The sequence below is a fragment of the Physcomitrium patens genome, chromosome 21 (genome assembly GCF_059467195.1).
Source record: "Physcomitrium patens ecotype Gransden chromosome 21, ASM5946719v1, whole genome shotgun sequence".
Classification (NCBI taxonomy): Eukaryota; Viridiplantae; Streptophyta; class Bryopsida; order Funariales; family Funariaceae; genus Physcomitrium; species Physcomitrium patens.
Genome location: NC_143430.1, coordinates 4,865,146 through 4,937,234, shown reverse-complemented (window position 1 = coordinate 4,937,234; position 72,089 = coordinate 4,865,146). Strand labels below are relative to the sequence as shown.

Below are 72,089 nucleotides of genomic sequence, written 5' to 3'. Positions count from 1 at the left end.
TATAAGATAGTAAATATCTTAGAAAAAAGATCAATGTCACCTCCTCTTATAAAAATAGATATTAATCATGAGTTCAAGGTAGAACAAGTCTTAGATTCAAGGTGGTGCCAAAATAGGTTGGAATATCTTATTCATTGATATGGATATAATATTAATGAATACACATGATAGTCAATATAAAATCTTGCAAATTTAAGAAAGAAGATTGAAATTTTTTATCGACAACATCCATCAAAACCAAGATAAAGAATAACAAATCTTTGCTATAAAAGAAACAAGATTTAGAGAAGATATTATTCTATCTTCTATCTTTATTTATAATTTTTATGTATTTGTGGTGCTAAAGCAATGGAGAACCAATAATTAGTAGATTCAACTTGAAAGCTATTATTTGCTGATTTATCAAATAAGTTATTACAATTGTCATAACCTTCAAGACAACATAATTAAAATAAAGATCTTTAAAAATAGCATATTCTTTCTTAAATAGATGGTAAGATATAATGTATTTAGTATTACAACCTTGGAAGAGAATCCCAATATTTGGTGATTTTATAAGAGGTAGTAATGACTCCAAACATAATTTCAAATATTTTATTTAGAAGAGATATGAAGGCCTCAACAACAATCAAATAAAAAAGTGGTCTTTTTGTTCTAATATAAGATACTATTGATGGTTGAAAGGACCTATCAACCATCGTCAAAGAAATCAAAGATAAAAATATATGATAAATATAATTTGCTACATCTTGAATTTTTTCAACATATGATAACCATTCCTCATAGGACTTATTTCTAAAAAAGAAGATAATACTACAAACATACATATTTACTTCAATAATTATCTATATAATTATTTAAGAGTAGATGAAAATAAATTAATTTTATAATATCTTTTAAAAAAGCTTATTAGAAGCTTCATAGATTCAATTTTGATTATATACGTATTTGTAGTTGATTTATAGGTTAGAAACTTGGTCAAAAAATTAGCTACATATCACATGTATTGATATCTTATTGAATAAACTAATTATGTGGCATATATTGAAAACTTATCTTATAAGTTAAGATATGTGTCTCACAATTTAGATATGTATTAGAGGTCTTCTAGAATATTGCTACATAGCTCTTAGTTAGATAATATATATGGAGACAAGAATAAAGTCTTCTTTATTCTTATCAAGGTTTTTCTTATTAATAGTCTAATTTCAAGATCTTATACTCATCTTGTCTTTGGCAATAGCTTTTTAGTCTTAATATTTTATTATTTTTGTAATAAATATTTATTCTTCTTAAGTTATATAAGAATGTTTTAAGATTCTTCTTATTTTGATTCATATCCTTGATATTAGATATTATACAAGAATTCAACTACATAATTTTTGTTGTAGCTAAAGAAACTTATATTTTAATATATTTTCTTTTTTTGTAATTATGTTTTTTATTTTATAGTTGAATTATTTTTTAAAATAATATTAAGTAGTTTGTTTAGATTCTCAATAATATAAGTAAAATCCTTTTTGATGGCATTGTGTCACAAACATATCCATGTAAGCTAGTAATTACATGCATAAATCGGTAGAAGTAAGCAAAAGTAGATAAAAGTAAGTTAATTCTATAATATCTTCTATGAAAGCTTCTTAAAAGCTTTATAGATGCTGCTTTGACTTTATAGGTATCTTTAATTGACTTTTTGGATTAGAAACATAGTCAAGAAGTTGGCCATGTGCCACATATGTTGTTAACTTGAAGACCAAGCTAACTATGTGGCCCACACGTAAAAAAACTTGTCTTGTAAGTCAAGGCATGTGTCCTACAAAGTTAACACATATTAGAGGTCCTATAGAAAATTCACACGTAGCCCCTAATTAGATAGTATATATAGAGACAAGAGTGAAGCCCTCTTCATTCTTGTCAACTCCTTTCTTGTTTCTAGTCTAGTTTCAAGAGTCTCAAGTTTTCTTGTTTTTTGGTAATAAGCCTTTTTAGTTTCTTTTAATATATATACTTCCTTATTTCTATTTTATCACTCTTTCTTTGATACGGATTTCATTTGTTTATACATCATCTTTTAGTTCATGTTCTTAATAGATTGACAAGAGTGCACTTATAATATTAGAGCTTTGTCTAATCTTGATTAAGAGTAGATTATTTCTTTTTCTTAATAAGATATAAGCATATTAGAAGTTGCAGATTATCCTTTTCTAAATTGATATTATTCTTAGTATTTTTTTTGTTCTCAAGTCCTCTCTTCTATTTGTCTTCAACAATATTAGACATCTTTTCTTTTCTAAGTGTTATCATGGCAGAACTTAATGAAATGAAGAGTGCAATGGCACAAATACAAGAACCATTGAGGGAGTTAATGCTTGTAATGCATCAACTCAATTTACCACCAGAAGGATGAATAAAATTGACAGGAAGTGAAGATATAGAAATAATTGGAGCTATTTCAATATCTGTACCAAATCATGTCTCTTCTCCTATGGTGGAACATTCTTCCAGTATTAGAGAACCAAGAATTGTCATACCCAAGAAGTTTGATGGCACGAGATCAAAGTTTAGAGGTTTTATCAATCAAATATAACTTATGATTGAACTTCAACTCCAAAGCTATCTAATTCTAGGATTACAAGTTAGATTCATTAATATACTTCTTTCAAATTCAATATTATCATGATTTTCATCTTTTCTTGAATGACGAGATCCAATATTGGATAATTTGGAGGCTTTTTTGATGGAGTCTTGATCCATTTATGGAGAACATGATATAATTCATATTGCAACCAAAAAGATCCGTATTTTGTGACAAGACAATCAATCAATAACATTGTATGCTTCAAAATTTTGATAACTTGCAACCAATATCAAGTGGGATAATGTTGCACTTCTTAGCCAATTTCTCTACGAAGTACAAAATGAGGTAAAAAAAATTAATGCTCAACCTATGAGATCTTCAAACATTGAGTCAAGCAATTGACTTTGCTATGAAGTGCAACAATCGTCTTTTTGAATTTTGATTAGAAAACCATAGAAGTGAACCTCAATGTTACTGTAATTCAATAGCAACATTAACATCTCTTCAATACATACATTTGGAAGTAGAGGATATGCAAATTGATGCGATACATTTTAAACATCTTACTGAGCAAGAAAAGACTCGTCGTCGTCAAGAAGGATTATGCTTATATTATGGAGAAATTAAGTACACTGCTTAATATTATCGAAAGAAACGACGTAACTATAAAATGAGTAATACTGCTATCAAAGAAGAAAGCATGTCAAAAAACGAGTTTCTCTAGCTATAATAGAGACCTTGTGGCTTGAACCTTATACAACACCTAGTGAAGGTCCTATTTTCTCTTCAAAATGATCTCCTTATTTTACAATAAATGTTATTTTAGGACCTAAACATCACAAAGCCTCTGCCTTGTTAGATTCAGGAGCCTCAATATATTTCTTAGATGAAGAATTTATTAAAAGACGTAGCATAATTTTAGTAAAGAAAACTAAATCTGTTCATGTAGAAGTCATAGATGGACATCCATTGTCTTCAGAAGATGTTACTCATGAAACCCTTTCTATAGAAGTAGCAACTAATAGTCATAGTAGCTTTATAATAGTTAATATCATTTGATCTCCCTCTAATCTAATCATCTTAGGTTTATCATGGCTAGAAAAATATAACCCTAAAATAGATTGGACTTCTTGTAGTCTTGATTTTTCTGAAAGTATAACTAAGAACATAGTTAATCAAGTAGAAAGTCACAAGTCTAGTATAATTAAACTTGTATTTATAAGTACAAGAACTTTCTTCCATGGCACAAAAGAAGAATCACCTCGTGTCATTTATCTCGCACCTATTTCTACTGGTAGAAAGACTTTAAGTGTCATTTCAAGCCAATATCAAGATTTTTAAAATGTATTTGAGAAGAAGAATGCAGATACTCTTCTGAAACATCGTTCCTATGACTGCTCAATTGACCTTCAAGAAGGAGCACAACTGCCACTTAGACCAATCTACAATTTATCACAAAATGAGTTGGCTGAACTCAAAGACTATATTAAAGAAAATCTGGCCAAAAATTTCATATGCCATTCCAAATTTCTAAGAGGAGCTCCAATTTTTTTTGTGAAGAAAACAAATGGATCATTGCAGATGTGTGTTGATTATTGAAGAATCAATAAAATCACCATCAAGAATAGGTATCTGCTATCTTTGATATTTGGATTCTTTGATCAGTTGAATCAAGCTAAGATCTATACAAAAATAGATCTATAAAGAGCATACAATCTGGTATGCATCAAAGAAGGAGATGAATGGAAGATTGTGTTTCAAACAAAGAAAGGACATTTCAAATACAATGTCATGCCTTTTGGACTTATAAATGTACTAACAACATTCTAACATCTAATGAATAATGTCTTTCGAGATTTTTTAGATGATTTTATCATTTGTTACCTAGACAACATCTTAATCTATTATAAGAACACAGAGGAACATGAACTTCATATTCGTCATGTGTTACAAAAACTAAGAAATGCAGGACTCTATGCCAAGATAAAAAAGTGTATATTTCAAACTACTCAAGTCAACTTCTTAGCATACATCATTTCAAATAATGAACTTATGATGGATCCTAAGAAAGTTCAAACTATTATGGATTGGAAGATCCCAAAAATGGTAAAAGATGTCCAATGCTTTTTGAAAATTTCCAATTGCTATTGGATCTTCATCAAAGACTTCTCTCAAGTTGTAGCTCCACTTACACGTTTGACTTGTAGAGACAAATCTCAATGGAATTAAGAAGTAGAAGTAGCATTTGAAGCTTTGAAGATAACCTTTGTTTCTTCACCAATCTTATATTGCATTGATTTTTTGAAGCCATTTTTTATGAAAATAGACACGTCAGACTTTGCTTTGGATGCTATATTATCAAAAATAGAAATAAATAATAAACTTCACCTAATAGCTTTCTATTCCAAAAACTTTTAAGCAATCGAGATCAACTACAAGATCCATGACAAAGAACTTTTGACAATCATGGATTTGTTTCAAGAATGGCACCATTATCTAAAAGGTGCTCCTAACCCAGTCATAATATATACAGATCAGAAGAACCTTGAATATTTTATGTCATCACGTATTTTGAATCGTTATCAAGCTAGTTGGAGTATGTCTATGTCAAGATTCAAATTCAAGATCACTTATCCACCAGAAAAACAAGAAAATTTGTCAGATGCACTCTCTAGACAATCTTATCTTGTATCAAAGGAAAAAGATGCTGCTTTCGATTAACAATGGACAAATGTCTTGAAACCAGAGCATCTTCATCTTTGAGCAATGATATCAACACTAACTGTTGATTCAACTTTCATTAAGCAAGTTTAGTCAAGTATGTCTTCTGATCTTCTTATTCTTGATATTAAGGAAAATCCTTCAAAATCTTATAATACTTCCAAGTTTGAATTCAAGAACAATTTACTATATTTTGAGACATACCTATATGTTCCAAAAGGTGAAGCTTGATTATGTGTTCTTTAAGCTCATCATGATTTTCCAACAAAAGGACATTTTGAGTATAATAAAATTTTGGAACTAATATCCAGGGATTTTTGGTGGCCCCAAATGTGGAAAGCAGTGAAAGATTTATTACAATCTTGTGATGTTTACTCAAGATCAAAACTCCTTGTCATCAACTTTATAAACTTCTTCAGCCATTATCCATTCCAGAACAACCATGGTCTTCTATTTCTATGGATTTCATCATGGATCTTTTAATCTTAGGTTCTTATGACTCTATATTCGTGATAGTAGATTGTTTTACCAAGATAGCATAATTTGTACCATATAAAAAATCCATCATAGGTGAAGAAATAGCTAAGCCCTTTTTTCACAATATCTATTACTATTATGGATTATCCAAGGATATTATATCAAATAGGGGAACTCAGTTAGTATCAAAATTTTGGCAGATTCTTTTCAAGATTCTAAAAGTAGATATAAAACTATCTTCTACATTCCATCCTCAAACTGATGGATAAATGGAGCGTGTTAATCAAGTTTTAGAACAATATTTAAGATGTACCATCAATTACCAATAAGATGATTAGACAACTCTTTTGCCATTGCCAGAGTTTGTGTACAATAACATGGTACATTTTTCTCCAAAATAAATACCTTTTTTTGTCAATTATAGTTATCATCCACAATTTGATACTTTTGACTTTTTAAAATTTGATAATCTTGTGGCAAAATTTTTACTAATTCATTTGTTAGAGCTACATGCAACAATGAAGGCGCAGTTAAAAGAAGCTCAAGAACAATAAAACATCAATGCGGATGTTTATCAAAAGAAACAACCACCATTCCTCATAGGTAACAAGATATAGTTACTTTGTTGTAATATTAAGACTACTCGTCCTTGTGATAACTTGGACTATTAAAGGCTTGGACCATTTTCTATTTTTGTACAAATCAATCCACTTGCATATCGTTTATACCTATCGAAGTCAATGAAAATCCATCTAATATTCTACGTGTCTCTTCTTGAACCATACAAGATAGTGGACATACCAAGAAGAAGACAAGCTCCACTTCCTCTTATAGAAGTGGACAATAATGAAGAGTTCAAAGTAGAAGAAGTCTCAGATTCAAGGTAGCACCGAAATAAATTAGAGTATCATGTCCATTGGCGCAAATATGATATTAGTGAATGCATTTGGAAGCCAATAAAAAATCTTGCAAATGCAACAAAGGCAGTGGAAGCTTTTCATTGATGACATCTATCAAAATCTAGATGAAAACCTTTCTCATAAAAAAAAATAAGATCTAAATAAGATATCATTCTACTTTCAATCCTTGTTTGTAGCTTCTTTGTAGTTGTGACGCTGTCTAGGTAGAGAGAATTTGCCTCAAGAAAATGCTGGGCTTCTTGCTGTCACTAATCATTCAATCAAGCTTCAAAATAAGGAAAGCCCTAAGTTTCTATATAAATTTTCTCTTTTGATCAATTACACCAAATACACAAGCCTCAAGTAACCAACAACATCCAAAATATGATAAAATCCTCTAAAACCTTGCATATCGTTATGTAGAAATTTTCTCAAACTTCAACACCTCATATCTCCTAATCCGACTATCCAAACAAACTCAAATTTTACATATGGTACTGACGTATTCTTATTAACTTCTACAACAAATTTCAATTATAAATTCATTGCAAAGCTTGAGATATCTTGAAAACCTTAACAGTCACTTCAAACCCTTGTCTTTATATACCTACGTGCAATTTTCTTTACATCTCACAAAATATAAGCTTAAATGCCATGAAATTTTTATGTACAGCTTCTTAACAAAAAAATTTATATTTTCCAAAAAATTTTGAGCCAAAAATTTGTCCAAAAACTCAAATTATGGCTCCAACCATTACTATAAATAAAACTACTCACTTATTGCCTTTGATTTGGAAGTGCCGCCTTCAACTCCTTATAACTCATTTACATGAACTCCAAAAGAAATAACTTTTTTATAAAAGATGTAGGCCTTAAAATCGCCATTTCAGCCGTACCTTTCGATCTTCAAAAGCTATTGTATAGCTCGTTGTATCCTCAAAAGATTAACAATATATCTTAAATTAACACCTTAACTTTGAACACCTATATCTCCTTCATAAAAAGTTGAAATTATACAAACTCTTCGCCCAAATTATATCCAAAATCCTAAACTTGCTGACCTTAGCCTCCAAAGCTCGAATAAATTCGAAAAAAAAAAACCCTAATCCCTAATAAGGCCTCGGGCAGCCTCCTTGAAGTCCATTCGGCATGGCCTTCGATCAATAGGAATGACGTTTCTCATTCTTTGCCTTCATCCAACCATACCTTACTTTCATCCCTTTCAATAAGCCTCCTATTAGTTAAGATTTTCTTCTTTAGGCCCCAACCTTCTCTTAAGCTTTATACTAAATATCTAAATCCTACATAATATAAATACTATAATCAAAATAGATAAATCTCTAAATAAATTTTCTTATATCAATTCTCTTTAAATTTATTTACTAACCACTCTAATCTATATTAAGACTTATAAACATATTGTATATTTTAATTAATTTTTACATACTATAAGTAATTACAGTATGATATCCATATCCTCCAAACCTACACATCCTTCGGTATGTGCCATGTATTACTCTTCTTCATCCAGTTGAGATTTTCTTGAATTATTCATAGGTTCTTCTTCTTCATCTTCTTGGTCTAAATATTGAGGTAAGAATTCTTGAATGTCTTCTATTTGAAATAATCTATCTTTTTTTTTCAAAGTCTTCATCCTCTTTCTTGCTATTAGAATCCTTATGATAGCTCCATCTAACTCACGTAAAGTATATGTGGCATTATCATGGACTGTAATCACCACATATGCTCCAAACTATTTTTTTGTAAATTTCTTTATAATACTATATTGATGCTCAAGGTTGCTATCATAAACTAGAATCCAGTCTCTAATCTCTATATGCTAAGGCCTCAACCTATGTCTCTTATCAAATCTTTCTTTATTTTCCAATCTTGCTTTCTTTAATCTCTCAATTATAATTTATAGGTCTTCAGGTAACCTACCTAATTGTTGGATTAGAAGCTCCAATAATCTTTCTCTATTTATATCATCTTTCCAAAATAAAAACATCCATGTAAGATAGATTTCTTTAGCTAGCATCATAGATTTTTGTCCTAACATTAACTCTATGGACATATAACCAGTAACAATACTGTGAGTAGTTCTATCAGCCCATAAAGCAAATGGAAGCAGTTTAGGCCATTGAATTGACTTATCCTTATATGCCTTAACTAATGCATAAATGATAGGAGGATGACCCCTCTCACTCTTTCCATTGACTTCAGGATTATAAAATGTAATCAACTTCAATTGAACTCCATACCTGTTGAAAAATTCTCTTGCTTCAACGGCATCCAATTCTCCTCTATCAGCTCTCCTCCTCCCAATGCTATCATATCTTCTAAAGATGTCTTCCAATATAAATTTACATATTACCTTTATAGTCTTGGTTCTCAAAGCCCTCCCTTCAATATAATTTGATAGTTTTTTTTTTGCCAAAACCAAATATTTCATACTCCAAAGTCCTAATGGCATAGCTACCAAATCAATCACCCATTGAAAATGTATTGAAGGTGGATAAATAGGATGTAATCCTTCTCTGTACCTAACTTTAGATTGTAGTTGACACACTCTACAGGAGCTCACAAAGTCTTCTATATCCTTGTATAAATCCTTCCACCAATACTTTTCCTTGATCTTGGTATATGTAGCCCAAACTCTTTTGTGCCCTTCCCAAAGTGTATCATGATATTCTCTTAAAACCTTAAATTTAGTTTGAAGATCTCCTACTATCCTCAATGGGATTTTATTACCTTGTTTTGGCTTCTTCCATAGGAATCCATCTCTAAACAAATAACCATAGGATTGATGTCTAACATCTTTGAAGGTTTTATCCATCCACCCTTCTTTTTTCTTCATTGTACTTAAGTAAATTCTAATATCCTTCAATGTGCCTTCATACAAACCTTCATAGAATTTTTGAACCTTATCACCAAAATCCATTCTACCAGTAGCAAATGAATTTCCATAACTTTTCTCTTCTTGATCTTCACCTCATTCATATGCCATCATTTCCTCTTCAAAGGTATATCTAGCTTTAGAAAACATATCTGCCACAAAGTTTTCTTTGCCAATAATATGTACTAAAACAAGATTCAATGTTCTTATGTAGGCTATCCATCTTAATATGGCAATGTTTGGAGTAGTACAGTTAATTATCATTTGAAGTAATGGCAAACAATTTGTTTCCAAAACCATACTAGCTCCAATCAAATAATTCCTCTCAACCTTTAAAGTGGTGAGTGCTCCCTAAAGCTCTCTTTTAACTTGTGGATAAGCCCTTTGCCTCTTTGTAAGAATCCAAACTCCAAACCTTATAGCAAATCTTCTCCTTTCTACATCATCTTATCCAATAGTCCATCCAATTGCTATAAGGCTTGTATCCACTGTTACAACCACTAGTCTTTCATATTGATAATCCACTTGTTTAAGCAAAGGTAGTGAACTCAACATCTTTTTTAGGTTTTCCATAGCTATTTTTTGTTCTTCTTTCCAAACAAATCTTTTACTGTGATTGTCATTTTACTTATTCTACAATTCCTTCTAGAATAATCCTGTATATGAGAATTCAAACATAAGAAAAGACTAAGTGCATGAATTTCACTTATTAGGGTCACACAATTAATTATATTTTGAACCACTAAAATATTAAGAAATACTACAATGCTTCTTTCCAGTAACAATACTCCTTCATTAACTGACAACCACAATGTGCAATCCTGTACTCTCAAAAGACCACTCAAAACTAAATAAATTCCATCCAACACCAAGAATAACAGACTTCACTCCAATCAATTTGAATTCACAAAATTCCTCAACTAAAGCTAAAATTGGATCTTTAGAGTATCTCAACCTCACATATGTCTACGTAGTAGCTCTAGTCCAATAAAAAACTAAATAGCTATTACTCCCATTGTCACGGCGATAATCATCAAAGCTAATAATTACATATAGAAATAGGTAGAAGTAAGTAAAAGTAGGTAAAAGTATGTTAATTCTATAATATTTAATATGGAAGCTTCCTAAAAACTTCCTAGACGTTGCTTTGACTTCATAGGTGTCTTTAATTGACTTTTTGGATTAAAAACGTGGTCAACAAGTTGGCCATGTGCCACACATGTTGTTAGCTTAAAGATCAAGCTAACTATGTGGCCCACACATAGAAAAACTTGCCTTGTAAGTAAAGGCATATGCCCTACAAAGTCAACACATATTGGAGGTCCTATAGAATGTCGCCACGTAGCTCTTAGTTGGATAGTATATATAGAGACAAGAATGAAGGCTTCTTCACTCTTGTCAACTCCTTTCTTGCTTCTAGTCTAATTTGAAGGATCTCTAGTTTTCTTGTCTTTTGGCAATAGCCATTCAACTTCCTCTTTTAATATATATACTTATTTATATATATATTTTGTTACCTCTCTTCGAGTAAAGGCTCACTTGTCTGAATTGTTTTTTTCATCGAGTTCTTATCCTTGACAGATTGATAAGAGTACACCTACAATATCAGAGCTTTGTCTAATCTTGATTAAGAGTGGATTACCCCTTTTTCTTGATAAGATATAAGCATATTAGAAGTTGCGGATTACCCTCTTCTAAACTGATATTGTCCTTAGTATTTTTTTTGTCCGCAAGTCCTCTTTTCTAGTTGTCTTGAGCGATATTAGACATCTTCTCTCTTCTAAGTGTTATCATGGCAGAACTTCTTGAAATGAAGAGTGCAATGGCACAAATGCAAGAGCAATTGAGGGAGTTAATGCTTGCAATGCATCAACTCAATTTACCACCACAAGGAGCAACAAGATTGGCAGGAAGTGAAGATATAGAAATGGTTGGAGCTGCTTCAACATCTGCACCAAACCATGTCCTTTCTCCTATGGTGGAACGCCCTTCAAATGTTACAGAACCAAGAATTGCCCTACTCGAGAAGTTTGATGGCACGAGATCTAAGTTTCGAGGATTTATCAAACAAGTGCAACTTGTGATTGAACTTCAAGCCCAAAGCTATCCAACTCTAGGATCGCAAGTTAGATTCATTGGTACGCTTCTTTCAGGTTCGGCACTATCGTAGTTTTCATCTTTTCGTAAACGATGAGATCCGATATTCGATAATCTAGAGGCTTTTTTGGCGGAGTTTCGATCCATGTATGGAGAACATGATATAATTCGTGTTGTAACCAATAAGATCCATATTTTACGACAAGGCAATCGATCAGTAACGTTATACGCTTCATAATTTTGACAACTTGTAACTGATATCAAGTGGGATGATACTGCACTCATTAGCCAATTTCTCTACGGATTACAATATGAGGTAAAAAAATTAATACTCAACTTACCTGATCCTCAAACATTGAGTCAAGCAATTGACTTTGCTGTGAAGTGCGACAATCGCCTTTTTGAATTCCGATCTGAGAACCATACAAGTGGACCTCAACGTTACTATAATTCAATGGCAACACCAACACCTCTTCAACACATACATTCGGAAGTAGAGGATATGCAAATTGATGCAGTACGTTTCAAACCTCTTACTAAGCAAGAAAAGACTCGTCATCGTTAAGAAGGATTATGTTTATATTGTGGAGAACCAAAGCACACTGCTCAATATTTTCCAAAGAAACGATGCAATCACAAAATGAGGAGTATGGCTGTGAAAGAAGATAATATGTCGGAAAACGAGTTTGTCCAGCAACAATAGGAACCATGCGGCTGGAACCTTGCACAACTTCTAGTAAAGGTCCTATTCTCTCCTCAAAGCCCTCTCTTTGTTTTACATTAAATGTTATTTTAGGACCTAAACATTACAAAGTCTCTGCCTTGTTAGATTCAAAAGCCTCAGCGTGTTTTTTAGATGAAGAATTTACTAAAAGACATAGCATATCTTTAGTAAAGAAAACTAAACCTGTTCATGTAGAAGTCATAGATGGTCGCCCATTGTCTTCTGGAGATATTACTCATGAAACCCTTTCTATAGAAGTAATAATCAATGGTCATAATAGTTTTGTAGTATTTAATATCATAAGATCTCCCTCTAATCCAGTCATTTTAGGTTTATCATGATTAGAAAAATACAACCCTCAAATAGATTGGATTTCCCGAACTCTTACTTTCTCTAAAAGTATAACTAACAGTGTAGTTAATCAAGTAGACAGTTATAAGTCCAGTTCAATTAAACCCGTATTTATAGGTGCAAAAGCTTTCTTGCATGCTGCTATGAAAGAATCACCATATATTATTTATGCCACATCCGTTTCTACTGGTGAAAAGACTTCAAGTAGAATTCCAAGCCAATATCAAGAATTTTAAGATGTATTTGAAAAAAAGAATGCGGATACACTCTCGGAACATCGTCCCTATGATTGCTCAATTGACCTTCAAGAAGGAGTACAACAGCCATTCGGACTAATCTTTAGTTTATCACAAAATGAGTTGGTTGAACTCAAGGTGTATATTAAAGAAAATCTAGCCAAGAATTGTCTAAACGACATTTAGATCTATTCTAAGAATCCAGAAGAACATGAACTTCATGTTCGTCGTGTGTTACAAAAATTAAGAGATGCAGGACTCTATGCCAAGATAGAAAAGTGTGTATTCTACACTACTCAAGTCAATTTCTTAGGTTACATCATTTCAAATGATGGACTTATGATGGATCCTAAGAAAGTTCAAACTATTATAGATTGCAAGATTCCAAAAATGGTGAAAGATGTCTAATGTTTTTTGGAATTTTCTAACTACTATTGGATCTTCATCAAAGACTTCTCTCGAGTTGCAGCTCCACTTATATGTTTGACTTGTAAAGACAAACTCCAATGGAATCAAGAAGCGAAAGTTGCTTTTGAATCTTTCAAGACAGCGTTTGTTTCTGCACCAATCTTGTATCGTGTTGATTTTTCCAAAGCATTCTTTATGGAAACAGATGCATCGGACTTTGCTTTAGGTACGGTTTTATCATAAATGGGAACAGATGACAAACTTCATCCAATAGTCTTTCATTCAAGAAAATTCTCAATAGCAGAAATTAATTATGAAATCCACGACAAAGAACTTCTTGCAATTGTAGATTCTTTTCAAGAATGGCATCATTATCTAGAAGGTGCTTCTAGTCCAATCACCGTATATACGGATCACAAGAACCTCGAATATTTTATGTCAGCACGCGTATTAAATCATCGCCAAGCTCGTTGGAGCATGTCTTTATCAAGATTCGAGTTCATCATCACTTATCGGCTAGAAAAACAACAAGGTTTGTCCGATGCCTTGTATAGACGTTCTTATCTTGTACCAAAAGAAGAAGATGCAGCTTTTGAGCAATAAAGAATGGTTCTCTTGAAGGCGGAGCAATTTCATCTTCGAGCAATAAAATCAACATTGACTGTTGATTTAACTTTCCTCAAGCAAGTCTAGTTAAGTATGTCTTCAAACCCTCTTATTCATGATATCAAGAACAATTCTTCTAAATCTCATGATCCATCTAAATTTGAATTTAAAAACAACCTACTCTATTTCGAAGGACGCCTATATGTTCCAAAAGGAGAAGCACGTTTACGTGTTCTTCAAGCTCGTCACGACTTCCTAGCAACAGGATATTTTGGATATAATAAGACTTTGGAGCTGATATTTAGAGATTTTTGGTGGCCTCGAATGTAGAAGGCAGTCAAAAATTTTGTACAATCATGTGATGTTTGCTCAAGATCGAAAACTCCTCGTCATCAACCTTTTGGACTTCTTCAACCATTACCCATTCCAGAACAACCATGGTCATCTGTTTCTATAGACTTCACCACGGATCTTCTAATCTCAGGTTCTTATGACTTTATATTCGTGATAGTAGATTGTTTTACCAAGATGGCACATTTTGTACCATGTACAAAATCTATCACAGGTGAAGAAACAACTAAACTCTTTCTTGACAATATCTATCGCTATCATGGATTTTCCAAGGATATTATATCAGATAGGGGAACTCAATTTGTATCAAGATTTTGGCGGACTCTTTTCAAGATTCTTAAAGTGGATATAAAACTATCTTCGGCATTCCATCCTCAAACTGATGGACAAATGGAGCGTGTTAATCAAGTTTTGGAGCAATATTTAAGATGTATCATTAATTACCAACAAGATGATTGGACAACTCTTTTGCCATTGGCAGAGTTTGCTTACAATAACACGATACATTCTTCTACAAAACAAACACCTTTCTTTACTAATTATGGTTATCATCCACGTCTTGATACTTTTGACTTTTCAAAAGTTGATAATCCTGCTGCAAAAGATTTGGCAATTCATTTATCAGAGCTACATGCAATGATGAAGGCGCAGTTAAAAGAGGCTCAAGAACAACAAAAGGCCAATGCGGATGTCTATCGAAAGGAACAACCATCATCATCTTGGGTGATAAGGTATGGCTACTTCGTCGCAATATCAAGACCACTCATTCTTGTGACAAGTTGGACTATCGAAGGCTGGGACCATTTTCTATTTCTGCACAAATCAATCCAGTTGCATATCGTTTAGATCTACCAGAGTCAATGAAAATCCATCCAGTATTCCATGTGTCTCTTCTTGAACCATACAAGACAATGGACATACCAAGAAGACGACAAGCTCCACCTCATCCTATAGAAGTGGACAATAATGAAGAGTTTGAAGTAGAAGAAATCTTAGATCAAGGCGGCATCAAAATAAATTAGAATATCTTATCCATTGGCACGGATATGGTATTAGTGAACGCACATGGGAGGCATTAAAGAATCTTGCAAATGCAGCAAAGGCAATGGAGGCTTTTCATCGACGACATCTATCAAAATTTAGATGAAAACCTTTTTTATAAAAGAAACAACATCTAGGCAAGATAACATTCTACTTTCAATTCTTATTTGTAGCTTCATTGTTGTAGTGGCGCTCAAGAGATGGAGAACCAACAACCAGCGGATTTCACTCAAGAGCCTTCATTTGTTCACCTACCGGACGAGACATTACGATTGTCACAACCTTCAAGATGACGCAATCGAGATGAAGATCTTCAAGAATGATATATTCTTCCTCGAATAGATGGTGAGATACAACGCATTTGGTATCACGATTTGGGAAGGGACTTCCGATGTTTGGTGATTTTGCTAGAAGTAAAAACAATTCCTGATGGTGTTCCAAATATTCTTTTCGAAGGAAGTTACGAAGGCCTCAACAATGATCAAATAACTGGGTGGTCTTCCCGCCCTGATATGGGACACTACCGATGGTTGAGAGGCCCTATCAATCATCTTCAAAGAGAACAAAGATCAGAATATATGGCGAATACAATTCGTCGCATCATAGATTTTTTCAACATATGATGATCGCTCCTCGTAGAACTCGTCCCAAGAAGGGGGGGTAATGTCACGGACATAATCATGTAAGCTAATAATTACATATAGAAATAGGTAGAAGTAAGTAAAAGTAGGTAAAAGTAAGTTAATTCTATAATATTTAATATGGAAGCTTCCTAGAAACTTCCTAGACGTTGCTTTGACTTCATAGATGTCTTTAATTGACTTTTTGGATTAGAAACGTTGTCGTATTAGGTATTGTCTTGTTCGAGAATACACTGGGTATCTGGCTGTGGAAGGTATAGTTGTTTTTGCAAATAACAAAGAAATCCTAATAGATTTTATCTATGTATGAAGAATATAATTGAAATATCAATTTCCAAGTATTTAAAAACACTCCTCATAGTCATTTTAACCATACAATATTCCAATTGCTTTATTTCTTTTATAATTAAGTTGTTTTTGTTTTTCTTAACAGGCCCTAACCCTAGCGAGTGAGCTTTGACAAGCTGTAACTTTTGATTCAACCGTCTACTTAGTGTAAAATTTTGCACCCAAATACTAGTATAAGCCTTCTATATGCTCAAAAAATTTCAGCCCAACCCAACTTACAGATTGCAAGAAAACGCCCAAAAACCGCACTGATGATACTCGGCCGCAACCTTGAAATTTGATGTAGAAACTCCAGAAGTGATTTCTCCTTTGTCAACCGTTAACTCTAGCTCAAAATTGAATAGCCGCTTGATCTCCAAATCTTCTATTATCCAGCCAAAAATTACGTCGATCCAACTAGTAGATCTTCAGATATCACAGAAACCCTATCCAACCCTAGACTGCCAACTTCCGACAACCCTTTATACTAAAATCCAGATATCTCTTGATTGCATCGTTAGATGAATACAAATTTTTGTATACACTTAGCACACCCAACTATCCAGACAATACCAAATTTTGACCTATAGATGCTACATGACTTGCACAAACCGATTGAAAATACAAACCATCAATATATTATATAAAATCCAAAACACCAAAATAAACACTGACTTTGAGCAGCAATTGCTCTCCCCTCACAAACCCTGATGAAACCAAACTTATGACCTTGAAAAGAGCTTGAAGCTAGCTCTTCGATCCAAAAACCCGATCTGAAAAAACCGCCCGTATTTTGCCCTAGGCGGCCGTTTTAGTAGCTAGAGGTCGGATTTCGACCTTGTCTCATATCCGGCCGACCCTTGGATATCAATCTAATCTATCCTAGTGGTTTTATATCCCGATCCTACCCTCAACTTAACTTTAGTATCAACCATGCTAATAAATTATCCTTTTTATCCTTTTTTTACCATTTTATGGCCTTTTTAAGGCAATAAAAAGGTCACTACAGCCTAGAAGGTAAAATTACTAACTAGTTTTTATCTACTAGCTATTAAGTGAAGAAAATAGGATTAGAGGCTTTTATAAAAGCCTTGTAAAATACATTGAATGCTTGTTGAACCATGATAATAGAATATTAATTAAAATATCATTTTTTTGTCATATTTTCACCATATAGTCGTGTCCCAACACGACAACATGGTCAAAAAGTTGGCCATGTGCCATACATGTTGTTAGCTTAAAGATCAAGCTAACTTTGTGGCCCACACATAGAAAAACTTGCCTTGTAAGTCAAGGCATGTATTCCACAAAGTCAACACATATTGGAGGTCCTATAGGACGTCGCCACATAGCTCTTAGTTAGATAGTATATATAGAGACAAGAGTGAAGGCTTCTTCACTCTTGTCAACTCCTTTCTTGCTTCTAGTCTAGTTTCAAGGGTCTCTAGTTTTCTTGTCTTTTGACAATAGCCATTCCAGTTTTTCTTTCAATATACATACTTATTTATTTATATTTTGTTACCTTTCTTTGAGTGAAGGCTCACTTGTCTGAATTATTTTTTTATCGAGTTCTTGTCCTTGACACATTATCACATCTAGAACAAGTGTTTAGACATACTTCTTGTACATTCTTCTTTATTTCAGTAATTCTCATAGATGAACATTTCATTTGATGCTCTTCTATAGCTTCTTCATATTTATTTAAAGCCTCATTCTTCATACCAACCTTAATTCCAGCTTCTAGCATTGCAAATTGTACAAATACCTACCCTATCTCTTCTTCTTCATCCATAGTTACCTGAGTATCCAATACCTCTACTATAATAGCTTCAACTATCATTTACCTCTTCTTCTTTATCATATTGATGTTCAACTCATGGAAATCCTTTTTAGCTATACCAAGAGTCTTTCTTAGAGTGAATTCAATTTTTGCATCTAAGATCTTTTCTTCTAAAATACTCTTCATATCTGTAGATGTTTCAATGTCAAATTAAAGCTTGTAAGCAGGATTTTTATCTTTAAGTTTGCTTGCATCATCTTTTTTCTTCTCTTTACTCTGTTTCTACCACTCTTTTGATAATGATGCACCACTGGGATGATTGAAAGAAGGCATTTTCTCTGATTTTTGCTCTTTAAAAGCTTCTTTGTTTCTTAGAGACCTCCTCTTATTTTCAGGCTCAATAATATCTTCTTCATGAATAGTTCTACCTCTTTTTTCTTCAACCATGGCATCATATTAATCATCATTATATTTGTCTCCACATAAATATGCTTTAATACTAATAGCATCAACTAAATCATTCCACTGAGTTATTTTCTTAATAGCTTTAGCTCTCCTGATCATGACTTTTGTAGTTGGTAGGGAACTAGCCTTAAGTACTTTTTGTTCAACTGTAATAGAATAAGACTCAAGTCCTTCTCCTTGTATGGCATTATTCCTTCATATTTATTCTTCTACCAATTTTTTCATACCTCCCTTCTCAAAATTTGTCTTTAAAGGTTCATTTGACCCTGTGAGTCTTATCTTGCCCTCTTGAAAATATACAATATCATCTTTGATTGCACCTTTATAGCTGTCACATTGTCATGGACATACATTGGAGGATTCTTCGAATATTCTTCTAGAATATTTTCTAAAGATTCTCTAAAGATTCCTTTAGAAGGTTCTAGAAGATTCTTAGAAAATTCCCTAAAGATTCTCTTAGAAGGTTCTAGAATATTCTTAGAAGGTTCTAGAATATTCTTAGAAGGTTCTAGAATATTCTGATAGATTCTAGGAAGTTGCTCGAGAAGTTTCCTAATTAGTAGAAGTTGTTGGAGAAGCGTCCTAGTTAGCGGAAGTAGCTCGAGAAGCTTCCTATTCAGTAGTATATATAGGAGTCGAGGCTGAAGGGTTCTTCAGTCTCGACAACACATCTCTTGGAGTTCTAGCTCACCTTTCTGGTGTTGTTCTTGTACTCATCTGTTTAATCTAGTTCTGCCACTTCTTCTTGAACTTCTTGTTAGATTTCAAGTCTGTATTTTGTGTCCGTGACAGTTTGTCGAGACTGCATTTTCACTGGTATCAGAGCTAGTTCCTTCTTGTTAGAGAGTGGATTACCCCTCTTCTTGAAGGTGTGCTAGTGTTTTAGAGGTTGCGGATTACCCTCCTCTAAACTGATATCTCTTCTTTCTCAATATTGGAGCCTTATTCTTCTTGGAGAGAGTGGATTACCCCTCATCTTGGAGTCTTAAGGCGTTTTAGAGGTTGCGGAGTACTCTCCTCTGAACCAATATTGTCCTCTTGTCAAAACTCTTTTTTCTTCTTTCTGAAGGTTAGCCGAAGGTTAAGATGTTAAAATGGCTGAAAGTTTGGAATCCAAACTAGACGCCATCATAAATGCTCTTGCCTTGTTGTCACATAGGATAACAGAGATCGAAGGAGTCATGGTAGGACTCCATAACAATGGAGCATCTGGGATAGCGCCATCTAAAGCATATCAGCCTCAAACTTTTGCGCCAAAAGAAGCAGTTCTACCTCCATTTCAACAAGATCGAGTAGTCCTACAACGAAAGGAGCCTCGAGTTAGTCTTCCGGATAAGTTTGATGGAACTCGTTCCAAGTTTCGAGGTTTTGTCAACCAAATCAGGTTGATAACAATTTTACAGCCCGAACGTTATCCGACGGAGGAAGCGCGTGTTGGGCTTGTTGGAACCTTGCTTACAGCACAAGCTCTGTCTTGGTTTACTCCCTTGTTCGAGAAGCGATCGCCAATCCTGAGCAACTTTGAAACGTTCTTGGAGGCGTTTGCAGAAGCATTTGGCGAGCATGATAAAGTTCGATGGGCTACAACAAAGATCCGATCGCTACGACAAGGAACACGCTCTGCATCAGTCTATGCCTCGGATTTCAGACAATTGGCAAGTGACATTAATTGGGGTGAAGAGGCGTTGGTGAGTCAGTTTTATTGGGGCTTGAAGGATGATGTGAAGGACTTGCTGTTATCTCTTCCTGATCCTCAAACGCTCAACGAAGTTATTAGCCAAGCTGTAAAGTGTGACAACCGCCTATTCCAGCGTCGCCAAGACCAACGTCCGAGACACCAAATGACTCGTTACGACGTGACTATGTCTGCAAATAACTTAAACTCACATTCGGAGGCAACAGACATGCAAATCGACGCGGCGCGTGTCCGATCTCTTACTCCAACAGAGAAGAAACGGCGTATGGAGGAAGGGTTATGTTTATACTGTGGAGAAGAAGGTCACAAGGTTGGAAATTGCCCCAAGAAGCAAAATTGGCACCCTGTCAAGACTAGAAGTGCGATGATTCCGGAAAACGACGACGCCCAGCCACAGTAGGAACCGTGCGGCTGGACAATCTAATATCACGACAACAATCACGTTCCTCCTTCTCTGTCCAACCTGCCCGTTGTTTTACAATTCCTTTGTTTTTAGGCCCTCAAAAACAAAAAACTTTAGCTTTATTGGATTCGGGGGCATCTACTTGTTTTTTAGATGAAGAGTTTGCTAAATGCCACAAGATCCGTTTAGTACAGAAGTCCAAACCTGTTCACGTAGAGGTGATAGATGGACGACCCTTATTGTCAGGCAACGTTACCCACGAATCAGAACCTATAGAAGTGGTGTTTAAGGACCATAGTAGTCACGTTGTTTTTAATATTATTAGAACCCCATCAAGCCCTGTTATCCTTGGTCTTTCTTGGTTAGAAGATCATAATCCGTCCATTGATTGGAGGCTACGAAGGATAACATTTCCTAAAAAAAATAATAATAAACCTGTTGGTAGAACCTACATGAAGAAATCCATGTTTATTGGAGCGAGAGCGTTCCTAAGATCGTCCAAGGAAGGCGCACCATTTGTCATTTATGCAGCTCCAACTAGCGGCGAGAATATCTCAACATCGAATATACCAGAGCAATATAGGGATTTTGAAGACGTGTTTCAGAAGAAGAACGCCGATATACTGCCAGAACATCGACCATATGATTGCGCCATAGACTTGGAGGAAGGAGCGCAACCACCTTTTGGTCCAATATACAACCTATCGCAGACGGAGTTGGCAGAATTGTAGAAGTACATCGATGAGAATCTAGCCAAGAATTTTATTCGACATTCAAAGTCGCCAGCTGGAGCATCAATCCTATTCGTGAAGAAAAAGGATGGCTCACTACGGATGTGCGTGGACTACCGAGGACTCAACAAGGTGACCAAGAAAAATCGCTATCCCTTACCTTTGATCTCCGGCCTCTTAGATCAACTTGGACGTGCAAGGATTTTTACAAAGATTGATTTAAGAGGAGCCTACAACCTTGTGCGAATCAAAGAAGGAGATGAATGGAAGACAGCCTTTTGTACAAGGTATGGCCATTTTGAGTACAATGTCATGCCTTTTGGTCTTACCAATGCTCCAGCGGTCTTTCAGCATATGATGAACGACATCTTTCGGGAGTACCTCGATGACTTTGTTGTCATCTATCTGGATGATATTTTGATATTTTCCAAGAATGAAGAAGAACATGAGAAACACGTTTGTTTGGTTCTTGAAAAACTACGCGAACGAGGACTCTACGCCAAGTTGGAGAAGTGTCAATTTCACCAGAATGAGATGGAATTTTTGGGTTTCATTGCAACTACAGAGGGCTTGAAGATGGATCCAAAAAAGGTAGAAGCAATTATATCTTGGGAAGTTCCGAAGACGGTTAGAGATGTTCAGTGTTTTCTTGGATTTGCTAACTTCTATCGGATCTTCATCAAGAATTATTCTCAAGTTGCTGCACCACTCATGCGTCTAACAAGCAAAGACAAGCTCGAATGGGGATCTTAAGCAGCAAAAGCATTTCAAGATCTCAAGACGGCATTCACTACAGCTCCAATCTTGGTATACCCTGACTTTGTAAAGGCTTTCTATTTAGAGACCGATGCTTCAGATTTTGCTTTGGGAGCTGTGCTTTCACAGATGGGCATAGACAAGAAGCTTCACCCAGTTGCGTTCTATTCACGGAAGTTCTCTGCTGTTGAGATCAACTACGAGATCCACGTCAAAGAGCTGCTTGCTAAAGTGGATGCCTTCCAAGAGTGGCGTCACTTCCTCGAAGGAGCTGCACATCCAGTGACTGTTTATACGGACCACAAGAATTTGGAGTACTTCATGACAGCTCGAATTTTGAATCGTCGTCAAGCTCGATGGAATATGTCTCTATCACGATTTGACTTTATTATCACCTACCGCCCTGGAAAATAGCAAGGATTATCTGACGCATTATCGAGGAGATCGTATCTTGCGCCAAAGGCTGGAGAAGCAGCGTTTGATCAACAATGTACAACATTGTTGAAACTAGAAAAATTCAGGATTTTTGCTACTGTTGCAACTATCGATGACGGCTTCCTCAGCGAGGTACGTACTGCGACCATTGAGGATTCTATAGCTCTTGACATCAAACAACGTGTCGATAATGACAAGTTTAAGGTGGAGGGAGATCTTCTGTATTTTGAGGAGCGGTTGTATATCCCAAAAGGACCAACTCGACTCCGAGTACTTCAATCTCGCCACGACTTTCCAGCTGCGGGACATTTTGGATTCAACAAGACTTTGGAGCTCATTTCACGAGATTTTTGGTGGCCCCAAATGTGGAAGGATGTGAAGGAATTTGTCCTTTCTTGTGATGTTTGTTCAAGATCCAAGATCCCTCGACATCGTCCGTATGGACTTCTCCAGCCATTGCCTATTCCGCACCGACCATGGTCTTCAGTTTCTATGGACTTCATTACGGACCTACCGCCATCGAATTCATTTGACAGCATCTTTGTTGTGGTGGATCGATTTACAAAGATGGCGCATTTCGTGCCTTGCAAGAAAGCATCGTCAAGTGAAGACACCGCAAGACTCTTTCTTGATAACATATATCGTTATCATGGCCTACCAGATGATATCGTGTCGGATCGAGGTACTCAGTTTGTATCCAAGTTTTGGAGGTCCCTCTTTGAGATATTGAAGATGGATATTAAGCTCTCTTCGGCTTTTCATCCTCAAACTGACGGTCAAACGGAGCGGGTGAATCAAGTTTTGGAGCAATATTTACGATGCAGCATCAACTATCAACAAGATGATTGGATTGCATATCTACCGCTTGCTGAGTTCGCATACAACAACACTCTTCATGCGTCAACTCAACAAACACCATTCTTCTCCAACTACGGATACCACCCCAAGCTCGATTTATTGAGTTCTTCAGCAAATAACAACCCAGCAGCTGAAGGATTTGTGAAGCAACTATCGGAGCTTCAAGCGACGTTGAAGCTTCAATTGCAATCTGCCCAAGAGAGTTACAAGGCATCTGCAGATAAATATCGAAATGAGGCGCCTACTTTTAAAGTTGGAAGTAAAGTATGGCTTCTTCGACGGAATATCAAGACCAAGCGGCCATATGACAAATTGGACTATCGGAGATTAGGGCCATTTGTTATCGGGAAGCAGATCAATCTGGTGGCATATCGTCTGGAGTTACCAGCTACTATGAAGGTACATCCAGTCTTTCACGTGTCTTTGTTGGAACCTTATCGAGAGTCAGCTTTTCCCCAAAGAGTACAAAGTCCGCCATCAAGTATCGAAATTGAAAACCATGAGGAATACGAGGTGGAAAAGGTACTAGATTCATGGCGTAATATGAGAAAATTGGAGTATTTAGTGCATTGGAGTGGATACGACATCAATGAACGAACGTGGGAGCGTGTCGAAAATCTTGCCAATGCGCCAAAAAAGGTACAAGAATTTCATCAATGATATCCTCATAAACCTAAGCCGATTCAACGATAGCTTCTTGCTGAAGCTTGCTCATCAAGTAGCATAAAAAGGGAGGAGGGCACCTCCAAAACCCATAGTTCGATAGTGTAAAACTTTGTTAGCAACTATAGTTTGCTCTCATCATTTTAGCCTTTAGACATGGATAGTCAAGATACTACACTTGTTATGTCATCTCAAGCGACTAGCTCACGAAGACGACCGCGAGATGAAGAACCCCCTGCACCACGACGACGTCGGAGGATACCGAGCAACAGATCGCTAGTAATTGTATTTGAGGTCGAGCCTGCCTACGACGGTCAGCCAGAAGGTGTGTTTGGAGGACAGTTTCACAATGAAGACACAGAAGTCCACGCTTGGTCAGAGGTTGAAGGTGTTGGTCACTACCGTTGGCTCCAAGGGCCGATGAATCATTTGCCTCGCGAACAACAATTGAAATTCATAGCGGATGTGATGCGACAGATTTTTATTATCTTGCGTTGGTACTGACTGATAACAACATTGCTTCTCGGAGACCTCAAAGCTAGAAGAGGAGGTGATGTCATGGACATACATTGGAAGATTCTTCGAATATTCTTCTAGAATATTCTCTAAAGATTCTCTAAAGATTCCTTGAAAAGGTTCTAGAAGATTCTTAGAATATTCCCTAAAGATTCTCTTAGAAGGTTCTAGAATATTCTGATAGATTCTAGGAAGTTGCTCGAGAAGTTTCCTAATTAGTAGAAGTTATTGGAGAAGCGTCCTAGTTAGCGGAAGTAGCTCGAGAAGCTTTCTATTTAGTAGTATATATAGGAGTCGAGGCTGAAGGGTTCTTCAGTCTCGACAATACATCTCTTGGAGTTCTAGCTCACCTTTCTGGTATTGTTCTTGTACTCATCTGATTAATCTAGTTCTTCTTGAACTTCTTGTCTAGTTTTCTTGTCTGTATTTTGTATCCGTGACTCACATTCACCATGCTTGTAGTTTGGATTGTCTCACTATATACATCTCTATACAAAACCCTTTGAGCCTTCAATTGTATTTGATGAATTTGCAATCTAGGATTTCTTCAACTCAGTCATTTCTACCTTCAAATCTTGTATGCCCTTGATCAAATCTTCAAGAGGACCATCATTAACATTCTTGATCATCCTTTGAGGTGGTCCTTGATTCTTAGATGTACGCACTGGATTCAACCTCGATATTAAACCATGAGTCTTAATCTTATGTTGTTTAGCCAAAAGTCCCACTATTTCTTTTATTAGCTTCAAATTATTTATAAAAATACTCTTAGATGTCTTATCTCTTGGATAAAAGATAAGCTTGTCTTCCAAACATTCATCAAGTGCTTGTAAAAATAATCCAATTTTCTTTGATTCCAAGAGCTGCCTCTCTTGCCGTGGTAATTGGCCAAACTTGGTCTCAAATCCCCTGATTAATTCATTTGGAGCCAATTGATTCCATGGCCTTTGCTCAATCCACTCCAAAAAAGTTTGTTTTGACATTCTTTCTGAATCTTCTTCAAAAAATTCATCTTTCAAGAATTTTTCAAATTTCTTCTATGATATAGTCTCAGTATATAACTCTTACACCCTCTCTCTAATTTTTGATACCACTGCCAAATCAAAGGTGGTAATCATCTTCATTTCTAAAACTTGATGCACCTCTATTTCACATGTGTAAATCCTTAAGAACTTGGTGATATTTCTTCCATCAAACCTACTAACTTTGTCGACTACTACTTATAAGGCCTTAGTAGTATTCCTATTCTCTCCATGTACACGTTGCCTTTCTTCCATAAACTGAGAAAATGCCCTAAATAAATCATGGACACCCATTCTTCTTGATAATCCAAACCCTGGATATTGATCCCCCATTTCAACTTATTGAAAAAATTAGTGCCATAACGCTCTCTCAGTGGAAGCACCAATATGTCGAGATAGAGAGAATTTGCCTCAAAAAAATGCTAGACTTCTAGCTGTCACTAATTGTTCAATCAAGCTTCAAAATAAAGAAAGCCCTAAGTTTATATATAAATTTTTTCTTTTGAGCAATTACACCAAATACACAAGCCTCAAGTAACCAACAATACCCAAAATATGATAAAATCCTCTAAAATCTTGTGTATTCTTATGTGAAAATTTTTCCAAACTTCAACAGTTTATATCTCCTAATCCGACCATCCAAACAAACTCACATTTTATATATGATACTGATGTATTTTTATTAACTTTGATAACAAATTTCAACTACAAATTCATTAAAGATCTTGAGATATCTTGAAAATCCTAACAGTCGCTTCAAATCCTTGTCTTTATATATCCACGTGCAATTTTCTTTATATCTCACAAAATATAAGTTCAAATGCCACGAAATTTGTATGTATAGCTTTTCAACACAAAAATTTATATTTTCTAAAAAAGTTTGAGTCAAAAATTTGTCCAAAAATTTAAGTTATCGCTCCAACCATTACTATAAATAAAACCGCTCACTTACTGCCTTTGATTTGGAAGTGCCGCCTTCAACTCCTTATAACTTATTTACATGAACTCCAAAAGAAATAATTTTTTTGTGAAAAATGTAGGCTTTAAAATCGCTGTTTCAGTCGCATCTTTCAATCTTCAAAAGCTACTGTATAGCTCCTCATATCCTCAAAAGAGTAACAATATGTCTTAAATTAACACCTTAACTTTGAACACCTATATCTCCTTCACAAAAACTTGAAATCACTCAAACTCTTCACCCAAATTATACCCAAAATCCTAAACTTATTGATCTTAGCCTCCAAAGCTCAAATAAATTCGAAATAGTAACCCTAATCCCTAATAAGGTCTCGGGCAGCCTCCTTGAAGTCTATTGGGCGTGGCCTTCGACTAATAGGAATAAAGTTTCCCATTCTTTGCCTTCATCCAACCATACCTTACTTTCATCCCTTCCAATAAGCCTCCTAGTAGTTAAGATTTTCTTCTTTAGGTTCCAACATTCTCTTAAGCTTTATACTAAATATCTAAATCCTATATAATATAAACACTATAATCAAAATAGATAAATCTTCAAATAAATTTCCCTATATTAATTCTCTTTAAATTTATTTACTAACCACTCTAATCTACATCAAGACTTACAAACATATTATTTGTTTTAATTAATTTTTACATACTATAAGCAATCACAGTATGACAACGCTAAGGAGATGGAGAACCAACAACATGTGAGTTCAACTCAAGAGCCTTTGTTTGCTGTCTTGCCGAACAAGACATTATAATTATTACAACCTTCAAGACGATGTAATCGAGATGAAGACCTTCAAGAACGACATGTTCTTCCTCAAATAGATGGTAAGATACAACGCGTTTGGTATCATGACCTTGGAAGGGACTCCCAATATTTGATGATTTTACTAGAGGTAGGAACAATTTCTGACGTTGTTTCAAATATTTTATTTGAAGGAAGTTATGAAGGCCTCAAAAACAATCAAATAACTAAGTGGTCTTCTCGCCCTAGTATGGGATACCATCAATGGTTGAGAGGTCCTATCAATCATCTTCGAAGAGAACAAAGATCAGAGTATGTGGCGAATATAATTTGTGGCATCATAGATTTTCTCAAAATATGATGATTGCTCCTCGTGGAACTCATTTCTAGAAGGGGGGGTAATATCATGGACATACGCATGTAAGCTAATAATTATATATATAAATAAGTAGAAGTAAATAAAAGTAGGTAAAAATAAGTTAATTCTATAATATTTACTATAAAAGCTTTCTAAAAGCTTCATAGACGCTGCTTTGATTTTATAGGTATCTTTAATTGACTTTTGGATTAGAAACGTGGTCAAAAAGTTAGCCATGTACTACATATATTGTTAGCTTGAAGAACAAGCTAGCTATATTGTTCACATATAGAAAAACTTGCCTTGTAAGTCAAGGCATGTATCTTACAAAGTCAACATGTATTAGAGGTTCTATAGAACATCGCCATGTAGCCCTTAGTTAGATAGTATATGTAGAGACAAGAGTGAAGCCTTTTTTACTCTTGTCAACTCCTTTCTTGCTTCTACTCTAGTTTCAAGAGTCTCAAGTTTTCTTATTTTTTGGTAATAAGCCTTTCTAGTTTCTTTTAATATACATACTTTCTTATTTCTATTTTTTCACTCTTTCTTTAACATGGATTTTATTCGTTTATGCATCATATTTTAGTTCATGTTCTTGACACATTGAGTCTTTTTTGTTCAATAAGGAATTTAAAATATATTGTATCAATTTGTATAAGTTTTAGACTTAATAAATAAGCTTTTTAGAACTTAGAAGTTGTCACCATGACTTAATTTGTATCTCTCCAATCAAATCTTTGTTCTAATCATCTTTCAAAGAATTAATTGTTACATGTAATGGCTTGAGCAATAAATTAATTTAATAAAAAAAAATGGTAATTTCAAAAATAATCTTTAAAATTATCTCTTAATTTATATCAAAATTGATTGAAATAGGCTTTATCATTTCAATCTATATTATAAGCAAGGTTTTGGAATTCAGCAACGTATATGGTAGCTAAATATGATCTTTATTGTAAAAATACAAGTTTGGTCACTACTATCTTTTTTGGATCACTTTTTTTAAAATTTGCTACAAATACTAAGAAGAATGAATTCAAATCATAGAAAAGATGTGAATCTTTTTCTATCAAAAGTGCAAACCAAAAGAAAAACTTCTAAAGAAAAGTACACTTACAAATTAAATTTGAATAAATCTACAATTTTATCAAGAAAGATGAAATCTTAGATAGAAAAAAATTAGTGTTAAAAAACTAAAAATTAATTTAAAGTGGATAGTCCATAATCTTCAAAATACAATAGTAGAAGTGAATTAAATTCTACTATTATCTCTATCTACATTTATCTTCTATCTAACATTTTTTATGTGAATAAATAAATATATCCATGATAACTAAATATTTTAGATTTATTGTAGCTTGAAAAGTATAATCTTTAAATTGATTGAATTTCTTATAATCTTAATTTTTTAATAACATAACTAAGAATTTTGTTATTAAAGTAAAAAGTCATAAGTCTACCACAACTAAATTCTTATTTATAGATGTCATAACTTTCATGCATACTGCAAAATATTTGTCAACTTTTGTTATTAATATCATATCATTTTTTATAGTATAAAGACTTTAAGTAGTACTTTGAATTAATATAAAGATTATTAAGATGTTTTTGAAAAGAAGAATATTTTGAAAGAATATATATATTTTTCTTCCAAAGAATATATTTTATATAATTCAAATAAATTTCTTAAAATATATCATTTTAAATTATGGTCTTGTGATGGATTGTGGTTGTCATTTTACTTATTTTATAAATTTCTTTCAGAATAAACCTATAGAGGGAGATTTGAACACATGGAAAGAATAACTGCATGAGCTTACATATTAGGATCACGTAATTAACCATAATCCGAATCACTAAAATACCAAAGAACACTATAATGCTTTCTCCCATTAATAATACTCTTTCATCAACTGGTAACAAAAACATGTAATCTTGATCTCTCAAAAGACCACTCAAAACACACAAATTCCATCCAACACTGGAAATAATAGTCTTCCACTCCAACCAATCTTGCTTCATATAATTTTTGTAATCATAGACTTCTTTTGTCAAAACACACATAACTCTCAATTAATAACAATCATAATCTTCCATCCAAAAACAATCTTCTACAAAATCTGATAACAAACTTCCAATATCTTCTCATAATAATTCAATCACATAGTACTCTAATTACATACTCAATATCATATAAATTAATCTTTGATTTATTCCAAAGATTCACTTCATAGTATTCAGAAACTATCTATTACTCTTCAATTACAAAGAAAACAAAGAGAACAAAGAGATAGCACTAAGCTTACCTCCGCTCATGACTATCACAGTCTGGCCCCTCTAATATCTTCTTCAACTTACTTATGCTTTACTTCTAAAATTTCAAATTCTAGCCATCATTCCCTACTTGATTGATTAATCTACTTTATCCATATCTTACAAAAACGAATTTCTACCCATTCTACATGGATCTTAAGAAAATTCAAACTATTACAAATTAAAAAGATTTTAAGTACATAAAAGATGTCCAAAGTTTTTTGAGATTTGTCACTTCTTATTGGATCTTCATTAAGATTTTTTTTGAAGTTGTAGCTCTACTTATACATTTGACTTGTAAAAAAAACTTAAATTGAATAAAGAAGAAAAAGCAAGATTTGTAATTTTAAAGATAATTTTTTTTATTTAATTGATTTTTTAAGATATTTTTTTATAAAAACAAATGTAGTAAACTTTGCCTCAAGTGAAATATTATTACAAATAAGAGAAAATAACAAATTTCATCTAATTACTTTTTAGCTAAGAAAATTTTCAACAATTGAGATGAATTACAAGATCTATAACTTTTTACAATAATTTATCTTAATATTATAATACTTCAAAGTTTAAATTCAAGAATCAGCTTTTTTTTTTTTTTTTTTTTTTTTTTTTTCTAATGAGACTTATGTATTCTAAAAAGTAAAACACAACTATGTGTTTTTCAAGCTTGTCATAATTTTCTAGTAGCAAGACATTTTAGATAAAATACGAAATCATAATTAATATCAAAAGATTTTGGTGGCTTTAAATATGGAACATAATTAAAAAAAAATTATAATCTTGTGATATTTTTTTAAGTTTAAAAAATTCTTATTATCAACCTTAAAGACTTTTCTAACTACTATCGATACTTAAATAACCATAGTCTTTAGTTTTGTATGCATTTCATTACATATCTTTTAATCTCAAGTTTATATGATTTTATATTCATGATAGTAGATTATTTTGTTGAGGTGATATATTTTGTATAATATATAAAAACTATCTAAAAGAAGAAACAATTAATTTTTTTTTTTGAAAATATTAATTGCTATCATAAATTGCTAAAGAATATTATATTAAATAAAGAGATTCAATTTATATGAGAATTTTAGAAATTCTTTTTAATATATTAAAAATAGGCATAAAATTATATTCAATTTTCTATCTTCAAGTTAATAAATTAACAAAACAAGTAAATCAAGTTTTGATATAATAATTGAGTTGTATCATTAATTACCATCAAGATAGTTTTACAACTCTTTTGTTGTTGGTAGAATTTTTTTATTATAATATAATAAATTATTTTATTCATCCAACACTTTTTTATGCTTATTATGGTTATTATTAATAATTTGGTACTTTTGATTTTTTAAAATTGATAATCCTACAAAGAAAGATTCAACAAATTATTTTTCAAAACTACATGTAATAATAAAGATACAATTAATAGAAACTCAACAATAACAAAAAATCAATGCATATGCCTATTATAAGGAACAACCTCAATTCTACATTGGCAACAAGATATAGTTTTTTTCTTCTAATATTAAAACTAGTCATTCTTTTGATAAGTTGGATTATGATAGACTAGAACCATTCTCTATTTGATAATAGATTAATTTAATTGTTTATTGATTATACGTACTAGAATATATGAAAATCTATCTAATATTTTATATATTTCTTTTTAAACCACAAAAGATAGTGAATATACCAAAAAGATGATAAATTTCATTCCTTTATATAAAAATAATTAATAATTAAGATCTTGAAGTCAAAGAAATCTTAGACTTAAAACAACACCAAAATAGATTAAAATATCTTGTATTTTTGTATAAATATGATATAATTGAATGTACATAAGAGCCAACAAAGAATCTTACCAATATAACAAAGAAGTTTGATATTTTTTATTAACAACATCCATCAAAACCAAAATAAAAAACCAAGCAATTTCATGCTACAAAGAAAATAAGATTTAATAAAGATTGCATTCTATCATCTATCTTTATTCATAGTTTTTATATATTTGTAGTACTAAAGAGATAAATAATCAATAAATAGGAAATTCAATGTCAAAGATATAGTTTTTGAATTATTAGAGAAGATATTAAAATTATTATTGTCTTCAAGATAATGTAATAGAAATGAAAACCATCACAAATGACATATTCTTTGTCAAATAAATGGCAAAATATAATGTATTTGGTATCAAAAATTTGGAAGAGATCCTTGATATTTAATAATATTATTAGAATTAAGAACCATCCATAATAGTATTTGAAGTGTTTTGTTTGAAGTAAATTATAAAGGCCTCAAAAATTATCAAATAACACTATCTTTTTGTTCTAGTACATGACTTTATAAATGGTTGAAAAGACTTATCAACTACCTTCAATGAGAATAAAAACCAAAATCTGTAGCAAATACAAATTGTTGCATCTTGGACTACTTTAACATGTAATTATTGTTCTTTGTAGAACTTATTTTTAGAAAGAAGGATAATATTATGAATATTCATATTTACCTTGATTAAAAGAATTAGATAGGATTAAATATAAATAAATAAATTTGATAATATCTTATAAAAAAGCTTCTTAGAAGCTTTATAGATGTAAATTTGACTTTATTTGTATTTGTAGGTAATTAGTAGGTTGAAAACTTGTCAAAGAAGTTGGCCACATAGTGCACATGTACAAAACTTTTCTTACAAGTTGGACATGTGTCTCACAAGCTGAATACATATCAAAGGTCATATAAAATGTTGCCACATAGCTCCTAGTTAGATAGTATATATAGATGCAAAAATAAGGTCTTTCTTATTCTTGTCTATGCATTTCTTGTATTCTTGTCTTATTTGAAGAATCTCTAGTCTCTTTGTATTTAACAACAACCATTCTAATTTCCATCTTATATCCATCATTGATTTGTCTACTATCTCATTTTAAGTATTAAGAAAAATTATTGCTTTTTTAGAGTTTTATTATGATTCATGAATTTGACATTTATTAGGTATAACATATTTTTGTAACATTAAAGTTGAACTTATTTATAGTCACTTTATCTTTGAATTATATAAAATCTTATTAAATTTTTATATCTATATTTTTAATTATATTTTACAAATGATATTATAAGTTTTAATTTTTTTCTTATTTAACTATTCATTTCTAATTATTTTACATAAAATATTTATAAAATTATATTTGATTTTTTTTATTCAAAAAAATAGTATTTATGATATCATATTTATTTTTCAACTTACATAATATGAAATAATTTTTAAACTTATATAATATAAAATGTATTTTTTAGATTTACTATTAATTTAAAAATAAATTATTGTTATTTATCTTAATCATACTATATTATTATATACTAATAATTTTAATAATTTTAATCTAAAAAATATACATCTTGATAAAATCACAAATAACTTTTTTATATGTATCATTTATATTTGTAGCTTTTCAAACATAGTATGCAATTATATTACCATTTTTCTAAGCATTTTGTTTTTGTTGGCAAAAAATTACAACCTTAGATAACTTGTTGAATTAGTTTTTATAAATTTATTGATAAGAGCATTTTTTATTTTATTTTATTTTTTATTTTTGAATTAGATGCAACATATTGTATATTTTTTTAGTTTTTATTTTTTTGTATATAATATATCCTATGCTTGTATAAATATATATACACACTCATGTATATATATATATATATATATATGTATACAAATATACATGACTTCAACTTAAATCTTTATGTTATTTAGATTTGTGTTTATTACACGTACAATTTTAGTACTTGAATATGGAATTATCTTTTAAATTAATCAATTTATTTTACATTATTTTATCCATATATGCACACATTCAACCACGGTACCCTGCTTCCGCTGGGTGCTGTCCGCCTTGGAAGTGGATCCGTTTGAAATTTGAATCGTGGGGTCTGTTCTATCCTCCGAATGCGGCCGTGATGCAACAGGCGGTGATGGACATGGAGATGGAGCTTCGGCCCCGTTCCCCGGCCAAGGCGCCGCTCATTCATCCTCCTCCTCCCCCGTCAGTCGGAAGGCGGCTTCTCAGGTCATTTTATCACGGCGACAGTTCCTCTGTGGCTTGCGGGGAATGAGACGAGACAAGCCCAGTGGATGTGAGCTGTAAGTGTCAGAGGAGCAGTTCGATGTGACGACGACGACGACGACGAAGAAGAGCTTGCAGCATTTCGAGGGAGTTGCCCGTGTGCCACTCATTGCAAGGTCGCCCTCCAATGTGGTGGCAGAGAAGGATCCGAGGTGGGGAGAGCTGCCAGGGAGCAACAGTGATAACACTCGTGTGGAGATTGAAGCGTGAATTGAAGTCGATGATTCTGGCGACGGATTCACGGGCTGTGCACATCGTCTACTTGGAACGTAGAGTCGACTTTTTCTCGTTTTGTCTGATGGAGCTTTCTCTCTGACAGGAGTGAATTTATTTTCCTTTTTACTTTTTGAGGATCGCCGGCATCTTTGCTGCTGACGAGTGGTACACACTCACCTTTTCGCTCGCCTTTGTAGTGGGTGAAATTTGGAGATCGGAGTTCGGTCTCTTCATGGATCCCTCGTTTGGTGTGGGATTGTCACGCATTGGCTCAGATGGTGGGCTTCAACCTTTGAGGCGTGAGGGGTTTATGTTGGGATCGTTGGACTTTCTCCTCATATGCTGAGAAGACGGCGGAGGTGCTTTGGGACGGAATAGACGAATGTGAGCTTGCGTCTCTCTCTGCGGCACAAGCTCCAAGTTGGACGGCAGGTCGATAGATATTTCGTTTTCTTGCTTCCGATCAGCTGCTGCGCACCCCTACCAAGTCTTCATGCTGTTTTCTTTTTTAATTTATTTTTGTTTTTATCTTATTTTTGTTGATCCTGATTCTTCTCGAAATTCTACATTTGGAAGCAGCATGTCTGTTGAATGAGACTGAGGACAACTTCATGTACTTTACAGCTGTTCAAAGTGCGAAGGATCTGGTGATTGAGTGATGGAGGCAAGATGGAAGTGCATGAGAGCCCAGCATTGGAGCTGTGAATCTTCTCCCGCTTGACCCATAGAGCCAATGATTAGACAATGGTTCAGAAATTACTTAATAACTGGAGAAGACATCCAGAGATACTCAAAAATGTCTGACTCCTATTTTCTACTTGAGGCGGGATGAATGAGCTTGAGCTGTTACAGCGGAGATTTGACAAAGGTGCTGGAGAAATATTGTCCGACAAGCCAAGGGATCAAGTGGTATAGTGATGCGAAAGGTAGCGAGGAAAGGATAGTTTGGAGATATGGACGCATCCGAATCGGAAACTGCTGGATTAGGAAGGGGGAAATTCTTAGCATGGCGATCTTACAGCAGACGAGACATGGGCAAGGACAGCGGCATTGTTTCTGGGAGAAGCTTTGGCAGTATTTCTGGCAGGGATATTGGCCGGGACATTGCCAACTGGTGGACAGCAGCAGTTGAGCAGACTTCTACCTTTTTGATGGACGAGGTATCTTTCTTATCATCCTCGCTTTCTCGCCACATTTATCCCGTCGAGGTGCGACACTTTTTGATGCACTGAATTAAAAAAAATCTCTCGTAACGCGTTGGACATCTTTCTTATTCTGGAAAATGTCGGGGCTCTTGAAACCTAGGTTCACAAGTCACATGATTATAGAAAGAGGTTTCAGGGTTCACTTAGTTGTTCGTCAGAGCTCTGCTTGCACAATCGCCATTCTCTAAATGGTTGCGATCTTCCAAATTTTGATGATGTCTTGCTTGTTTCATTAGAGTCAACTTTTGGACATGGTTTAGAGGGTACTGTGTTAGTGGATATGTGTTAATTTCAAATTCGGTTTAAGAAGGAGAATGGTGGAGTCCGCTAGAACCATGTGATTTATCTATGATTGTTGTAACTATGGATTACGCGAATTTAATCTCATCATGCAGATTCCTGCTACGTTTGCTGAGCTTAGAGAAGAGGCAAAGGAGCTGAAACCACAACTTCAGCGTGGCTCGTCATTCTCGAATTTCACATTGCCCTGGAGGACCATCACGATCAGCAGCAAAGCTGATGAGGGTTCCAAGCGCCAGGAAGATTTTGCGTTTGTCCCAGAGGCTTCGGGATTTGTACCATCTGTGGCATCTCCGGAGCGTGTAGAGAGATCTCTTCTTACCACCACGAATCTTGGGGAGAAGGTACAAGAGCCCTCTGCATCGTCTCCGAAGCCGCTGGAGAGATCTCCTCTTACCACCACAAACCTTGGGGAGAAAGTACAAGAGCCCTCTGCATCGTCCCCGAAACCGCTTGAGAGGTCACTCTCGACCAGGGGACATGACGAAAAGATACAGGAACCAACCAGAACTTCACCGAAACCGTTTAAATGGTTTCCCCTCATGGCTACAAAGTGTGAGGAGAAGACTCTCTTCACCACGGAAATATCAAAGCCTGCCAAGGGCTCGTTTGTCATCTCTACAAACCATATGGAAATGTCATCGCCTGGTGGAGGCAAGTCACCTATCGCTGATGTAGACACACATATGTCCTCTGAGCTTTCCTCTCAGAATAGTTCACCTCGGGAAAGTTCGTCTGGAGAGAGCTCTCCTTTGTCCTTCTCAAATTCTGAGGAGAGGGTGCCACAAAACTTCACGAAAGATGTGGAGAAGCGGCCTCTCTCGGTTATGGAGGATTTAAAGCTTTGTGAGAGCATATCTGTTAAGTCCGCTGAAGTGGTGGAGATGCCATTCCTCACCAGCGAGGAAACATCAAAGCCCATGGAGGGGTTGCCTCTTGGTGATGTGAAAACATCGAGCTCTTCTGAGAGCTCGCCGGTTTCCACGACTGATCCACGCATCTCATCTCAAATTCATGAGTCGCAGAGGCGAACCAAATGTGTACTAGTGGAGGCTTCCCCCTCGGATGCAACCTCTCTTTTCATTGTTAGCCAAGACTTTCTGCGAGGAGAGGATATAGCTCCCGGACATACGGGAGTGCATGCTTTAGAGGTCCCTCAGAGGCCGAAGTTTCTGAGCCTCGAGAAATTTCTCACTAACACCTCTGATGAGAGCAACCCGAATTCTTCTGCCAAGCGCGTGGCTGGGTCGGGTGTTGGGTCAGCGAAGCGGAGCTGCTCGTCGCGCTCCTTGGCACTAGACCAGCATTTGGAAGAAACTGATATTCGGTTCTCTCCGCAGTTGACAGTGGTGGGGACGCCTGACAGTAGCGACAGGGCTGTTCATTTTAACAAAGTGGTTCTTCCTAGGGATGAAATCTTTCCAGGTAACACCAACAGCCTGCCGCAAATCAAGGTGAGAACACCCAGGCTTGCAGAAGACTTGCAAGGCGTGAATGAGAAATCTGTTGCTTGGGAATCGACTCAAGCGACGCATGGAGGTAAGAACTGCGAAGACGCGCGGACGCATGTGTCTGGCTCTTTGTTAATTTCTCCTCAGTATGCCTTAGGAGATTCTCAGACTGCAAAACTTTTGAGAAGATGGAAGCTCAAAGGACGAGGAGCTCGGAAAGGGTCTGATACCATCCTGGGTATCAAAACGTAAACTTGTTTTCAATACACATATACAGTTATGATGTAACGTTGATCGACACAGACACCGGCCCCACAGTTTTAAGCAAACATCTAGATTCTTTTAGAAATATATGCACATAGCAGCTGATGGCAGTTTATTTATGATAAGCCATGTATGCCGTACTGCGTATATAAAATGGTACACCCTATCATACCATTCTGGACCATGGATCTTGCTCTCATTTGTTTTGGCATTAATGCAGGCAAGGAAAAGAGCCCTACCAGAGAGGGGAACACTATTACAGATTCCGTTTTAAAGTATTCATCTGAATTACACCGAAAGTTTTCTGGCAGCTTAGAGTCACGAAGACCAGACTTCAGTTACAGAAACTGGACTGACCCCGATCTTAAAACCACCATGCCTACAGGAAGTGACCGTGAAATCATCGATCCTTCTTCCGAAATGAGAGCAGGGAGGTTAGAAGCACATGGTTGCAATGAAGCTTCTAAGAGGTCAGTTTCAAGCAAGCAACAACTCAATTCATCGTCTGAGGCTTCTCTGAAGATCAGCTCTCGGCCATGGACTTTCAAGTGGAAGTGGGGGTCAAAGTCAAGGTCAAAATCAAACAAGGAGGTTCTCATGGCTGCTCCTCCACCTCTGCCACGCCCGAGCACGAAAACACAAAAGCGTGTCAAATCTGGGGGCATTTATTGTACTTCAAATGCCGAGGGTGATGCCCGTGATGCTTTTAATTCCCATTCAGACTGTTTCTCGGGCTGGGGGACTACTGAAAAATTTGCCTGCGATAGAGCTCCCAAGCACAGGAGGGGTTGGTCCTGGGGTGCAGGTACAACAGAGCTCTTTAACTCGGTTGGTCGTCTTCAATAGAAATTTTAAGCAGATTTTGAGATCATGAGCTCATACTATTTCCTGATCTTAAAAGCAATTTTATCTGTGCTCTCGTACTGAATGATAAACTACTACTCACACAGAATAACCTTAAGCAAAATGTTTATCTAACATGAAGTTAGTAGCTCCATTAACAATTGTATATTCTTGCAAGCTGAGTGAAGTTTGTCAGTAGGCTTTACATGTTCTCAGCAATTCACATTAGTCGTAGCCGTTGAATGTTCGATTTATGATTGGTCTCTTGAAGTTTTCCTCGAAACGGATTTACGCAGGTCCCACAGCTGCACTGTGCTCAGGTTCTAATCCTGTAAACTCTGCGTTTACTCCCAGTCAGCCACGTTTACCAACTCGTGATGCCCAGGAGTTGCTGCTACCCCCACGGAAGCTCCTTGTTCCTCCTATCGTTAACGTTATTAAAGAATACCCGAAACGAGGACCTTCAATCGAGGTGAGGAGTACTCCTGAAGCAAGTGCATCGCAACCTACTGCTGATACAGACATTTTTGAGGATTGTTTTGGTAGCTTTCGAAGTGTTGAAAGTTCAACTAAAAGCCGCGGGAGTTTCAGGAGCATTGAAAGTCCAGGAATAAATAGCGCCGTCCTGAAGAGAACGGGACTTTCGACTGATGAAGAGTGGGAGGATCAGATGCCATCGTCCTTCCCAGAGGAGTTCAGTGAAATGTATGATGAGCAACGCCTTACTTCGTCCAAATTTACACTGAAGTGTTCTCAAGTGCAGCATTTCAACAGATTTTTGAGAGCTCAGAAAGAGCGCCTTCGCAGTGGTGTAGATTCAGGAAATTCAGATTGCTTTTCTATTATTATACCGAGAAAAGGACTTGGTGAATCCCTCGCCCACAACTCTATTGGTTTGAGGTGGTTTCTGATTGTTTATTGCTCTTTGAAGCCGGATTACTGTACTTGAGATTTTTGGGTTGGTGTGATTGGTCACCAGCGTGATTGTGGCATGCTGTAAGGATCATTTATTCTATTTTATTTTTCGAGTGAGTGCGCAGAACTTAGCTCCATTGTATCTGCACTCGGCTATGCATGGCTACAAGAGAATTCCTCACTCAAGGTCAGTGGCAATATATGGTATCCGGTCCCGATGATTGACATGCCAAGGCAGAAAATGTACGAGCACAAGGATTCTATTTGGTTGTTTGACGTGTGCGGAATCGATCCTCGAGCGTTACTTTTTGCAGATGAGGTAACGTACATTACATTCGAATTTTCTTTCTTAATCCTTACCTGTACATATAATGCCTATTAAATCTAACATGAAATTTTTCAGTTGCTGCTGATTCGTGCACGTGATAGACATGCTAATGCTACGCTATGTTGCCAGTGGAACTTAGTGGCATGCAGAAAAGATGGAAAGCGTGATGAACCTTGTGCAATGAATAACATTTGGCCGTCTAGACTTGATAGATGGCCTTTTTCTGAGAATTAGCATCACCGAAGTACCTTCGTTCGTTTTCAAACGGATTTTCCTCTGATCTCCTCGTGCAGGTAGAGTTGTCAACCTTGGTGGAAGCAAGGCGCATTAAGATGTCCATAATAGGACAAGATGTGCTGATGACGAGGAATGAGGTAACTCTTACAATCTGCTCTACATTAACAATCATTCATCAATACCTTGGATTTCTATGAAGTGTTTTTTTTGTGGCACGCCAAGGTCTCTTCACTAATTCTTCAGGAATGAACTTTTGAACTTTAACTCTAGGGTCAAGGTCTTTCTTGGCATTTAAAAAAACAATCTCATAGCAGTAACTTATAAATTGGATTGTTCTTCGTTTTGCAGGTGGGCTCCGTATGCACAATTCTTATGGAGATGCTTCTAGCTGGACATCGATGCTTACTTCAGCCTCCATACATTAAAGCATTCATTGTAAGAAGTCAGTTGTCTACTTTGATTGCAGCGCAATCTGTACGAGATGGAAACTATGTTTTGGTATTTTCTTCTTCCATGAAGTATCCACGAAGTGTGAGGTTAGATGTGGTAATCAGTCGATTCAATTTTGGTTGGTTTTATGATATTCCTCACAAAATTGTAATCACGGCAGCTGGCTGGAATTCTTCTGGACACTGAAAATCTGGATTTCGGATCAAGGCGAGACATAGAAATGTCGAATTTGTTAGTGGAATGGTTGGGTTGCGTTGGAAGAACCACCTTTTACAACCAATGTAAGCCTTTCGCCTACTCTATCATCAATCAATTGAGTCTGCATCCATCTGATCCTTCTCTGAAATACGTGTATATGTGTACTCATACATACATACATACATACTTGAGCTATGGTTTTATGATTAACTTCATGGGTGCGGATGTTTCAGTGAGGAAAGTCGAGGATGATTCAAGAGTTTCGAAGCTTATATCACAGTACTATGATAGCCAACCTTCTGGTCAATCAACTACTCCCTACATTGAATTGGCTACACTTAAAGGTGATCAATATTAGAAAAGTTAAACCCTTGAGGTAAATATGACAAGTTTAGCATTACTTTTCCATTCTATTGACTGGATGTGTAAGACTGGAACGTGAGTTCTTCAACAATGACTTCGCGTTTCTCTCTGCAGCTCAGTCGAAAATACGACTGAAAGAGGATCATGATTACTCTGATAGGGAGTCTATGTTCACTTTAAGCCAAGAACAGGCGTCAACTTCGGAGGCAGGAACCAACAGCAGCTTGGAAGGTTATTCGCCTCGACCTAAGATAAAGGAATGGTCATCTTTCAAATACTCTAGACTCAATCCTCATTCTGTTCCTGCCAGAGCCCATCATCTCTCTCTCTCAGGTCAGTTACTGCTCCTCTCACATTTTCTTTGATACTTTATTCAAACCTTTGAGTGAAGACATCATGTTGTATAACGTCCAATCGACAACCATCGATTTATCTGCTTCCCGCCGTCTTCAGGTAGGTGCTTTGATCAAGATTCACAGGCCGTTGCACACACAAGCAAAGCTGCAACGCAGTCTAGTCACCCGAGCTCTGCACTTCCGAGCAACGGTCAAAATCCCCACCTCGCGAAGCCCAATGCGTTCGCAAGGATACGGAAGTTCTTCAAGGTTAAGGAATAATAATTTGTAGAGAGAAGAGCAATATTCACTGGCACCTGACACATTTATATTGCTTTAGGATTAGCCTTGCTAATTATTGAAGATATTATTTTTATACACTAAGAGAGTTAGTTTTTCGGAGATTCGATTTAAATGTACTCCTGTTTGCGTTTAGGAAAGGATCACTTGTGAAAAGATGATAAATCTCTACTCCCTGTGTACGATCCGACAGAGGAGACTTTATTCCCGAGTATGTTATCATATTTTCGCTTTCGTAAGCTTAGTCCACTGTTTGGAGGTAGTGTTGGATTTAAAAGGCGTAGTGATACCACGTCTTAAAGTTCAACCTGAAGTCTACAAATTTTACTTCACACTCATTATTATACCAACACCATTCTCACTACTAGGGGCTATTTTGGGACTGCCCTGCCTCTAGCACAAAATCATTTTCTTTTACTGAAACAGTAGAAGGGAATTTTTTTTTTGATAAAAACTGACATTATATGTACACCCAGCTGGTTTTATGTTGCGAAGGGAACAACTGCAGATCCCCTACAGGCTGAAAATCTAGTTTTCAGGTTAAGGGTGCAAATTTATACTAAATCAAAGTATTTACATTGATAAAAAAAATCTTATTTCTATTCTAGACAAAATTGATTCTATATTTATTTTTGACACATAGTGTATTTTTTGCATTAATAAGTAAACACTTAACTACTCACATCCTAAGAAGTGTAAGCTTTTCCTTCTATGCTTTTGCATTGGCACTATTGCATTAATTACAAGATAACTTTGATGTTCATAGAGGTTATATAAATTTGCAACATTATGATATAAGAGGTGGTGGAATTATGCATGGGAATGATGATGAAAGTCAAATTGCATATGGCTATGAGACCACATATGGAAAGGATGAAAGAAGTTATGAGTTTTTACATGATCATTATAGAGAGGGTTATGAGATTGCACAAGGTTATGATATTAAATGTGGTTGTGAAACCACAAAAGGTTATTGTGAAAGTTAAGAGACTTTTCAAGAGCATTAAATTTTGAAAGGGCATGAGATTTTTCAATATTATGAGGTTATACAATGCTTTGAGACAACAAAAGGTTATGATGTTTCACAAGGATGCATTTAAGAAGATATGAAGGATGTTATACAAGATTATGTGGCAAATAAAGATTATAGAATAAAAGATAAAGGTACGAAGTCATTGACTATGATTAAGTTAATTGTGACTACTTCTCTTTTGGACCAAGGTCAAGGTTACGTATGTAATGCATATATAATGGAGACACAATTAGATTTTGTCAAAGATAAGGTTTATCATTAAGTATGGAATTCAAGGGTTGAAAATCCAAAAATCTTCAAATATAAAGACATGGGCAATGGATTTAAAGATTACATAGACATCTTAAATGAGACTTAGAATCAAAGAAATAAGAAAAAAGATACAAGCAAGATGTATGTGGGAGATGTTTCAATTCAATCTTTTTATTTCAAATTTTGTACCTCGCCAATGATTTGATCATGTGTAAAGGAGGATATTTCCAAACTACTTACATATGTGGAATAAATGGAAACATTGGCATTGAAAAAAAAAAAAAAAAAGATTTTGGAGAAGAATCACTATAAAGCAAGACTATAGAGGTATGAAAAGGGAGGTACTCTTAAAAGATATAGGTGCCTTTGATTCAAGTTTTATTGGTATTTAAAAAAAAAAAATGATTGAAAAAGAATTATGTGAGTTAGAAATATTAGAAGATGATGAAAGATTTTGATATTTATGAAGAAAATGGATTGAAAGATTTTTGGAGAAAATTGCATCTATTGGATTAGAAGATGATGATAAGGTTGTACAAATTCATTCAAAAATATTACTTTCTACTTGATTTTTTTTTTTTTTTCAAGCATCAAAGGTCATTGTGAAGACAAAATATAAAATAATAGATAAGAGAAGAACTTGTAGCTATTCAAAATTGACAATTGGAGCAAAGACCATAAAAAAATAAAAATAAAATTACAAAACAAGGCATAATTTGATAATCAACATCAATTGAGATCTAAAGCAATAGAACAAGGTGATTTGGTATTGGTCTATGATAGTAGCTTGGACAATCAACATAGTACTTTAAAAAAGTATTTAAAGCAATGGTTTGGATTATTTTTGATAACAATTGTTAGCTCTGTTAATGCAACTTATTCATTATGAGAGCTAGATAGAACATGGTTAAAAATATCAATTATAAGGAAGTGATTGAAGATATTCAAATAAAGACAGATATGAATAAATATAAAAAACATTATTCATGACATAAATCTTGTAAGATAAGAAGATGAACTTGACTTGAATAGCAAAAATGCTGAAGATGACTTAGATGAAGATGTAGACAATATAGTATGAATCAAACAATGTTGGATTATTTGGTGCATATCGAAGGATGCACACGTTCAAAGGAGGTGGATGTTGTGTTATAACGCAACTATATGGTGAAAGATAATAATCTGGATCTTATTGTAGAAGAGCCAAGTTAAAAGATAAAGAAGATAAATATGGATAAAAGATAGGAAGGTATTAAAACTTTTAGTAGTAATGCTAACTTTTTAAATAAGTAGCTTCTACTTATTTTGTAGGGCCTTAAATAAGGAAAAATAAAGTAGATTAGAAAATAAAAGATATAGGCATATGAAGGAGAGAGTTAGGAGTTGGTTTTAGCAGAATCTACCTCAAAAGGGATAAAAATTGATATCCGTAGAAGACCAGTTACCAACTAGGATCAAAATCACACATCAAGGCACAAAACCAAGCCTTGACAATGTTTCTAGGGTTCTTTGATTGATTGGAGAGTGGAATTTGAGAGGAGACTTGATAAGATTTTTATAAGTATTGATTTTGGGGTTTTTGAATAGATAATGATTTTGCAAAGTCAATGTTGTTTTCAATGACTTTGATTTTTAGAAAATAAAATAGGATTGATTTTTTGGGAAATTTCAAGAGTTTGGTAATAGATCTAAACGTGAGACTTTTTGTATTTGTGGTTGTAGTTGTGCTTGATGTGTGCTGTAAATTTGAGTTTGATCAAATAGTTAGATTGAAAAGCATAAAGATTTTTGTGGATTATGGTCTCAAAATTTAGGATTTTGAAGACTAATGAGGTTTTTTTAGATATCTGTCAATTTGTTAATTAGATTAAAAAGAAATATTTTTACAAAGATAGTCAGCTTGATTTTCAACAAGTTTGTAAAGTTTGAAAGCAAAATAACTATTCAATTAGGAGTAACTGGCTTTGGGAGATTAGCATCAAGGTCGGAGAAGGAGGTCGGCTGACAGCTATGCTTTTTATTGACAATATCTATTGCTATCATGGATTGCCAAAGGATATTATATCGGATAGGCGGACTCAATTTGTATCAGGATTCTAGAAAATCCTATTCAAGATTCTAGAAAATCCTATTCAAGATTCTAAAAAATCCTATTCAAGATTCTAAAGATAGATATAAAGCTTTTTTCAGCTTTTCATCCTCAAATTAATGGACAAATAGAACGGGTAAATCAAGTTCTGGAGCAGTATTTGAGATGTACTATCGACTATTATCAAGATGATTAGACAACTCTTTTATCATTGAGAGAGTTTGCATATAATAATTCGATACATTCTTCCACTCAACAAACACCTTTCTTTGTCAATTATGGTTATCATCCACATCTTGATACTTTTGACTTTTCAAAAGTTGATAATCCTGCGACGAAAGATTTAGCAAATGGCTTGTCAGAGTTTCATACAACAATGAAGATACAATTAAAAGAAGCTCAAGAATAATAAAAGACTAACATGGATGCCTATTGCAAGGAGCAACCACAATATAATATGGGTGACAAGGTATGGTTACTTCGTCATAATATTAAGACTATTCGTCTTTGTGATAAATTAGATTATTGTAGGTTGAGACCTTTTCCTATTTGTGAACAAATCAATCTTGTTACCTATCGATTATATCTATCAGAGTCTATGAAGATCCACCTTGTATTTCATGTGTCTCTTTTGGAGCCGTATAAGACAGTGAATAACTTGGAAAGAGGACAAATGCCACCTCCTCTTATAAAAGTAGATAATAACCAAGAGTTTGAAGTAGAAGAAGTCTTAGACTCAAGGTGGTGCCGAAATAGGTTGGAATATCTTGTTCATTGGTGCGGATATGATATTAATGAACGCACAAGGAAGCCATCAAAGAATCTTACAAATGCAGCAAAGAAAGTTGAAGTCTTTCATCAATGACATCTATTAAAATCAAGTTGAAGAATATCAAACCTTTGCTATAAAAGAAACAAGATCAAAGAAAAATAACATTCTACCTTCTATCTTTCATTGTAGCTTTTGTATATTTGTGATGAGATGGAGCACCAACAACTAATAGATTCAACTCAAGAGCTTTCATTTGCAGACTTATCAGACGAGACATCGTAATTGTCACAACCTTCAAGACGACGGAATCGACATGAAGATCTTCAAGAATAACATGTCCTTCCTCGAATAAATAGCGAGATACAACGTGTTTGGTATCACAACCTTGGAAGAGACTCCCAATGTTTAGTAATTTTATTAGAGGTAAGAACTACTCTTGATAGTGTTCCAAATGTTTTATTTGAAGGAAGTTATGAAGGCCTCAACAATGATCAAATAATAGGCTCATCTTCTTGCTTAGTATAGGATACTATAAATGGTTGAGAGGACCTATCAACTATCTTTGAAGAGAGCAAAGATTAGAGTATGTAGCAAATACAATTCATCACATCTTGGACTTTCTCAACATATGAAGACCGCTCTTTGTGAAACTCGTCCCTAGAAGGGAGGGTAATGTCATGCATATATATATTTACTTCAATAGTTACTTATATGATTAATTAGAAGTAAGTAAATATAGAATAATTTCATAAAGTATTCTAAAGAAGCTTCCTAGAAGCTTCATAGATGCGGTTTTGACTTTAGATGTGTTTGTAGGTTAGAAACTTGGCCAAAAAACTAACCATATATTGGTAGCTTGTAGAACAAGTTATCTCTGTGTAATAGCTTGTAGAACAAGCGAACTACGTGGCACATACATAGATAACTTGCCTTGTAATATAAAACATGTGGCTAACAAAGTCAACATATGTTGGAGGTCCTATAGGACATCGCCACATAGCTCTTAGTTAGATAGTATATATGGAGGCAAGAGTAAAGCCTTCTTCACTCTTGTTAATGCATTTCTAGTCTTTAGTCTTATTCCAAGACTTTTTAGTCTTCTTGTCTTTGACAATAGCCATTCTAATTCAATAATATATCATTTTTGAGTGACTTTCTAGTTCTCTTTAGTGATAGAAGAGTGTATTGAGGATTTTCTTTCTTTGAGATTTATGTCCTTGATAAGTAGTATGCAACATTAGAAATCATTATAGAAATGAGCAAAGGTCTAAGCTATTGAGGTACTAGCTTACAAACTTGGATTGATGTGATAAGTAGAAAGTTAGCATTGAAAAATAATATGTGGTTATCCTTCCAAAAAATCTTGTGTTGATAGTGTTTAACTGCATATTACTTTTATTAATTATGTATAGTAAAGAGGTAGTGTTGTATCTCCTAAAAAGCTATTGTAAGCCATTGTATAAACTCCTCTGTTGTCTAGTTGTTGATATTATTGGGACAGTAGAATGTTGTTAGTATAATCAAATGTTGACTAATATTAAAGAAGAATGATCAATGAATGGTATTTATTTAAATACTATCATCGTAAATAAATTCTAAAGACATCAAATATTCATTCTAATCATTATAGTAAATTAATATGAATGCTCGTAGTATATCCACTAAGGTCTAATTGGCACATTCTTTTTGTCCATCTATTTGAAGATGGAAGATTGTAGACATGGCAAGTTATATGTTTAGTAGCTTAAACAAAGCCTCTCAAAAATATCTCGTGAAGCATGAATCTCAAAATGAAATATTGACACAAGGTAATCCATGGTAGCAAAAGTTGGTATTGAAAAAGATCCTTGTAAGTACTAAGGCATCAATATTGAAGTGCATCGCAACCAAGTAAAGTTGCTTCAAGAATTGGTCTATAAAGACAATAATTGTAATGTGATTGTGAAGTATCTATGGCAGACATATAATAAGATCTATGGTCACCTGCTCTCATGGTGCTATAGGTAGTAGAATTGGTTGCAATAGCCTAAGAGATGTTGCATTGCATACATTGTTACATTAGCATGACTTGCAAGAGAGTACAAAAGATTAAACATCAGAATCCAAATCTATCAAAAATCATATCCTTAAGATTTGTTCTAGAGTCTTTGTACGCTTTAGATGTTGAAATATTGGAATGTTGTATCCCTCTTAAAGTATGCATAGCTAAATTATAACATTGTTAAGTACATAAATCCACTTTTTGAAATAGTGCAAGCCATCACTAAGACAATAATCTTAATATTACATATTATCCACCTTCATCTGATTGATAACCATCTTAAAATAAGCAAATCGATGTATAGCTTCTTTCCATTCTGCTCTTCTAGTTAGATTTGAAATGACACTACTACTAGTAATAACTTTTATATTATTCTTCAATTTGAGGTTCAAGTCTAGTTTCTACAATAATATATTTGACATGGTTTATTATGATCCTTACTTGTAGTGAAGCTAAATATCAAAGAACTATAATTATTCTTCTTAATAATAATATTGTGATTTCATATTTTTTAGGTACAAATCATATAATAGAAGCTGATGGTTAGTTTGAACAATCATTGGCTTTTTAAGCAAATAGTATCACCATATCTTTATGACATATATAATTACTAGTTGCTCTCAATCATATGCAAAATAATTGCACTCTACCCTTTTGAGGTTTTATGATTCCTACACCACAAATTGAGGGCTCCTATCAAAGTCTTATTAAAAGACCATACCAATAGCAAAGTTAAAAGTATCAATGTTCAGTATATATATAAAGTTGGATTCATATGGTTGCAATATTAGAGCAGTAATAAGTGCTTCTTCAACTTATTGAAGGTACTTTGTTGCTCTACTTTCCATTCAAATTAGACAACTTTTTTCAATAAGCTTATCAACAAGGTAGCAATATGTACAAATTGCCAAATAAAATGACAATAATATTCAACAAGGCTTAAGAATGAGCAGACTTCAGAAGCATCTTTGGAAGTTGGTTAATCTTCTAATACTTTCATCTTATCTTATTTAATACACCCATCTTTGAAAGATACTACATGCTCCAAAAAGATGACCTTTGACTTTTAAAGTTCATACTTTGATTGCTTGTAATAGAAGCAACTATCTCATAATTGACAAAAAATATTCTATAAATGTTACTCATGCTATATAAAGATTTTACTATAGATTAGAATATTATCAATGAAGATAAATAAATACTTATCCAAAAGATTTCAAAAAAATCTGTTCATGTGATCCATGAAGGAGATTGGAGCATTGATGAGGCCAAAAGATAAAATAAACTATTTAAAATATCTATAATATGCATGAAATACTCTCTTTTCTATATCCTCTTTTACAATAGATATTTGTCAATAACTACTTCAAAGATCAAATTTTTTAATGTTAGTTGCACCTTTGAATTTGGTTAAGAAAATCATCTATGCATAGAAGTGGATATACATTCTTGACGATCTACTTATTGAGGCGTCAATAGTCAATGCAACGCCAAAATCTATAATTTTTTTTGGATGTGCTTCATATAGCAATGTGCTTTTTCAAATGAGGTTTTTTTTTAAGAATTTTTCTAAAATCTTTTGCAATTCTTTAAGTTCATTTGGTGCTAGATAATAAATTAGTCAACTTGTTGGTTTGGCTTTAGGCAATAATTCTGTTTAGAAGAAGATACCTCGATCAGGTAGCATACTACTAGGTAACATACCACTTTATTCGAAAGTCATCTCAATATTTATGTATGAGTTGCTCTATCTATTGTGCTCTTTTGATTTTCTTTCTTACCATTGGTACAAGATTTGGAACCACTATATATACTGATTACTTATGCTATATTTGATTTTTTATAAAAGTTGATCCTACAAGCAAGTCTTTAATTGAAAACTATTATTGTGATATAATATGACTAATGAATGAAAGAGAGAAGAAAACATTATATTATAAAAGAACTTATTTTAAAATATTATAAAAAATTATCTTAGAAATTTAAAAAATATTCAAAAAGATAGCAAACAAAGGGATTTTAATATTGCCCTTTTGTAAAATAAGCTTCTACTTACTTTGTAGGGCCACATATAATCCAAAAAAAAGTATATTGGAAAATTAAAAAATATAGACATGTGTCGGAGAGAATTGAAAGTAGATTTCAACAAAATTTATCTTAAGAAGCTAAGAATTGATATCTAGACAGGACCAACTATCAATCTGGATCAAAATCAGACCTAAGGCACAAAATTATGCACCTATAACAATTCTAGGATTCTTTGGTAGATTGGAGAGTGGGATTTGAGAAAAAAATTATAAAGAGATTTTTAAGTGTTGGTTTTATAACAATCTAGTTAATACTAAGTTTTGGAAAAAAATTCAAAGTTAATAATAATCTTGATTGGTTTAGATTTTGAGAAATAAAACTATATTTATATATTTGAGGGTTTTTTGAGTTTTATGGTATATATATGGATAAATTTTGAATAGAATGTTGCTATGCTATTTGTGAATGTATATGCAAATTTTGAGGTCAATTGAACAATTACATCAAATTTTGTAAAGATTTTTGTGAGTTGAGATTTTTCAATTGGATTGAAGTGAATTGTTTTTGTATGAAGACTAGAGTTGATTTCCAACACTTTAAGTGAATTTTGGAAGAAATTCAATGGTTCAAAAAGAAGATATTAGTACTAGAAGTTCAACATTTAGATTGGAGTAGGAGGCTAGCCAATACTTGAGCAAATTTTGGGATTTTTCTTTCATTTTGTAAGCTTAATTATCTTTAAATGTTTTGTACTTATTTTTAATTAATAGATTCAGCGGTGTGTAAGTTTTTATTCAAGATCAATAATTTAATCAATACATATTGTATTTTTAATTTACCTTAAGACTAGTTTGAGTTGATTAGATTTTAATTAGGATTTGATTTAGGATTTAGGATTTAAGTTTTGTTTAGGATTTGGTTTAGGATTTAGGGTTTGTTTAGGGCTTAGTATTTTTTTACAATTCGATTTAGGATTTAGGATTTTTTTAGAGCTTAGGATTTGTATAAGATTTGGTTTAGGATTTAGGCATAAAATTTATTTAAGATTTGATTTAGGATTTAGGATTTAGTTAGGATTTGACCTAAGGTTTAATTAAGATCTATTAGGATTTCAGTTAGGATTAAAATAGGATCTGATTAGAATTTATTTAAGATTTGTTTAATTTTTTTTAGGATTTCTTCATATTTCTTTTGTAAATTTTTATAGATTTCTATTGGATTTGATTAAAGCTTAATTAGCATTATGAAGGTTTAATTAGAAATTATTTAAGATTCTATTAGAATTATTAAGATCTTGTTATAATTTTCCTTGTATCTTCCATAGCTAGGTGTCTAGTACATTTTCAAGCAACACTTTACATACTATGAAATTGTTTTGCTATCTCGCTCAATGCAGAGGCATGAAGAATCACCTTGTGTCATAGACATATATTTATTCTTATTGTTATTTAGGTAATATGAATAAGTAGAAGTACATGAAAGTAGATTAATTTCATAATATCTTCTAAAGAAGTTTCTTGGAAGCTTCATAGATGTTGCTTTGACTTTACATGTGTTTATAGTTGATTGCTAGGTTAGAAACTTGGTCAACAAGTTAACCATGTACCATGTGTGTTGATAGCTTGCAAAACAAGGTAATTATGTGTCATTTATAAAAAAAACTTACATTATAAGTTAAGATATATGTCATATAAAGTCAACACGTTTTAGAGGTTATATAGAACATTGCCACATAGCGATAAGTAGATAATATATATAAAAACAAGAGTAAAGCTTTCTTCACTCATGTCAATTTCTTTCTTGCTTCTAGTCTAATTTCAAGACTCTATAGTTTTTTTGTCTTTTGACAATAGCCATTTTAGTTTCTTTTTAATATACATACTTTATTATTTTAATTTTTTCATACTTCTTTGAGAAAGTCTCACTTGTTTATTTGCTGTTATTGAGTTCTTGTCCTTGACACCTTGCATTATTGTATTATGGATTGTCTTATTTGAGAATGTACGACGCACTTGGCTGTGGAAGGACAAGTCATGTTTTATAAATATTCAAAAAAACCTAATAGATTTCATCTATATAAGAAGAATGCAACTCGAATTTTAATTCAAAAGCATGTAAAGCTAGAATAAAATGCTCAAAAACACTCTTCTTAGTAACCTCAATCATATATAAATTCCAATTCTCTTATTACTCTCATAATTAGGCAATTTCAATTTCTCTTTGCAAGCCCTAATCTTAGTCGGTGACCTTTGGCAAATTATAATTCCTAATTTGATTGCCCGCTTAGTGCAAAGTGCCACTATAAGCCTTCTATATACTAAAAAAAAAAAAAAAAAATCAATCCAACTCAACTTACAAATTGTGAAAAAAAGTCCAAAATCTACACTGATGTCACTTGGTCGCCAATTTGAAAGTTGATGCAAATGTTTCAATAGCAATTTCTCCTTCACCAAGCGTTAATTTCAAGTCAAAATTGGTGTGTAGCTCAATATTGAAGTCTTCTAATACCATGCCAAAATTCATCTTGATCCAACAAGTAGATCTTTAGATATCATAGAAATCCTATCCAATTCCAAACTGCCAACTTTTAATATCCTCTTGTATCAAAACCTAGGTATCTCTCAATTACACCATTAGATTGACACAAATTTTTTTCAATTACAGACAATTGAAACAATTAGAATATTAGCACATTATGGCCTATGTTTGGACACACGTATGTTTTATTAAGCGCGTCAGCATAAGTATGAGAGAGAGACTAGCTATGGCACTACTTGCAACAATTCTAAGATTAGTTTTCCTAATTAAACTAGATTACTATCTCCAACTTAGAAGTTTTGACTGAATTGGATCGACATATTCAAAGAACTTGTTTGATCTACTGAGGAGCAATTCTTGTAAAAATGAGACCTCCTAGAAGTGCAAATCCTAAGAAATCAAACATGGACATGATGGTTCATGAAGAAGACAAGCATGGTTTTAGAACACGGCTCTACACATTATCAAAAATCCCTTTCTATGGTTTTTGATTGCACTTGGGCATGGGCTTTTGTCCAACATGTAAGTAGTTTAGTGCCCACATTGTGCGCAAAATTCCAACTCCCATGACCCCAACTTTTGGTTTCTCAACATACAATTTTGCTCAAATCTACGACTGGCTTTAGGGCTACATTGTAAAATTGGCTTTGAACATTTTTATCAATTCAACCACTATGCCCATTCAATTTTTTTCTTCTACAACACATCACAACCTTATTTCTCCATCCAACACAAATTTTTTTCTAAAATTTAACTTCCATTTGGACGTTGGAAAACCTCATAGACACAGTTTAAAGTGTATTTAAAGTGTATTTACCTTAAGCAGATGATGATGACAGGTAAGAATTGCAGAGAAAGAACAACAACCTTCAATTTTTGACCACTGCAAAATGACTTAGATTGAATTGTCACCACAAGATTGTGCTCTGCAAAATAGACCACCCGAAACAACAGAACAGGACACGTTTCCGCAAAAAAAACAGAAACAAACAAGAACAAAGTCCAAATTGAAGCTGAATTCCAGTTGACAACAGCTTTTCACACAAGACAAGCAAAGACCCTTTCATGAGCATGAACCTCAAAAACGTTCTTTACCACAAGCATCAAAACCATGGCTGAAATCCAAATGATGTTGTTCATTCGTCTCTTTTTTTATCTGTGCCGTCTAGGGTTTCAAGCACACCACACATCCTCGCTTCCTCTTCCCATTTCATTCCCCTTCCCCCTCTCCGCGAAACCCTTGCAGCCGTGTGCTGTCTCTTCGCTCACACATCCTCGCCCTCCTCCCGTTTCACTTCCCTTCGCCCTCGCCGCGAAACCCTTGCAGCCGTGTGCTGTCTCCTCGCTCACATATCCTCGCTTCCTCCTCCCCTTCGCCCTCGCCGTGAAACCGTTGCAGCCGTGTGCTGTCTCCTCGCTTCGAATTGCTCGAATCTGCGCTTACATACATGTTGTGACATCGCTGTGCTGCATGCATGCAACGTGAGAGCGAGGAGCCGTGGATGGTATGTAATCTGGTGGCATTTCCCTTTTTTTGGTTCTGAGATTGTTACGATGGCTTTCTGTGTTTCGAATACAGTGCTCGAGGTGATGCTCGAAAGCCAGACAACAGGATTGATCATAATCTCATGCTTGCTGTGTCCTATGCAAGCGCGTAAACAATCAAAAGGTTATAGGTTTTTAAGAAGATTGCACTTTGTAGATACTGTAACTTATGATGTCAATCTAGCTGAAGTTCGAATTTTTTGCTAGGGACTATATGGTATTCCTGCGTTGATATATACTCAGTGTTTGGTTGCCTGTTTGCTATTTTTGAAATTCCGGCTGCAGGGATGAGGATTGGCAAGAATATAACGGCGCATTGAACACCATATTACAATTGTATCCTGGCTTGTCTTGTGTGCATTTGAATTGCGAGATAGTAGAGGATCTGAATGATGTAAAGGACGGAAGAGTTCTTCAAGCTGGAATATGGTGAGAACATCTTCAAACTTGTTCGTCTACGCAGATTCTTAGTCCGTTTTGAGGATTGAGCTTTTTCTCTCACAGTTGCAATCTGTGTGAATTGTATACTTTGGAAGACTCAATGTTGTCAACAGAAGATCTGACCTGGAGCTCTTCCACTGCAACTTTAGTCGCGGGTCACATCTACGTTATCATCAATCGTGAATGAGCTGGTGTTCATTTACATGTATTACATGACCACATATTTTAACATATTTCAACGGTGTAGAAAATAAATTAAACCCTCATTAAAATCTTCTTGAGTTGCATGTATTTTTCATCATCGGAGATGCGCAGGGGAAGGTCGTAAACTGAAATGTAGTATGCATTTGAAAATGTTCCTCGTGTAGAATCCAGTTGTTGTCCTCTCTCTGGTTAGTTTTCTTTTTGTCTTGTTGTTTTGAGCTCCGTAGCCGCTGTCGCATTGTGGTTGGACGGTTCCAGGCGCTCGTTCTTACCATCATCGACGAGGGTAGAAGTTGACCTCCTCTTGCCGAAGTTGTTCTTCTCAACTTTTATTTTTCCCTCCCTAGGTCGCAGTGGTGTGATGAAGTGAAAGTGCGGTGTTGATATCGCTTCCGGCGTCGGCTGTGCTGGAGTTGAGTTCTAAGTCCACGGCAAGGCCTTCCTTGATGCTTGCGGGGTGCCGGATTTTTAGCACGAGAAACTACACGTGAGCTGGAGTAACCGGTGGATTAGTGGTTGAGGCAATTCAAACTGGTTACAGAGTAGAATTGTGCTCGGCGTTTGTCTTTATTTTCTCCCCCGTGATTGTTGTTCTTTTATTTTACTCTTTGGCTGGAGGACAACTCGCCCTCGGATTCTTTGCCGACTGTCCACTCTTATCTCCTAGATCTGTTGTTAAGCATTATTGAGGATTGTTGTTTTTGTCCCTTTCAGTGCACGGGCGGAAGTGTTGCTGCATGTCATTACCGAATCCGACGACCGATCGTGTTTCCTTATTCCCTTGAGCATTGAAATGCGATCTCTTGACATTGTTGTGGTCAGTACAAGTAATATAAGATGAGTAATTTTAACATCGGAGTTGTAGGTTGAAATGAGGTTATTAAAATATGGAAAGAAAATTTGATCACATATTATTTTGCAATGAAAGGTAGTGCCAATGGAAGTATTGTCTTTGTAACAAAAGATAATAAAGAATATTTGTATATTTGAATGGAGTTGATGCAAAATAATTTGAGCAATATGTTGGAAGAAGAAAAAGAGACATCTTATATTTTTCTAATTGATATTATGCATCAAATTGCAAAAGGGATGTGTTATTTGCATGACATATACATTGTACATCGAGATCTAAAACTTGAGAATATTTTGATTAATATTGTGGAGTCAAAGATTACAAATAAGATCTTTCAACATGTTGTAAAAATAATTGATTTTGAAATGTCCAAGATTGAAGTAGGAAGAAATCCAAAAGCCATAGAGAATAATTACATTTATAGGAGTCTTAGATATATGGCTCCAGAGGCATTGAGAAATAAATTTCAATCAATGGAAATGTGTCATTTTGAAGTTGATGTTTATTCATTTTGAATGATATGTTCTAAGTTTTTTTTAAAAAAGATCCATTTAATGATGTTCATGAAGTGAAAGGGATATTGGAAAGAATTGAGAAAGGTGAAAGACCAAACCTACTTTCAAATTGTGATGATTGATTGAGCTTATTCAAAAATGTTGGAGGTTGAATCCTTTACATTGGCCAAAGTTTGCAAATATTTGTGAAAGATTGGAGTTACTAAAGAAAAAACATTTAGTTAGAATTGGTGTGGCAAATGCTCTAAAGTTTGGAGCATCAAAAAATGACTGTTACCAAAATATAGAATGTCAACAACTACATCATAGATTTTCATTGGTAAGACTTTTGCTAAAAACCATAGAGATTATATATCAAATTGAATGTATTGATAATATTTTAAATTTGTATACTTACTTCTATGCCATAATAATATTTATATGTATTATTATAAGTTCAAGTTAGTAAGAGTAGGTTAAAATATTATATATGCATCATTTTGATTTTATTGTTGATTTTTGGATGAATTTTGTAGTTGCAAGTTGATATACCTGAGGAAGAAGTTTTTGGTAGAATACAATATTTATCACAAATAAGTCAACATTGTGCAAATGAAGTGAAGGCATTGTATCTTGTTGGAATGGATGGAATAAGCAAGACCACAATAGCAAAGGCTACATTGACAAGTGTAAAAGACATTTACAATGCCTCATGCTTTGTTGAGTGCATTGAAAGTGGTGGTGATTGCTATACAACTTGCAATATTTTAGAACAATTTAAAGTCAAATCAAAACTAAAGGATGTAAAAGAAGCTCAAAAAATGTTGAAATCATTCTTGAAGGAAAACAAAACCATCTTGGTCTTTGATAATGTGAAGAATCAAAGTCAAATTGAAGATGTTGTGCCTATGGATGACCTATTTTCTTGCAATGGGAGCACATTGATTGCAACACCTCGAGTTTTGTAAGCATTGAAGTATTTTGGTGAAGAAGTTTGCAAAATAGATATTGAAGAACTTGATGAAGAAATAAGCAAGAAATTATTTATCAAACATTCTTGTGGCCGAAAAAATCTATCTAGTGAACTTATTGAGGTAGGCAAACAAATTATAAGAGCTTGTAGTGGCCTACTATTGAGTTTAAAAGTTATGGGAGCATTTTTAAGAGAGAATAAGAGGTTGAGATATTGGGAGCGAGCTTTACAAAAGTTGAAGAGGGGAAGAGAGTTAGATGGAGATAAAAACAATAGTAACTACAAGATTTGGAAGATATTAAGAATAAGCTTTGACAATTTGAAAGTTGAAGAAAAGATTATGTTTTTGGATATATGTTTTTTTTTTTTTTGTAATGATGTTTATCCACAAAGCATGTCAAAAGGAAGAACATTGTGAATATGGACCAATAGTCAAAAAAGTATCTTTGAACAAGATGTAGAATTAATATTAAATACATTGATTAATCAATCATTGATAAAAGTAGACGAAGATGGAATTATAAGAGTACATGATCAACTACAAGACATGGGTAGAAACATTGTAGAAAATAAGATGGAATACAAATATACAAGGATGTGGAACTTAAAAGTAGATCCATATCATGGATTAGCAAATAAGCTAATTCTACTTAACTATTAACTAAATGGCATGTGAAAAATAATGATAATAAAAATAAAATTATTTAAAGGTTGGATATTTTATTTAGTTATATATATTATATTATATTTATTATAATTTTTGAATTTATGCTCATGTAAAATTATAATGTAAGACAAATTAATCTTATATTATAATTAGATTTATATATTTATTAAGTACATTTTTAATATATAAATTATCATCTAATATTATATTTGATTGTATTGATTTATAGTTGAAGGGATTATTTTACAACAACATAAAAAAAATAATATAGATGAAATAAAAAGTACTTCTTTTTCATCACTTTGAAATTTAAGTTATTATGTTGGTGTTTTTGCTCCCAAAATTAAAGAAAGAATATTAAGCATCTTTTTTATGTTGGTAAAGCATTCTCTTAGTTTAAAATATTTTTTATTAAACATATCATAGGCATATCAATTAAATAAAGAATTAGTAGATAAAGCATTGCAAATGCTACTTGTCAAAGATGCTTGGACTAAGTTTGATAGTTTGAATGTCTTTAAGTGAAAAATTTCTCTTTTATAAAAAAATTTCCAAATTTATTCTTTAGAATTTCTACATTATTGAAACTTGACCCAGAAGGATGCTTGAATTTAATTATGCTACCAAATGAATTGGAGTATATGACTTATTTTAAGATGCTTAATTTAAAGATTATAAAAGATTAAGATTACTACCAATATCAATAGGAAGTCTTCTTGCTTTAAAAATCTTTAATATAGAAAAGTATTCAAGCTTGATATCATTGCCAAATGAATTGGGTAATCTCATATCTTTGATTACTTCTGATATAAGTTGGTGTAGAAGCTTGACATCATTGCCAAATGAATTGGGTAACCTTACATCTTTGATTGCCTTTAAGATAAAAAAGTACTCAAATTTGACTTCATTGTCAAATGAATTGGATAATCTCATATCCTTGACTACCTTGAATATAAGTGAATGCTCAAGCTTGACATCAATGCCAAATGAATTAGGAAACCTCACATCTTTGACTACCTTTAAGATAAAGATGGGCTCAAGCTTGAGATCATTGCCAAATAAATTGGGCAGCCTCACATCTTTGACTATCTTTGATAGAAGTTGGTGTAGAAGCTTGACAACATTACCAAATAAATTAGGTAAGCTCACATCTTTGACTACCTTAAATTTGTGGAGGTGCTCAAACTTGACATCATTGCCAAATTAATTAGTCAATCTCATACCTTTGACTATGTTGAATATAAGTAAATGTTTAAGTTTGATATCATTGCCAAATGAATTGGGCAACCTCTCATCTTTGACAACCTTGAATATAAGTGAATGTTCATGCTTGACATCATTGCCAAATGAATTGGATAACCTTTCATCTTTGACCACCTTAATTAAGTAGAGGTACTCAAGCTTAACATCATTTCCAAATGAATTGGATAACTTCAAATTTTTGACTTTCTTTAATATAGGTGAGTCCTTAAGCTTAACAACAATGCCAAATAAATTAAAAAAATTTTACATCTTTGACTATCTTTGATATAAGTGATTTCAAAAGCTTGAAATTATTACAAAAAGAATTATGCAATCTCACAAATTTGACTATCTTAAAAATAAATAATTGCTCAAGCTTGACATCATTGCAAAAAGCTTATTTGTTTGTTTAAATGATATTTTAAAAGAATTGAGGTTTTAAAAGAATCTAGATCTTATTTTTAGCTTTTCAATAAATTTTAGAATATAAAAAAAAGAGCTGTGATAAGAGAGATCCAAGCTAATTTGTAGATGAAGGTTTTGAAGGCTATGACTACAATAAGTGGCCAACATTTTCCTTGGTTTTGCTTTCAATTTCTTTGAAAATTTGTAAATCTAAGATCATACACCAAAACTTTATTTAACTAATTTTTGATATTTTAATAAGATATAATATTATTTATTTATTAATTATAAGAAAATAGAGGTTTTTTGTCGAAATTATGAACCATGGCCTTAAATTATTAAATTAATGTTAATAGAATCTAATTATAAAAATTAGATTTAAAAAAATACTAATTCTTTTTTAAGATGAAGTTGTTAAGAAAAGTGGAGTTATTTGTAGTTGGAGTTGGGTGAAAAAATGATTGAAAGTTATTCCAGTCTTGAAGCCACAAAAAATGGTGAAGGAAGAAGATGAAGAACTATTCTACTCTTAAAGCCACAAGAGATAATAAAGGAAGAAGTTAGAGAGTTACTTTTCTCTTAAAGCCACAAGTGATGGTAAAGAAAGAAGATGGAAAGCTATTCTATCCTTCAACTATTACTTATACGACAACAAATCAAGTTCGCTTCTAAAAAATTCCTCTCAAAGAATAATATTTATATTAGTAAGTTTTTTTGCATAAATTTTTGATAATTAAGTTATTAGGGATTAAAATCTATGCATTGATTTATATCCATGGTGATTTATCATCACCTCGTGACAAATGAATGCCAACTATTGATCTTCTCTATAAGTAATATTGGTTGGAGATCATGGGAGGTATAGGTTGACCTCTTAATGACAAGTGGTTTTAAAACTATTGATTGGTAGTTAAAAATACTTGGAATAAAATCAAGTGACATGCGAGTTGTATCACTTGTATGGATTAGCTAATAAAAAGGATCCTAAATTAGTTGTTACTTGCAAGTTATTAGCAACGATAATTGTCGATATATGGCTTGAGGGCATGGATATATATATGGCCCTCCCAAAGCTTTGTTCTCTCTTACCTTTTGGTTGAGTCTTTCGTAAGGAAGGCCTACTGAGGCACCAAAGAGTTGTATTATTTTTGTTTGTTATAAACTTATGTTATAAGTTGGTTGTTTTATATCCTTGCTGGTCCTCTTGGACCTTACTATTAGTAGGATTATTTTTTCATTTAGACATGTTTATTGTATAGAAGAAAAAAAATTAGTAAGGTTGGACAAAAGAATCATCAAATTTGAAACTAAAATGAAAAAGTTATGAAGGTTTGAAGCTGGGAGGATTTTTTTGCTTCTACTACTTCTGCTGCTACCTTTTGTTGTTCTCATTGAGCTATGCAATTTTCAGCCAACTGTGTTGTTTCCATCTAATTATAGAATTTTTATCCAATTATGTTGTTTCCATCCAAATTCTTTGTTCTATCTATTTTTTCTCATCCCGCTACTTTTATTTTGTTATTTCTATCTAATTCTTGTTTTTTCTTATTTTATTTTTTATCACTTATTTTAAGTTAAATCAAATAGTAATCATTGCTTAGAAGGCATTATCTTGAGAGTTGGAACTACAATTGCTTAATTGATTAATCAACCATAAAAGTAATCACACAATTGATTCCCATTACCTTTCAAATTTATTGTGTAATTCTTTTTTTCTTAAAATAGATAGGGAGGATTTTTAGTTCACAAAATTTAATTGTCGACTTTGACATTTTGAAGTTTGTAGCTTGAATTAAGCTTAATGAGCTAATATTTATTTAGATTGACTTAATAATAAGTAATTTATAGGTATTTTAGTAAGAGGAGGTTTGAGTTTGAGATTAGAGTTAAGACTTGGATACATCTTGGTACAAGAAAGAAATTAATCTAAAATTTGTATTCAATCTTTTAAACTTATCTTTTTATATTTGAGTTCATTTGGATAACATTGTGCTTCTTACAATCTACTTGCAATCAAAAATTCCATATCCAAAATGAATATAAGTTGTTAAAGCTTCACCACTACTACTCCATAACTTATTAGCCTCAAATTGAGATACTTTGGCCTCTATTGTAACTCTTTTTTTGTTCTTGGTAGTATTTTCTTCCACCTTGATGTTGGCCATTCTATCATATAAAAGAATTTATAGCACTTCATCTTCCATCTCATTATTCAAAACTTCATCCATAACTTCAAGTTCTATATTTTCAATCTTATCATGAATGACTCCATGCTTTTTATTTTGGTTGCCACTGCTTGTATCATCATATATTAAAACAAACACTTGTTCAATCTCTTCTTCTTTTTCTTTAATCATCAGAGTATCTAATGCTCTTACTATTATTTTTTCAATTGTCATTTGATTCTTCTTCTTGATAATAATGATATTTTCTTCACCATTACTTTTTTAGATATATGTATAAAAGTTCTCACTTTATATATTGAGCTTTAATAGTATAAGTCTTTGCCTTCTTATCATGTAAAGAACTACTCTTCTCTAATCTATCCTCTATTTCTCATGTTTCTTCTTCCAAAATTAGACTCTAGAAGCTCATATATTCTAACATCTCTGTTTTTTTTCTTTTTTGAAGGTAATAATACTATTCTTCACAACATCTGTATATAATCCACAATTACTACATTTATGATTTGGATCATCACACCAAATGCATTTTACCACAAACTCCTTTGATATTTTAGCTGATCGTGAAGAGTTTGACCTTGTATTTTTCTTCAAAACATTCATTTCTATCTTCAACTCTCTCATGCCTCTCACAAAATTTTCAAGGATTTTTTCATCTACAATCTTATTTTTTAAAGAATTTGATAGAATAGAAGTAGATAAAGTGGTTGCTAGAGCCTTTATAGCTATCATTGATTTTGTTTTTATCTTTGCTCTAAATCCTCTTTATATTGTTGCTTGGCAAAGAGGCTCATTGCCTCTTCCAATCTTCTCCAATCGGTGGTAAAATTATCTTTTACAATCTCATCTTAAAGAAAGAGAAACAATCTATCATCTAATATCTCATTTATAGCTTACAAAAATAACTCTAATTTCTTTACCTCTAGAAGATACTTCTCTAATAATAGAATTTTCGAAACTCTCTTAGTAGTTCATTTGATCCTATATATTTATTTGGTTATTATTCCATTTAATCAAAAAAATCTCTCTTATATATCTTTTCAATGTCTTCATCAAATTATTCATCTTTAAATCTCTCTTCAAATCTAACCCATGTGTTCACATAGATATCACGTAGTTATTTCATCTTTTCTTTGATTTTTAGGATAATTACTAAATCATGTCAATTTCTAGATACTCATGTATTAAATCGACCATATCTCAAAAATCCAATACTCAAATACCATGAAATTTCATATATAAATTTTAACATAGTTATTTATATTTATGGAAATTTTGAGCTACAAATTTATCTATAAACTCAAGATATGGTCCAAACTAAAATTCTTATGAAAAGAACTCACTTACAAATTCTAATTTTGAAGCAATGACTTCCAATAACTCTTTCTCCTTTGTTCTAAGGTGGAATTTATCAATTTCTTTGTATAAAATATAATTCCTTAAGTTAGATTTTGATTATTACTTTTTAATCTCTAAAAGCCCTGAGTTAACTCCTTGCATTCAAAAAGAGTGGTAGTAGATACAATTCTAAGATCCTAACTTCAAGTGTCCATTTTTTTTTCATAAAAATTCTAAATCCCTTGATTTTTGCACAAAAATTATAGTTTTCAATACAAACTATTAAATCTTAACCTTTGAACTTTGAGTAGTTGCCTTGAAGTGGCTTCAAATTCCAATATGGTTTCAGATAATATCTTGAAGCCTATTAGGCATGACCTTCAATGAATGGAAATAAAGTCCTCCATCAACTTACTTTATCCATCTACAAGAGATGCGTAGAAGTCAAAATATTACATCCTTGATACCAAAGCCCTTCTAAATTTCTTAACAATAAATCTTACAACTTTTACCTTTAATTACAAAATTTAAACTATAAATTTAAATAAATTAAATAAGTATTTTATTTTATTTTATTTTTTTAATTACAATTCAAATTCTCATGATATTACGTATTATTTTTATCTATTATGCAACTTTCTAATACAAGGATAGGAGAAGTACTTAACATCAATAAAATCATGGTATTGGCAGCTGCATCCTTTGTGACATTTGAAACTTGACTTTCATACTCTAAACTAAAGGCCTATACAATCATATCCAAACTAATCACTAGTTTGTCTTTCTTCCTATACTAATCATTAATATAAATGATGATTTGAATATTCAAGTGGATCTAGGAACAAGAAAAAATAAGAAGTAAAATGATTACTTGTTGATTGGATAGATAATATCCATATTCTCACTCTAGACCAAGTTTGAGAAGGAATGTTGGTATTATTCATCCAAAATTCATTTATTTAGGTTTCAACAAGTGGCACCATTATTCATCTTTATTATTAGAATTTAATCCACTTGATAGCTTTGTATCTATATTTGACAAACAAAAATATTAGTTTAATTATCATCTAATTCACATATTACAGAAAGTATATATATTCTTTATTAAGATAAGTGAATGTAGTACCAAAATGCACTAAGTTTGATTTCTAACACAAATACATATGTATAACCACTTTGTCACTAATCAATAATATTTTAATTAACATAATAATTTCAGAATAAAAATAAAACAATAAATTAGTTTAGATGATAATTATTTAAAATATAATATCAATTTAATCAAATAATATCTATCTAATATAGATAATTGATTAAAAACTAAAATAATATATAAAAATAAATAAGATTTAAATCAAGATCTAAATTGTAGCAACTTTAGCTACAAAAAAATATTAAATAAGCATCCATTGATTAGAGAGGTAAGGCAATCATTACTTCAAAAAATAAGCTATAGCACTTAATCTTCTGAAATAAAATTAGTAGCTAAAAATATTATTTAAAGCTTAAAATTTCAATTTAGATCATGGTAGTGGCAAAAATATAAAATAGCAAGCAATTTAAAAAGTATGTGTTGTTCTCATTGTGTTCAAGCTTCAGTATACAAAAAAAATTGAACTAATAGAGGTAGATTCAAACATGAGGAAAGACTAGTTATATGAATTGGGTTTGTTAGTATCACAATCGATTATACTTTGGCTATCTAAAATCAATAATCAAACTACAAAATACCAAGGCCTACTACTTCCGTCTTAATTCAACACATAATCTATTCTATGACTATCAATTCAACAATACTTCCATATTCTTATCAGTTCATCTCCCACTTATTCTCTTTGCGGTTTATATATATTTAATTACTGATCTCCAGCTTACTTATTATATTCAGTTTCTCAATTCATCACACAGAATTCAATATCTTCACTTAACACAACACTATTTGATAATCTTAATTCACAAGATCATGGATTTTTTTCAAAATGGTCAGTCCAAAGTCATATTCCATAATATTCTAATCACTGTTTCAATAATACTTCTCTCAATCACAATTCTTCATAAGAAAATAATAAAAGCAAAAAAAACAAAGAGGTAGCACCAAACTACCTTTGGCTTACGACTCTCACAGTCTGGCTCTCAGCTTACGATTCTCACAGTTTGGCTCTCGACTTGCAACTCTCACAGTCTGGCTCTCGGCTTATGACTCTCACAGTCTAACTCTCGGCTTACGACACTCACAGTCTGGTCCTTGGCTTGCAACTCTCACAATCTAGTCCTCGGCTTATAACTCTCACAGTTTGGCTCTCGGCTTACCACTTTTCAATCTCTTTATCCTACTAAAAGATGGACCTTCGGCCAATAGATTCCAAAGGTTATGACCCTTTGAATTCTTAACCATTTATTCCACTAACAACATACTGTTACGAATTAAACTGCCTAACCATAAGTCTAATTCTCAAGGTTATCAATAACCAACCAGTAACTTATCACAAAATTTATTTACCTATTCTACATAGTTCCACTCCTAATTATGTAGCATCTTTGTAAACATTATTTAGCCTCAACTTTTAAAGACGTAGCAGCATATATCTCCAAAGGTGTTGTCGCTGAAAGTGGTCTATTGGTCTGCACGAAATTATTGGCCTCCTTCTCTAATGCGGCTAGTTTAGTTTGCAACATTGCAACCTCTACCTACAACCACTCTTGCCGTTCTTTCCAATCAGTTTCCATCCTTGCTTTCTCAGACACCATGTTTGCTATCTTCTCCTTTTCTTCCATCCACTTCTCCTTAACCACAAAAGAAAACATGATACTTGTCAAGAGCCTCCCTCCTACTTCTTATTATGGTCCAATCAATCGGGTCGACTCTCTTTTTTGTAGTAATAAAAAATCCGTCTCGGATTTATATATAGTAAATTTTAAGCCGATTGCCATTGATCCGTGTTATAAATTTAGTACCTATAAAATCTTCCAATTATACTGAATTATTTGAAAATCTGTCAATAACTCGATATCGCCCATGCTATCGAACTTGAAATTTTCTTGAAAATTTTTTAAATCGACTATCATAAAGAAGTATCAAATTATTTGGCATAAAAGCCTTTGGTTTAAGCTTACTATCATAATAAGTCTTCCTTCATTTTTGTGTAGTTTCCATTAAGATTAATGCATTGGCTCTAATTTCATCCAATTTTTTTAATTCTTCTAAACGGTGCCGTAATGAATCATGATCTCTCAATCTATTATCTATAGCAATTTGTGAACTTTGGACTTCCAATTCAATAGGTAATATTGCTTCTTAGCCATAAATCAATTGAAAAGGGGTAGTATTGGTAGTAACTTTATATACAATACAATATGCCCATAAAGCTACGAACAACTTAGTGTCCCAATCTGTTTCCGCTTCTGAAACTGTTTTTGTTAAGTTTTTACATAAAATTCCATTAGTCTTTTTCGTTTGTCCATTGGCTCTAGGATGATACGGTATAGTCTTACGATATTTTTATCTCGTATTTAGCCATAAGAGCTTCGATTGTACTATTTATAAAATGAATTTTTTATTTACTAACTAATTCTTGTGGACAACCAAATCATGTAATAATATTTTCATACAAAAAGGTTGCTACTGTGCTTATACTATTGATTTTCATAGCTATGGCTTCAGCCCATTTTGTTACGTAATTCGTTGCTACCAGTATATACCATTTTTATCAATTTCTCGAGGTTAATCCAATGGATCCTACAAAATCAATTCCCCGTTTTTCAAAAGGTGCTTGAGCGAGAATTGGTACCAATAGCATTGCTGAAGTTCTAGTAGGTCGACCCATTCTCTGACATAGGTCACAATGACGGACGAATTAGTGGGCATCTGCAAACATTATTGGCCACCGATAACCAGCCTGTAAAGCTTTATGAGCCATGTTGTCTCCCGCAAAATGTCCACCACAACTGTCCAAGTGGCAACCTTCCAATATAATACTCACTTCAATCTGATAAATACAGCGTCGCAAAATTCCATCCTTGCTTTGTTTATATAAAGCTTCACCAATCATTGTATAAGGTGCACATTTTAATATTAAGCGTCGTTTAAGCTTTTCATTAAAATTGGATGGGAAGGTTTGAAATGTCAAGTATTGAATTATTTCACTATACTTTAGAGTAATTACATCTACCATAAACAGTTTCGCATCAGGTAGTGCATCATTAATAGGTTCATTACCCAATATATTGGATAACTGAGATAATTGGTCTGCATTGGAATGTGATTTTTTTGGTCTTACCTGAATAGTAAAGTCAAATTCTTGCAAGAGTAAAATCCATCATGCAATACGACCACTCAATTGAGGCTTATTAATCATATATTTTAAAGCATCATAGTTGACATGGAAAATAAATTTATAACCAAAAAGATAATGTTGAAACTTTTGTACGAAATAAATCATCCCCAATGCTTCTCTTTTGGTTGTTGTATAATTTCTTTGAGCTGCTATCAATTGACGACTTGCATAATAAATAAGATGATGAAAACCCGATCATCTTTTTGGATTAGCACAAAACCAATCGCGACATTAGATGCATCTTTATAAACTTGGAATGGTTTTGTCCAACAAAGTACCACCAATATTGGTACTGAAACCAATTACAATTTCAATGTTTCAAATGCAATTGTACATTCCTTTGTCCAAAATGGACTGGTCTCATTGGTTGGTGGTTTCTTCAAGAGATTTTTCAAGAGAAGACATATAATTGTGAATAAATAGATAAATCACTAATAATAATTGACATAGCTGACAAATGCTCGAATACTCGTAACAGTGTCTAGTTGCTTTAATTCTACTATAAACTTTATCTTATCTAGATTTGTAGTAATACTTGCCATTGAAACTATATGACTCAACAATTTACCAGAAGACACACCAAATTGGTACTTTTTTGAACTTAAATAAATTCCATATTTGGCACATTGATTCAAATATTGACCTAGACATTCTAAATGCTTAGCTCTCATATTGAATGTACAAAAATCATCTAAAAATATTTCCATTGAAATTTGTAGATAATCTTGGAATGCTTGCATCATTACCCTTTGAAATGTAGCTGGTGCATTACAAAGCCCAAATAGAATAACATTATAGACAAAGGTCCTCCAATCTATAATAAAAGTAGTTTTTAACTGGTCTTCTTTTGTAATTTTAACTTGATTATAATCAGAGAATCCATCAAGATATGAATAACATTCATGTTCAGAAACATCATCTAATATACTATTCGTGAATGGTAGAGGAAAATAATCCTTCTTCGTAGCCGTATTTAATTTGTAGAAATCTTGACAGATACGAACTTTTCCATTCTTTTTCGGTATCATAACAATTGGTAAAACCCATTCACTGAAAGAAACTGGATAGATAAATCCAACCTCCAAGAGTTTATCTAGTTCTTCTTTTACCATAAGTGAGTATTTTGGATTAAATCGATGTTGTCTCTGATGTACTAGTGTAGCGTTCTCTTCCAATATAATTTGATACTCACAAACTTCAGCTGGAATTCCTTTCAAATCCGCATACAGCCATACAAAAGTAATTTTATGCATTAAAAAGTAATCCATCCAAATTTCTTTCTCCTTGCTTTTTATACCATTGTAAATCTGAATGATTTGGAGAGCCTCCCCTGTACCTAAATTAATTGGTTAACATCGTAGAATTTCAGGAGTCTCTAGAATAATCCTGTACTCAATTCAAGAATCTTTCATAAAATCCGACACATTAGAACTTTCCAACTCCAGTTCCATAGCACTAACGTGATTAATATCTTGTTTATTCATCTAATATACAATCATATGATCAGAATCGTCAATAACATTTGGAGGAACTAAATACTCTCCCGATCTCCTGCACTGGTAGTTCATTCTAGTGTGCTTGAAAACTTATCTTGTATCAGCATAAATTGAGTCAAGTGCACCAATATCTTCTTCTGTAGACTCATCTTCACAATCTGACGTGAAATTTGAACTGACAACTTGAGTTTCTCCATAATATTGGTCAGGATACATTTGAAGTACAATTTTATCATTACCTTTCTCAATTGTCAATGTACCACAGTCCTAGTCATTTCAAGCTTTAGCTTGATACAACCATGGTCGCCCTAATAAAATTGGATATGACAATATAGAGCTTCGTAATTAGAAAATAATATAATCAATTTTGTAGGTAATCCCTACAATTACTGCATCAATACTTTATAAAATAGCCATAGGTTTAACTAGACTGGAGTCAGCCATTCTCAAAACTACTGTAGTAGGCAATAAGTGATCCAAATCCAACTCCTTCATTGTAGCGGCATTCATAAGATTTATACTAGATCCTCCATGTACTTGCACTCTTGATACTAACACTCCATCAATTGAGACATCAATCGTTGGTGCACTTGGATCGGGATTCAAACTTACTTCTCAGATTTCTTTATTTTGAGATCTGCGACAAATTAATAAAGAATTCAAGATAGTTTGGCACTCAAGGGCTATCGCCAATAGTTGCTTCATAGAGATTGTGGGCTGTATGGTACCCAAATCTTTTAAAATATCATATGATTCTGTATTAGTGGTAATTCCCAATGTCCATTTCTTCTTCCTAGTCATAGACACCAATGCATGTAAATTGATTTTTTCTATATTAAAAATTGATAAAGCTACTAGAACTAAGTTTGATAGAGCATGTAAAATCGGTTCTTTCAATGGGTAAGATTATTCTCCTAATTAGGTTGATATTGGTTCCTTGGAATTCACGCCTCTTAGAGGATCTTTCAACAAAAAAGACGTTTTCTAAAATTGTGTAGAGAATAGAATAGCTCGACACAGAATTGAAGCCTCCGTAATCGGGACCTCATTGGATTGCCCAACCGAGTCAAGTCTCATACTCGATAATAGGCCCATAATAGGATCTAGATTAGATGTCGTCATAATTGGATCAAAATTGCCCTTTGCATCAAGCTCACCCAAATGCTGAATTGGTCCTTTCTCCTTTTACTGACTCCTAGTAAGAATAGCTTGGACTACTTCTACCCGATGAACTAGTGAATCTTTAGGACCTTGATTTATCTCTTTCATTTTTTCTTAGCTTTGGATATGCTGAACTTGATTATTAAAATTGAATGGAGTATTACATTGCTGATAAGTATGTCTCGACTGCTTGTAATTCACCCACAATGGTGCATAATTGTCACTGGCTCTGGGATTGGGACATTCACTAGCATAATGACCAATCTGTCTGTAACGAAAATAACGAAGTGGTCTTCTTGTACCTCCATTTGGCATATTGGGTGTCTCCATTGATATATACCTACTAGGCTTGTTCCATGTAGGGTTAGAAAATGATCTTGGTTGTCTCGTCGATATGGAGGGTATTTAGTTTGATGACGCCGGTGGAGCATATTGCTAATACCTCTGCTGCTCATTTCCGTAATTCTGGAGGTTTGATGCAGACCTCTGATTAAAATTGGAACTTTGAAAGTTATTGAATGTTTGATTTTATCGATTAGATCGATTTCTATTCCATCCATACGTATTTCTCATTTAAACTTGATTGACTCCATTGAGTCGGTGGGATCATGGTCTGATTACTAAATTATTGTTGTCTTTGTAAATGTCAGCAGTTTTGGGTAGGGTGCTTTCTTCTATAAAATATACATTGAATACCTATTTGTTTAGGTGATGGACATTCCGTATCAAAATGATCTTGTCTCTTATAATTATTACACCATACATTAAGTCTCGTATTAGAAGGCTTATATCATTTTTTCTTATCTTTAGCCAAATTCACGGCCAATTCTTCTATCTTCTTTGTTAGATTTAATAACAAGGCTTCATTTCAAACTTTAACAGTGACATTTGTGAATAACTTCGATTGTTCATAGATTGGCGACGTAAAATAAGGTGTCATCATTTTTGGCGTTATTGCTTAGAGTGGTGTAGCATTAATTGGTTGTTGCAACATAATATTCTTCACATTGGAGACAGCCATTTGTGGATAATTATCCATCGATACATTTTTTGATTGTATTTGTTGGCTTCTTGAACTTGGAATCATTGTAGCTCCCACTGTTAACAATTGGTCATAATGACATTCTTCCCACACTTTTGCTCATGCCAATGATGCTTCTACCATAATTGATCAAGCCTCTGTTACAAACATTTTTAATTTTGGTGGATGCAAACTATTGATTAATATCGACAATATAAACACATCTGGAATTTGATTATTTGACCATTTATAAAGTATATCTGCGATCTGGCCATAATAGGACTCTACTGATTCGTCCGCAAACATCCTGCTATTCATAAAAGTTTCTCAAAGCCGATCTTGAAATCAAATTGGTCTAAAATGGATTAAGAAGGCATTCCTCAAGGCCTTCCAAATAGAAAATCTACCCACTAGTTGCCTAATATATCATTCAAAAGCTGTATCTTTTAAAGTTGCTGGCAACCATCTCAACGAAATATCTTGAGTTCTACCATTATTAGTTACGCAGGCTATTAAGAATTGAGATATATATGGTGATCGAGATCAGAGCCCGCTAACCATTAAAAGTAGGTAATGGTGCCACACTTATAGTTCAATCTTCTATTGCTCCCATTTGTACCGCAATTGATACTTCTAGGCTTTTGGTGGCCATTGGTATTATCACTGGTCTCTTTGCTATTCGAATTTGAATTTTTTTTTGTTTGGTTTTACTTGGATCTATAAATCCTTTTTGATCTTATGTGTAATCGCTCTTGTCTTTCTTTCACTTGTCGATAAATTCTTTGATAATCCTCTCCTTCATGATTATCACTCATAATATTTTATCCTTCCTATACAATCAATTTCTAACATTTCATATTGTTATCATTTTTCTAGCAGCGGTGCCAAAATGTTGTTCTCATTGTATTCAAGCTTCAGTATATTAAAGCAATTGAACTAATAGAGATGGGTTCGAACATGGAAAAAGACTAGTTATATGAATTGGATTTTTTAGTATCACAATTGACTGTACTCTGGCTATTTAAAATCAATTATCAAACTACAAAACACTAAGGCTTACTACTTCCATCTTAATTCAATACATAATCCATTCTATGACTATTAATTCAACAATACTTCCATATTCTTATCAATTCATCTACCACTTACTCTCTTTGTGGTTTATATATATTCAATTATTGATCTCGAGCTTACTTATTATATTCAGTTTCTCAATTCATCATACAGAATTCAATATCTTCTCTTAACACAACACTATTCGATAATCTCAATTCTCAAGGTCACGGATTTTTTCCAAAACGGTTAGTCCAAAGTCATATTCCACAATATTCTAATCACAGTTTCAACAATACTTCTCTCAATCACAATTCTTCATAAAAAAATA

The 72,089-nt window shown here is 33.5% G+C and overlaps 1 protein-coding gene and 1 pseudogene across 7 annotated transcripts; both read left to right on the top strand.

Annotated features, from left to right (window-relative positions):
- The first annotated feature begins 34,311 nt into the window (after positions 1–34,311).
- On the top strand, positions 34,312–41,999 carry LOC112274306 (uncharacterized). Of its 7 annotated transcripts, none has more exons than XR_016499714.1 (12): positions 34,312–34,838; positions 35,031–35,566; positions 36,007–37,450; positions 38,012–38,431; positions 38,766–39,335; positions 39,510–39,703; positions 40,006–40,086; positions 40,298–40,384; positions 40,560–40,680; positions 40,831–40,973; positions 41,075–41,293; positions 41,414–41,766. XR_016499714.1 is itself a non-coding variant. In XM_024503672.3 (12 exons), exons 2-12 carry the CDS (start codon positions 35,360–35,362, stop codon positions 41,575–41,577), a joined length of 3,618 nt encoding a protein of 1,205 aa, XP_024359440.1. In that variant the 5' UTR covers positions 34,312–34,838; positions 35,031–35,359; the 3' UTR covers positions 41,578–41,999. The 7 variants fall into 7 exon arrangements, 5 of the variants coding, with proteins under 5 accessions (XP_024359440.1, XP_024359438.1, XP_024359437.1 ...); XM_024503672.3 differs by having other exon boundaries at positions 40,831–40,941; positions 41,414–41,999; XM_024503670.3 differs by having other exon boundaries at positions 34,341–34,838; positions 37,847–38,431; positions 40,831–40,941; positions 41,414–41,999.
- Positions 42,000–56,419: 14,420 nt separating this feature from the next.
- On the top strand, positions 56,420–57,404 carry LOC112274472 (disease resistance protein Roq1-like; annotated as a pseudogene).
- The last annotated feature ends 14,685 nt before the right edge of the window (positions 57,405–72,089 follow it).

What these genes read in the sequence shown, in the direction of transcription:
- LOC112274306 (XM_024503669.3), top strand. Translation starts at nt 35,360, where the DNA reads ATGGACGCATCCGAATCGGAAACTGCTGGATTAGGAAGGGGGAAATTC. An exon ending in CTACCTTTTTGATGGACGAG is followed by an intron (nt 35,567 to 36,006) that starts GTATCTTTCTTA and finishes CTCATCATGCAG; the next exon opens with ATTCCTGCTACGTTTGCTGA. An exon ending in AGGGTCTGATACCATCCTGG is followed by an intron (nt 37,601 to 37,846) that starts GTATCAAAACGT and finishes GCATTAATGCAG; the next exon opens with GCAAGGAAAAGAGCCCTACC.